General features: G+C 38.9%; 3 protein-coding genes and 1 pseudogene across 5 annotated transcripts; 1 reads left to right on the top strand and 3 right to left on the bottom strand.

Moving 5' to 3' along the window:
• Positions 1 to 445: 445 nt before the first annotated feature.
• wdr17 (WD repeat domain 17) lies at positions 446 to 25,013 on the bottom strand. 3 transcript variants are annotated; one of them, XM_018700971.2, is made up of 32 exons: positions 24,628 to 25,010; positions 21,273 to 21,401; positions 19,027 to 19,210; positions 18,684 to 18,914; positions 18,362 to 18,472; positions 18,059 to 18,199; positions 17,562 to 17,684; positions 16,236 to 16,423; positions 15,797 to 15,965; positions 15,361 to 15,452; positions 14,951 to 15,033; positions 14,764 to 14,850; positions 13,980 to 14,144; positions 13,208 to 13,323; positions 12,123 to 12,209; positions 11,433 to 11,582; positions 11,217 to 11,347; positions 9,595 to 9,720; positions 8,762 to 8,917; positions 7,962 to 8,026; positions 6,973 to 7,105; positions 6,635 to 6,723; positions 5,946 to 6,045; positions 5,685 to 5,824; positions 4,942 to 5,053; positions 4,129 to 4,270; positions 3,562 to 3,664; positions 3,300 to 3,401; positions 2,369 to 2,467; positions 1,724 to 1,791; positions 1,150 to 1,247; positions 446 to 1,057 (listed from the first exon to the last, which is right to left on the bottom strand). In XM_018700971.2, exons 2-32 carry the CDS (start codon positions 21,393 to 21,395, stop codon positions 938 to 940), a joined length of 3,834 nt encoding a protein of 1,277 aa, XP_018556487.1. In that variant the 5' UTR covers positions 21,396 to 21,401; positions 24,628 to 25,010; the 3' UTR covers positions 446 to 937. The 3 variants fall into 3 exon arrangements, 2 of the variants coding, with proteins under 2 accessions (XP_018556487.1, XP_018556488.1); XR_001963666.2 differs by lacking the exons at positions 446 to 1,057; positions 1,150 to 1,247; positions 1,724 to 1,791; ... (1 more) ...; positions 3,300 to 3,401; positions 3,562 to 3,664 and adding an exon at positions 4,372 to 4,443 and having other exon boundaries at positions 4,258 to 4,270; positions 24,628 to 25,013; XM_018700972.2 differs by lacking the exons at positions 446 to 1,057; positions 1,150 to 1,247; positions 1,724 to 1,791; ... (1 more) ...; positions 3,300 to 3,401; positions 3,562 to 3,664 and having other exon boundaries at positions 4,135 to 4,251; positions 24,628 to 25,013.
• A 1,959-nt stretch (positions 25,014 to 26,972) lies between these two features.
• On the bottom strand, positions 26,973 to 29,768 carry hmgb2a (high mobility group box 2a). The gene is made up of 5 exons (XM_018700969.2): positions 29,624 to 29,768; positions 28,656 to 28,815; positions 28,262 to 28,410; positions 27,919 to 28,093; positions 26,973 to 27,659 (listed from the first exon to the last, which is right to left on the bottom strand). Exons 2-5 carry the CDS (start codon positions 28,800 to 28,802, stop codon positions 27,486 to 27,488), a joined length of 645 nt encoding a protein of 214 aa, XP_018556485.1. The 5' UTR covers positions 28,803 to 28,815; positions 29,624 to 29,768; the 3' UTR covers positions 26,973 to 27,485.
• Positions 29,769 to 31,828: 2,060 nt separating this feature from the next.
• pmm2 (phosphomannomutase 2) lies at positions 31,829 to 37,628 on the top strand. Its single transcript, XM_018700958.2, has 8 exons — positions 31,829 to 32,161; positions 33,608 to 33,719; positions 33,818 to 33,894; positions 34,098 to 34,189; positions 34,304 to 34,403; positions 34,791 to 34,866; positions 35,156 to 35,271; positions 36,380 to 37,628. The coding sequence occupies exons 1-8, from the start codon at positions 32,087 to 32,089 to the stop codon at positions 36,482 to 36,484; spliced, it is 753 nt and encodes a 250-aa protein (XP_018556474.1). The 5' UTR covers positions 31,829 to 32,086; the 3' UTR covers positions 36,485 to 37,628.
• Positions 37,629 to 39,163: 1,535 nt separating this feature from the next.
• On the bottom strand, positions 39,164 to 54,502 carry LOC108900106 (myotubularin-related protein 7-like; annotated as a pseudogene).
• Positions 54,503 to 57,112: the final 2,610 nt, after the last annotated feature.

Raw genomic sequence — 57,112 nt, 5'->3', positions numbered from 1 at the left:
TCTTTACAAAAGATAAATCCTTTTCTTTTAGGTATGATCATGGCTTTTGAGCTGGACAGTAGCATCCAACTAACTGTATCCCTTTGTTTCTTGTCTTTAAACTATCCATCCATTAGCTATACCACTTATCTCTAACAGTCTGTCTAAGGGGGCTCAAATCAGTTCCAGCTGACAGTGGGCAAGAGGCTGTTTCTGCCCTGGGCAGGTTGCCAGTATATGACAGGGCTGGCCTAGGTAAGCAAATTTTCTGCTGGCTTTAGCATTCAGATATGACATTTCAATCTTCTCATCTAACTCATGTTAATAAAGTGAAAATTTTCCCAGGGGTTTGTTTTAATTTGGGTTTGTCACTCATAAGTGACAATGTAATGTTTATGTTTTTACAACCTTCAACTTAATTTTGTGTCAATATGAATGTAACACAACGCAACAAGGTCAAGTCTCATATAAATATGCAGTTGATGCTTTATTCCAGGATTTAGTTTTTACAACAGTAGCAGAAAGTAATTAAGATTTATATCCTGTATATAGATGCTCAAACTAAAGATCCAGGATATAACACACATATCTCTCTCATCATTTAATAGGTATCCCCCCTCTCAAATGACGCATGATGATGATGTTGTCTAAGTTCTCATCACGTAACAGCTAAGCTAACCAGTCCCAAAATCTACCAAAATCATGAAGTTGTAGAAAACTGAATTTTTCTCACAGTCACAAATGTATTGATTGTTGATGTCACCACATTTGTTGGCTCAGTAAATTATAAAATACAGTTGGCCACTTAGCTGAAGCACAAAAATGTTATATTCAACACAGTTTATTTTTTTTCCCATTACTACACTTCATTCTCATTTGTTTTTTCCTTCCTTTGAATCTGTAAACATTTCCCTTGGAATGTCCTCTTTGTGTGTGTGTGTGTGCGCGCATATGAGTATTAGAAGGGGTTGATGCGGAGTCCCGTTCCCAGTGGGGAGAAAGGGTTGACTTTTGCCCACATTAGTGCATCATTAAGGGAGATTGCTGATTTACCATCCTCCAACAAAAATACTGGACCCTGCATATTATATATTAAAAAAAGAAGAAAACCATGAGAAAGGTCACAAGCTGTCAAGACATATCACATCCATAAAATACAGAAACACACACCTGTATTCTCTGTCCAGTGAAACAGGACAGTTGAACATCTGAGTGGCTCGGCAGGTTGGAGCCTGTCACATAATCAGCTCCACAAAGGACTAACGCAGCTGAGAGGGGGAGGAATCATGTCTTACTGGTTAATAATTACACATAATATATATTAACTATCAATATGTTTCACTGAATATTTAGAAAACACACTTGGAAGGGGTTGATGCAGTCCATATCATTATTCATGGGGCTTAATGAGATAATACTTCCATTTTGTCTCTTCTGCTCCCTCAAAGCCACATGCCATCCAATCAGAGAGCCCCTTAAATGCACAGTAGCCAATCACAAATCAACATACTCTTATCCACCAAAATTGGCTGCACCTAACACTGGCTGCCCTCAGCTCCTAATGCTGATGTCAACATCAGACCACTATCAGCATCAACATCCCAGCTAAGCCTGCAGTCATGTTGCAGATCCCAAAGGAAATCTGCACCAAAATCTAATTTAATGACACAGCATTGGTTCTTTACAGCTATGTTTCATAACTAAGATCTCCTGATTTAACTAGAGTTTGAAATGTTGTTTTTACCAGAGTCTGTTGGCTGAATTCTCCTCTCGAGGCAGCTGAACTCTTCTCTTTGACTCTCTGATGGAGGACTGTTGCAAACAGACAGACAGAGATACATTTGTACAAACCCAGTGAAGTCCGATGGTAGTCTGTCAACACACCTCAGGGTCTCTAGCTTTATTGATTGTAACAGAGCTGGACAGCCCTGTGAACATCCGCTTGGTGCACTTAACATTAGGCTCCATTTAGTGTCTTCTCATCCATACATCCTTGATACCACAAAAAGATGTTTCCTAATTTGTCATTCCGGCAACAACGTGACCATTCTCATCATCACTAAGGACAACACATCCAGAGGTGATTCAGCTGCTATCTATGCATCTCTCCTCTCTTGTGTTGCCTTGGTAACTGGCCTCATTGTGGCCTTAGTTCTTAGCAGTACTGGGCAGCAGATACTAGGCATGATTTCAGTGGAGGGTTGAGGAGGTGATGACCTCGTCATCATATCCCCCTTCACATCTGCCTCTTTACCATCATTTCAATATTTCCGCTAGATACGCGACGAAGCATAATTATGCCATTATTTTCCTCTCTAAACCTCATATCACAGTTATGCAATTTATAATGATTGTAGTTTAGTTTTTTTTTTTTTTTTTTACAACCTACTTGCTGTTACTTTGTGTGCAGGCTCGCCAGGCATCCAGCTCCACCGACAGTTGCTCAATTTTCAGAGGAACACACACCTCCCTCCGCTTCAACAACTGACTGAGAAACAGAGAAAAATAGAATTACCACCTTGTGGTTGTATGCCTCCACCAACCAGTCAAGCTGTAGTTTGTAGTAGTCTGTCCAGCCTCATATAATACATGTAGTGAAGACTTTGAAGGAATTTCGTTAATGTGAGTTGTTCCTCATCCAAGTCAAGGGTCTAAGGATAGAGGATGTCATTTGCTGTTATGATGGAGTTATGAAGTCCCTTGAAGTAAATTTTTTGATCTGTGATAGAGGGATATAAAAATAAGACAGATTTTACTTGACTTAGTTAAGCTTTGTTGCTCTTACTCTACTCCGCATCTACTGTAAGTTCAATAAGGGAAAAAAAAACAGAGTCAAATTCCTTGTATGTGTTCATATGCTTGTCCAATAAAGCTGATTGTCATAGAACACAAATTTGTAGCCATGATAGCAAATGCTTCAAATATGGATATCACTGAAAAGAAGCTAGAACATGGATGCTTCACACACATTTTTTAACCAGAGATCTACATAGTCACCACAGTTTCACCCACGAATAGTGTTACCAATTCAGTATCCAACCAAATGTGAAATAGGGTCACAATCTCCCCTTCCTGAGTCATGGTGTTGATAATGGCAAGAAAAGTGTTTTTACAGTGTATTATGATATGACAGTGACCTTGGACCTTTTGGATATAAAAATGTCATCACTACATTATTTTGTCCTATTAGACATTTCTGTAAAATTTTGTCATAATATAAATTCTGGAGTTATGACCAAAAATGTGTTTTGTGAGGTCACTGTGACCTTGACCTTTGATGATCAGACTTTATTAACATATCCACATAATATTGTGTCTACCTGGTGTATTCGTAGAGTGCAGGTACAATGCTGGAGTACTGTCTTCTAATGGCAAGCAAACCTCCAATATAACCACACAGGATCAGCAGCTCACTGCGGACTCTACACATACACAGACACACACACACACACACGCACACACACACGCACACACAAAGACATGGATGATGATCAAGTTTGTCAATGAATGGGAAGGAAAAGCAAAAAGGGAAATTAATTAAATAGATATTAACACTAATGTTACAGTAATAAATTGCTTTACTCTGTCAACTTGGCCATGATAAGGTGGTCAGTTCTGATGTAACTCATCAGGTCAAGAATTGGCTGAACACTATCCACCTTCCAATAAGATCCAGTCAGCTGTTCTGGTGAGGAGGAAAGTTAAAGAAAGTTTCTGATTAATATGGGCTTCATTAAGACAGAAATGTTCATTATTTTCTTCAGTTTGACACTGATTAATTAGGATTAGCATTAAGAAGTATTGTTATTACAAGATATAGATTGATAAAACCATCAAATGGTCATGTATATATGAAAATCAAATATGACCTAAATTAAGGCTAAAACACAACAGTATTTCTTTTAATTACACCAACTAATGGCATGGCACAATCTTATTCTCACAAGCACTTCTCACAAGACTGGATTGTTACCAGTGAATGCCATCAGGTTCAGTCCCACTGGTCATTTCTAGTTTTGATTATTTTAGCTTTTCTCTCTAAGCTCCAAATTACCATATCACAGGCAAACATTTAAGTTCTGCTAAATGTTTCAATGTGCAGATATTAGGTAACTACACACAAACACACACTGACAGAGTTGTCAATACCTTTAATGTGTTCTATTCCTATCCGAAGTGCATTCTCAGGGTCAGAACTCAGCAGGTGGAATTTAACTGCTGAAAATAAATCTCCTTCATTCATGGCTGCCTCTGCCAAGGCCTTACACTCCTCTAATGAAGGGAGACCGCACTTGAATGACAAACAACACATAATCACTGTAATCATCACAACTGTCAATATCATTAAAGATATACTATGCAGGATTTGCCTGTTGCCATTTGTAAACACACCATTCAAAGTTGGCTCCTCCTCCCCAGCTCAATGAGCAAAAGAGAAAGTTAGAACAGTGGAGGTCAAGAGAGCTAGAGAGTGAATGAAGAGAGGGAGTGGCATTAGCAAAACAACGGCAGTGAATCAAAGAAATGAAACATTATTTTCTGATTGTTTCACTGTGGTTATGTTCTTAAGCACAAATAAATGCAGCTCTCTATACATCCATGACACAAATAGAGAGCAGAGGAGAGACGGAGACAGAGATGTAAGCTGGTCCCTAAATTTTTATAGCGTTCCGCCCTCACACCCTACGTACTGTTACTGGCTGGGGGCTACACAATCACTGTCCAACAGTAAAATAAGAAAAATAAGAAAATACAAGCAGAGGGCATGGTCTCAGCAGATAAATACACTGCCACACACTTCTAGTGGGTCATATATGATGACTGAGAGGGATTACGTTTGTATGTGTAAATACTTTTTTAAAGGAAAATCCTGCATAGTATACCTTCAACATCAGGAATGAAGTCTTCATTTCACTTCATTCAAACCATGTCTTAGAATTAACTTAAAGATTGTCTACTCACCCTCTCATGTAATTGGTTGATTTCAGCAGCACTTCCTGGGTAAAACGCACATAGCTTAGCCAATAAAATGTGGTTGTCTGGAATCATTTGCAGTAGGTCAGCTGAGAGCTCCCTAAATGTAAACATAGGAAAAAGAAACATTCTGCTTTGTACAGGCTGCACCTTTCAAGCAGGAAGTAATGGGAATCAAAGGAGGATGTGTGGAACTCTCTGACTTTAGATCCCTGCTGATCCAAAATGACTTTTGAATGAATTTTGACAGAACTATACAGTCCCAGCAACTATTAGGCTATGTGTGTAAAATTAAGAGCCGACCACACAGAGGTGGGAGGTCTGGTGGCAGTCACTGGGTTTTACCTGTGCTAAAAGAATTAGGCTTTCGGTGCATAACCTTTGAAATTAAGGGCATGTCTGATGTATGATATGAAATCAAAAATAGACTGTAAACCCATTGTTATTACAACTGGCATAACACCAATCAAAATAATGGCAATCTCAGTTAATTGCTCACACAAAAGTGGTTATGAGCTTGCTGGATATGAGTGCAGTCATGGTATGGTTTGCAACATGAAAAGAACAAGATCAACATATTTATAAGTCAGAAAAAGTAAATATAAGTACAAAATTAAAAAGGGGAACTTCACATTGTGAGGCCGAAACTGTACTACTGTAAGATTGGATTACTTTCAAGGGTTAAGAAGAACAGTAGAGTATACTAACTGGACATGCATGGATAGACATACCATGTAGGTGTGGTCATGTACTTCCTGGCCAAGAGTTCAAGGCAGTATTCAGTGCTCTGACTAGCTTCCTCTCCTAGAACGGTACCCACACATGCAGCCAACTCCAGCTCATTACCTCGGATCAGACTAGACATGGCTAACTAAAGATATAACACACACAAACACACAGATTTCAGCCACATTTTGAAATAATTTTTATGCACAGCCAAGTGTGTATACAAACAAATGCTACTGGGGACATGCTCAGACTCTGGTGTGTACCTTGATGTTGTCTACAGCTAGGTGACAACATGCTGCCAGCACAGAGCATCCGTCCTGGAAGTACCATTCAGCTAGTTCCTTACATACCTTATGGAGGAGACTGGACAGAAAAAGAGCAAATAAAGCCAGGGGTTGTGATGAAAGTGCATCAGTTCATAAATACTGTGTATTCTGGGATTAATTTTAGAGAGCTAATAAATGATGCTAAAATTTCATGGCTGATGGTCTTATTTTGTTTTCTACAGGACAGTGACTGAGTAAGAACCACATTTCTAAGTATAATGCCCTTTTTTAGATACTATAAGTGGTTGATCGATTTTTCCACATTACATTTTTATTCATTCAGATTGCACACAAGGGAATACACTCAATAATCACGCTAATATTAGGTTAGAAAGATGAATTACAGAGGGTTGGGATAGAAACTATGTATTTAGCTATATTTTGGCAAAAAAAAAAGTGGACAAATTTTGATTACTGTGAAAACTGAGTACTTTTGGAATCATGTGGAACAGACATTTCTGAGCTGACTACAGCCTGTGTTTTCACTGACACAGCTTCGGTCTAAAGGCATCTGTTACTCAGATCTGAGCTGTGTGTTTTGGTTAAAATTCAGTTAAACTTGTGCAACAAAGTTTAATATTTAAAACAGAATGTTGTGCGTATGTGAGTGTGTGTTTTTGCTTTACCTCTGGTAGTGTTGTATGCTATCCACATCGTTAGTCGTGTGGTTGACTGGGGAACTCTGAGGTGCACGAATGTTTCCTTCACATGCTCCCTGGAAACAGGAAATATTATTTTTTTTACCATTTCTGATCAATATTATCAAAACAATCAAACTAAAAAAGTTAAAGTATTCCCTCACCTGTCTTTGTCTCCTCATTACTTATTTATTCACCCCTTCACTTCATGCCCCCGTCTATATCGATTTATTCAAGATCAACCATTCATCCACCTCTAAAGAAAACTACTGTTTACCTGTCATCTCATCACTGCATCAGTGTCTTTATCCCTCCCCCCTCCGTACCTGTGCTATTAGTAAGGCCTCTAGCAGTTGGCCCCTGCCAGTGAAGAAAGTTACAAGCTTTTTTATGTCTCCTGTGGCGATGCAATATGGGATAGCGTCATCATTATCCTCAGCCATCAGCTGGTCAGCTCTCCTGCAACATAAGCATTTTACAATTCCCAAATAACAGATTATATGTAGATAAAAGATAAGAGTTAACAACATGCATCAAATAAAGGTTTATCAAATGTTTTTTTAAATGTATTTATATTAAAATGGGTAAAGAAAATGAAATAACCAATAAATTATCTGGTCTAAAATCACACTGTAAAATGCAACAAAACAATTACTGAAAGGGCTTTACAGATGACACTGCTTAACAAACAATAATGAAACAATCAGATAACCCTGATCTGCTGCATAATTGGTAGTTGTTTTGTTTGTTCTCTTTTTTCCATCTTTTTCTCTTGCTATAAAGCATATTCTGGATTGCTGTTAAAGGTTGTCAGGGTTAGCAATGTTCTGGAGGAGCAGATACAAAACATTTCAGAGAAATTCAACTCTGACTGAATTATGTTTTTTTATTTTTTATTTTTTGAAAATCTAAGCATTTTTTCAAGAATGAGTCGAAAACTAAAACAAGATTTACACAGACTTAACACCCAAACAAGTGTGAGGAGTGGTATTTCTTTTGGTCGAGTGTGTCGAGAAAGTTTTATTGTTATTGTATATCGTGATATTTTGTCCACCATTACGGCCTTAGAAATCCCCATTATGTCTAATCAACACCTCTCTGACGCATCTCTGTTTTGATAGTAGTGTAATATTTATGCCAGAGTATTACTTTAACCTGCACTGTACTGTACAAGAGTTACTCTTATTCTGTCCACCCACTGTTCATATGCATTCATAGTGTGACATTAAGCACTAACACAGACAAGAATTTGTTGTATTTCATTTTAATTGTTGTTCAGTTGAAAAGTTGCAAAAAAAACTTAAACTCGATTTACCTCTGCATGAGTTTCTTCCAATATTTCATGGAAACTCCTGGTGCCACAGACAATGCTTTCTCCCACTGAAAGAGAGATAATAAGGTTCTCCCTCCACTAATTTGTTACAGTGTCAATATAATTTTCTTTCTTCACATTTCTGTCTTTTTCTGATCACAGAAATAGAATGATTACTATGAGTGCGATCAAATATACTTCAAGCTAAGAACTGGTTTCCATCCACCTCACACCTTAAAGTGTCCTAGTCTGTTTCTTGCACAATCGTGTGCTGTGTGTATGTAAATTGTGTAAAATTAGTGTAAATTTTTGTATTTGTATTATACATTTTGTACTTATTGTATATAATTTCTTATATAGTGCCCTGTTTGTCTTCATGAAGCACCCACAATTTCGTTGTACTTAACTGTATAGTGACAATAAAGCCTATTCTATTCTATTCTGACTTGGTAGTGTGCTGATGTCACTCTCCATAACCTCTTCAGACCCAACACAACTGGCTTTTTTATCTGTAGCTGTTGCACGCAGCGGCTTGTCTGCATCCACTGTATCTCTCAACTCTGTCAGAACTCTTATATGTCCTTCCAATCTCTTTTCAGTTTCTTTCACTACCAGATTCCACCTTGTTCTTGGGTTTCCACTATGACAAGACAAGCAGTATGCTGGCTCCACTGGCTCCATGATGACAGAGAGATACAGATATCATAACACCAGTGTCTTGATGACTACTGGAAAATTTTACTTGTCTGAGTCACATACTTTCTTGAGAGAAAAATCACACACATACACACACACTCACATACCTGTCCCAGCTCCACCATTAATTCACAGTATCGTTGAATCTGTCCCAGTCTCAGATGAATATCTGCTGCTTCTTTCAGCCTCTCCTCTTTACTGGGAGCTCCGATACCTCCTCCAAATTTAGACATCTTGACTATCGTCAGCTCCTGGGCTTCAGACTGAAAGACAGAATAGAAAACAATAAAAAAAAGGATAAGTGAGTGTATTAGTACAGCGCATTCATTAAGTATTCAGACCCCTTCAATTAAAAAAAAAAAAATGTTTTTTTCCCACTCAATATCCCATAATCACAAAGCAAAAGAGAATTTAATCATTTTTTGCGAAATCATTAAAAAGGGAAAAACTATAATATCACATTGATTTAAGTATTCAGACCCTTTACTGTGACACTTGAAGTTCAGCTCAGTTTCCTCCAGTTCTCTGGATCATCTTTAAGATGTTTCTACACCTTGACTGGAGTCCCAATTCAATTGAGTGGACATGACTTGAAGAGGCACAGACCTGTCTATGTAAGGTCTCACAGCTGACAATGCATGTCAGAGCAAAAACCAAGCCATGAGGTCAAAGGAACTGCCTGCAGAGCTCAGACACATGATTGTGTTGAGGCACAGATCTGTGGAAGGCTATAAAAACGCTCTGCTGCATTGGAGATTCCCAAAAGTATAGTGGTCTCCATTTTTTTGTAGACTTCCCCAAATTTGTGCCTATATATCGTCAAGAATATCTTGAAGACTTATCTCTTCCAAGAGCACCTTGTATAATCTCTCTGGATTCCCTCACACATGATGACTTTTCTGTTGTTAACTCAGTGACTCAGTGAATAAGAGCAACTTACTGTTTTAAACTTGAGAAGGTGCTTCATGTGCATCACTCCTTTGCTGTAGCTGGCTGGCAGCAGTGAGTCATCCTGGCCATCAATGACTGACACCAAGTCCCACAGGTTACTGCTGCCGCCTGGAGGCTAACACAGAATGAAGTATGTACATAAACACACAGAAATACACAAGCAACCTGCATTAATTCATTCTAAATGATGCTGCAGCTTCTTAAAGGCCATTTAAATTACTCTATCATTGTGATATGTATATATATATATCAGTACTACAAATTTGTACTGTTTTTCTTCTCTTGTGCTGTTGGGGAGGCAGTGTTCCACAAGCAGGGAGCAATGAAAGAACTAGAAAATGTAGTTCCTCCAGAAATAGCTGATAGCTGAATGGATTGCTAAAGCAATGCTGAAAAATGGCAGAAAAAAGAGTTGAAATGCAGAAGAATATATATCCAGTACGTGGATTTAAAAACTTTTTTGTTCAGATGTAAGTACACTCCAAACATAACAGGAGTCATGGTGGAGTTAAAGAACTGAAAAGCATAGAAGATTTCCCCCACTCTAACTGGTCACGTGACACTGATAAATCCATCGAAAGAAGCTGTAACAACCCTCACTAAAACGCCATATTTCTCCTAAACTACACAGTTTTAGCAGATGAAAAGATACAACATTAAAAGATCAAAGTCTTGGGAACATTTTAAGCCAAACATGGAGTCTGTGGCTGCACATATGTCACACTGGTAAGCCTGCAGAAAGTCCTAAAGGAGCTGAACATTTTAATACCTGAATTGTTTCTGTAGCACAAAGTATGCAGGAATAGTTAGGAAAATAATAATTAAGATTTGAAGAACAATGCTGTAGCATTCACACTAATGAAGCCTTACAGTGCGAAAATTCACAAAATTAACTCAAAAAGTAGTGGGAAATAACATTGTGTTAAAGTATTCTAATGTTTAAATTAAAGTTGACAATTCATATCGTAATCTTAATATCTACTTCCGTTGGGTGTAATACCATAGAGCTCTCCTCTCACTGACTTTTGATCTCAACAGAAATAAAAGGTAGGGCACTATTTACATGTTCTTTCGATATAGAGAAGCTGTATTAAGGTCTTATCTAATCTCTGTGTTTGATTTGCATTTCCTTTACATAAACATGAAATGGGGTGTGGGGAAGAGAGCCTATTGTTGCCTTCACAAAGCTGTGAACATTAGATAGAAAAAACTTAGTGTGTAAATTAAACTCCTTCATTTCTTCCCTGTACTGCAGCATCTGACCCATAATCAAACCAATATATGGACTGCCAGCCAAAAAATGAAACTTAAAATGGTTAGCAAACAAGACATTCCTTTATATATTGGTTTTTTACTTGTATCTGTAAACTGTTTTCTAGATTTTCAATTCTAAATAGTGTGATATGCAATAGAAAACCCTAGCTAGGTCGTGAACATAAATTATGAGAACAAACTTTTAGTGGATTCCAGAAGTACTTAGATAAATTGCTGATAATGCAATCTGAATAAGCAGTCATCAACAACATGACATTATGGAAGAATCACACTGATCCAGTGCCAGTTTACGAAATGTCATCACCAATGATAAATAAGCACTCAGAATGTTGTTACCGAGAAGCATTCAGAGAACCACCGTAACTTCTTGGCTCTGATGTCAATGCTCAGTTTGTCCATTTCCTGTTTGATGTCTCGAGACACTTTACCACAGAGCAGTGGAGGTGAGCCAGGAACCATAGCTGTGTCTGCAGAGACACACAACCACTGAGGTTAAATGAGGATTTAGAACAGAACACCATAAAACAGAACAAATCAAGAGTCTGTTCTTACCTGTGTTTCCTATTATCTTTTCCCAAGGCTGGTCAGTGAGGATGTTCAGCAACAATGGAGAGATAAGGGGTGTGAGAGACCACAGCCTCACTGTACTGTCTCTGCTACAGCTGGCCATGGTGAAAGGACGACTCTGGTGACATGTCAAACCTACAGACAGTTTGGAACATGGATTTAATGACATGGAAAATAAGGAAGCATGGCTCAGGTTCAAAGTTCTATGTCTGTAAGCAAATAATGAGTCATTAAAAATTTCATTGGGGCTTGTGTGATGTGTTGTCATGGCATAACATGGCATGAGGATGTTGGGAGCAACACTCTGACTAAAATATACTCTGAGGCATGTCGAAGTGCATCCCCTAGAGAGTGAATGGTGGTCTTAAGAACAGGATGTCTCACTTTTTTGGATTCAAAATTTCCAGTGAATTTGCACTGTCAAAACTACTTAAATATGACGAATCTGATGCAATGCTTTTTAAAACAATAAAGTGGGGGTTACTGTATATTGTGTGTAATTTGAGTCTATAAAACTGCATATTAATATTTAATTCAATTTAATTTCATATAACTGACATTTTTTATTGCATTGTCAGTGAAGACCCTTGTTCATCACATACTGTACTTGAAACCTATTATGTATCTCCAGCATGAAAAGTCTAATAGGTTATTCGTTCTATAGTACTGTCTTACCGTAAACATCAGCTCCATGGTCATAGGCTGTATCTAGACATGTGCCATCTCTTGTGTCCCACACTCTGATTGTATAATCCCAAGAACCTTGAAAATAATACAGCATTTTAATATTTAAATATATATACAATCAATGGTATAGGGCCAGCACATTAAAATATTTAAAGTCTATGCATTACTCTGTACATATGTGCTGTGAATAACAGCTAAACCTGAAATTTGTTAGTGAGTCCAATATATGATTTACTCAAAAACAATGAGGATCACAGAGACATGTATTGCCTGATGTTGTAGTCTCCTACAGTTGACACTAAATACTACTAATGAGCCATATTTTAGGATAGGTGCTGTTATTTTTAAAACATTTAAATTAATTATTCACTTATTTCTCTGTCAAATTTACAGTAGAGGTGAACCATATGATGCAGATAGTGACAAAAATGACAAAAATCTAACTCAGTTTCTTGACAGAAGAGCTACTTGCTTGCCTGTGTACAGCTCTCTTATACACTTCTAAAGATAAAATCGTACTCCAAAAGTGAACTTCAAACCCACCATCAGAAAATCTGTTTCAACAAATGACACATTTCCCCGCTGGGCAACTTTATAAGTCATTGCAAAAATGGTAAAAGAGGTCCTATCACTGAAAAGCTACAATATACACTGATCAGCCACAACATTAAAACAGGTAAGTGGATTTAATGATGTGGCTGATAAACGTATATCTGTGGCCTGTTCTGAAAGAGTTCATAAGAATCATAAGTAATGTGGTTTAAAACTCAATTATTTTCCATGGCTTTATGGCTTGACTAAGTCCAACAATATACTAATCAGACATAACATTACAAGCAGTTACTTGTAATAATGCTTTGACTGATTGGTAAATAAATATACAATGACAATACAATGCTGACTTAATGAAGTCTTGCCTTTATGTGATTTATTTCTGTTGGCCTGTTGCACTGACATACAGTGGCAAGCATACAAGAACACAATAGCAAGGAGTATAGATATAACATGCTGATCACAAAACAGTATAAACGAAGATAAACTGCAAGATTAATCAGTACTTTTAGTGACATTACCTGAAATGAGCAAGTAAGGAACCTCTGTGTTCCACATCAAGCCTCTGACTGGAGCTGTATGACCACTCAGCACATTGATACATGCGTCCTGTGTATAGTCCCATATACGAACAGTGCTAGACATACAGACACACAGGGATGCCAATCCTTACTTTCTTCACCATATAAAACACAGGTAAATTCTCAAATATGATATGATAAATCATTATTTTGAATGTCTATCAGATGATCATAAAAAACAAAGGCCTTTTGTCTTGCTGTGCTAAAGATACTGGTGTGGATAACCTTTTAACAGCATCTGAAATAATCAAATAACTTAGACTTTATTGTTGTTTAATTATATCTTATATCAAAAGCCCATCAGTCAATTAAAAGATCTGTAAGAGATTCCTGTATTTTGAATTTTGGTAGTGGGACAACACTTCTGAATCAGAGACTGGTAATTAAATTACATCTGTCAGAAGTCTTATATGTCCTTCCAATCTCTACATTAAGACATCTTAAAAAATATTCTGCAATTGAAAAACTAATTTCTAATCATAAAAAAATACTAAAAAGGGACAAAAATACTGTATATATGGTGTTAAAGCATAATGTCACATCTTGTAATTCACACATTTACTCTCTATGCTTTATGTTCAATGCTCTTATTTGAACATCCTTGTTCTTGTTTTTGTACCTTATCATTTGTTGCTGCACTTCAACAGGTTCCTCATTAAATCATCCAATAGAAACATTCTGTAGTACACCATGTCTCTGTGAATGTACTCACCCATCATCTGATCCAGAACACAATATTCCCTCTCTGAGTGGAGACCAGCGAACATGGAATACTTTAGCCAAGTGCCCGGTGAAGACCTTCAGAGGCTGATCAGAGCTGGTGGCCAGGTAATACACACGAACATTTTTATCCTCACAGCCTGTTGCTATCATATCCCTAAAAAGACAGAGGAGAAGACAGGGTGACATGTGATAAAACTGTGGCTACTTGTTAGCAACTATCACACAACAGACACAATATCTTTATTTTTGACAGTATTAATGTGTTTGATCATCAATACAGACATGGTCAGATATTGCATTGATGGTAATTTTGCACTCATACCACTGTTCAATAGTGTTCACTCTTTTGATGGCAGTCTGCCTCTGTATTTCCTTTCTAATCTCCTCTCCCACTTAGATTTGTCTCCATCCTTTCTCACAAAGACAAATTTGTTACAGATAAACAAGATAGAGAGATGCTGAACACATTTCTACCTGTGTTAGTTTATCTTGCTTCATTTGTATTAGCCTGCCCTTTGTGTTTTTTATAATCCTGCAATTATATTACTAGATAAAGTATATCTAATTTACTACTAGATATAGCTAGTAATACCTTGTTATTGTTCTTTGACCTATTGTTGTGTTTAATGTGTTGTCTTTCAAACCTGACTATAAACAGTATATACTGTTCAAGTAAGTGAAGTAAGTAAAGCAATAATTAATAGGTGTGCCATATGTAGCCAGATGCAGCATAAGGTGACTGTCAACAGATGACAGATGGATTGATGTCCTACTTGTTGTTCTGGCTCCAGTCACAACCAAACACAGCAGCAGGATGTTTGTACTTATGGAGGATTTTACCATCAATGGTCCGAATGATACTGTTGTCAAAAAAAATAGTAAACACATTAGACTCTTGGTGAGGGACAAATATTATTCTTTCATAACAAACTCCTCACAGAATAGCAGATGAGTACTTACCAAAATCCATCTCCACTACAGGTGGCAATCCTCTTAGAATCTTTATGGCTCCATGATATACAGAATATACCATTCTTACCATGCTGGATGAAGACAGAGGAGGTTGTCACTGCAGACATCATGACACTATCCATTATTTTTAATAAGCTGGAGTCAGGTGTTTCACTGAGTGGTAGTTTCATAAGGATAGTATTTAATGTACAGTATAAAAGGAAATTGTCCCCAACTGGTATGGACACAACATTTGTTGTGTCAAGTTGTATATTTTTTCAAATTGCTACTGCAAAAAAGGGGGAGACAGCAGCCATATTTTAACTTATCATTTGAGTAAGCAAAGTAATACACTTGATTTTCATACATTAATGATACACTGATTCAGTTTTAAAATTATTTTGCACTGAATATCAAACCTCATTAAAGCGAGTGATGATCTTTCCTTTCCTGACATCCCAGATGAACGCTCCATTACGAGACGTTGCCCCTGCAATGCAATTCAGGTCTCCTTCAAAACACAACAAAACACACACAGATAGAAAGGTCAACGACTTAACAAGGACAATAAATGATACACTTTATATTGCTGCTAGGATTGTACTGTAAGTCTCTTGTATAATTTAACTGACCAGTTTGTGTATGTACTTGTCATTTTGTCTTTTGTTTAAGTTGTGTACATATACTTTTGTGTATGTTTGCATCACCCACATTATATTGCAAGTATATCCCAACTTATAGTTCCTAAGTTTATTGTCAACATTGTGGAAAACTGTTTTTGGTTTCACCACACAGTCTTAAAAACAATGTGTGTATGCACACGTTTGTGTTTGTGTGTGTGTGGAGTTAATGTACCTGGAGCCCAGGACAGGGAGTAGACCACTCCTTCATTGCCAGGGGAGGTGTTAACAGCTGTTAGTGTGTTTGTGTCCCAGATTTTAATAGTTCCATCAAAACTAGCTGTGGCCAGCAGGTTAGGATCATCTGGCTTAAATTTACAGTCAAAGATGGTCTCTACGTGACCCTAGAAACAACACAAAAACAAAGAGAAAGGGCAATGAAATCATATGCTAAGAATTTAGTAAAAAATATGTTCTTTTATTAGTTTGTTCATTAGTCATGTGTTATTAGGTATAGCCTGTTGGATTAACAAAGCAGTAGTCGGAAGCCCATCAAGCAGTCACGTTCCAGGGTACAATACAACTGCCAAGTTGGAAGTCAATTGGACGAATGGTTGTTGAGAAAATCCAAGACAGAGATTTCGCTATTTATTAGTTGGATGTTATAACATTACCAAGTCTCGTAGGAAGTCCCACTTTTTGGCACCCATGTCATAGAGTCCCACACCTCCATCCATGAAGCAGCACACAGCATGGCCAGGAGGCAAAGAGAAGGAGCGGGTCTGTGACAGGGTTGGGGGAGGTACTGCCTCACTGGTGGAACTGGTGTGCTGACTTTTACTGGGAGAACAGGAACTTGGAGCTGTAGAGAGAGTGGAATAACTCAAAGAAAGGAAAAGATACCTAGTGTATTATTCCAGAAATCTTACATAAGATAATCCTAATGTTTCTTAACAGTCAGTCTTATTTCACAGAGTGCTGTTGAGCTAATCACATGAAACCTTAGAAGAAGAGAAGTGCTGCTCAGTGTTTGAATGCCTGCTTTATACCCAGACAGTGTACTCAGAAAAAAAAACATTAGCGTCTCTTCTCTAATGAAATTTACCTGTGTGAAGTTACATCATTCAAATATAATAGTCTTGAACTTAAGGCAGAATTATCAGTGGTCATCATTACATTATATTGGCCACCAAGACATTCATCACAACAGGAATTCTCAGAGATGATCTCACTTGGTATCACTAAACTTGACAGATTAATCTTAACTGGAGACCTCAATATTCATGTAAAAGCAATGACTCCAGTACTATGGAGCTTGTGAATTTACTGGATAGCTTTGAACTCATCCAACATGTAAATGAAGGTGCTCATCAGCATTGTAACATTCTACACTTACAAACAGCAACAGGGTTAAACACGGATAATGTTTCAGTTTTGAATTACCTTTTTCTGATGTGTTTTAATGCCAGTCTAATCTTAACAAAGACTATGGGGGATTCCTGGATGGCAAGGCTGAAGCAACATTCTCTAATATTATGAGATCATTTGAGCCATATGGTTGAGCCAATTCTTCAAATGACATGTTTTAAATTTCCAACAAGTTTTGGTGTTATCTTAGATTAAGATCGAAGTTTCAAGTCCCACATTGACAAGGTAATGAGAATAATTTTTCCACTTTAGAACATACTTTAGTTATTATCGAGTGGGCTTTATATTCTATTTTATGATACATTATTTATTTATAATTTTACCCATGTTTTTTATGCTCATTCTATTTCTATTCTTATGTGAAACATGCTTCAAAATGTCTTTACTGTGCTATATTAAGTTCATTATTATCATTATTATTATTACTGAAGATGTGGATTTTGTTCATTTTGGCAAAAAACACAAATGCAGACACACAAGCAGGATATACATCCACAGCAGCTTTTAACAGTTGTCTGTTATGAACTTTTCAGGGTCACACTACGTCCAAAAGGTTTTGTTCTAAATTTTACCTTTCTTAGCAAGAGGGGAGTTGAGGACATGCAAAGCATGAAATCCAGTCTTTTTCAGCTTAAAGCTGTCCAAAGGAGTAGAGCGAGACACATTCCATACCCTCAACACTCCAACCTGAGAGTCTGACATCCAGATAAAGACAAAGCAGTTAAAACATTTCAAAAATCTCTTTCATAATGCAAATGAGTTAAATATTTTTCTTGACCTGTAAACTCACAGGTCCTCTCACAATGCATGTAGGTATTAGTATGAACTAAAACTACTTGCCCTTTAATACTAAGTATTGCTGTGGTTTTAAGAAATCAAATGTGTCATCAGCAACAATGTATCTATATGGAGATGGCACTGTGGCAACAGCATGTGTGGTACATACATAGATAGCAATTGGCTGGTATGCTGGAGGTTGAAAGCTAAGTCCAACCTAGCAATAAACACATTTAGGCAGAAGTGAAATCAGATCATACACAGATCACACATAAAAATATACTGTCTTTACCTCCGGTAATGAACATGCCTGGTGCAGAGGGGACCCAGGCCAGACACTGAACTGATGCAGCAGCCGAGGGGAAGCAGAAGGATGTGATACAATTCAAGGCCTCACTGTCCACCAGCCTGATACCATTATGGAGGTTTGACACTGCGAGAGAGAGAATACATTTGAAACACTGAAAAAAAAACTGTACTATAAAATAAAAGGCTACATTATTATTCTATGTGTCTTATTGTGAGTTTTCTCTTTTTAATTTCATATCACTTCAGCTAACAAAATTCTGGTATTATTGTTAATACTTTGTCTAACCTAGTAAATAGTCAGTTGACAAAGGGTCCCATTCCAGAGCACTAACTGGGTCCTCTTCATCTGTGCCCTCTAATGACTCTGGGCGTAACACATGCTTTTGGCTTTTACTTCCTGAGAAAGACAAAGGTAAAGAGGTTAAAGAAGATGTGTGATTACAGACTCTGTCTAAGGAACATGAAGAGAAGGGAAGGGTTAGACATGTAGTGTGTATGTTGTAATTAGGTTCACAGTATTTGCCTCCTCCAGACAATGAATGTACTGTATGTCAAAAGATGCAGTGTGTGTGTTTTAATTCAACTGTTACATGTGTGTCCATCCTTACCTGGCTGAAAAATAGACAAACTTCCATCTGTGTGTCCAAACACCAGTTTGCCCTTCTTGGTGGGGTGCCACCTGAAGAGACAAATATCAGACAGGAAGGAGTGGGCTTCTTTATGCACTGTGAGCCCAGGGTCAGGACCTCCGTAGACCCAGATATACAATGGACCACGCTGTGAGACAAACGCCACTCCGTCAGCTGAGTTCCAGCACCAACTGACTGATGTAGGGATACCTGAGAAAGAAGAAGCAATGCTGTGAAACTTTGTAGATGTGGGAACATTGCAACAGTCTAAACTTTAATACTCCACTGTGCCAATAAAGCCTAGTGTCAACCATCCATCTACCTTTTGTATTGTCCAGTCTTGCAACAGACTTTTGTTCTGCTACGTTCCATACGATGAGGAGGTTATCGGCAGAGGCTGATGCAAAGAGATCAGGGTTGTCAGAACACCAGCTGATAGCTGTTATAGTCTTCTTGTGTTCTGACATGATGGATCTCAATTTATATTCATTGTATTGCTGGTCCAACTACAACAAGGAGATTGAGAGAATGACAAATAATTAAAAAGGGGAATAAACAGATCTGATTTAGTAAACCTAAGATTGTAGACAGTTTAATGGAAGATTTTGGAGGTTGCAGTTCTGCCAAGAACTGTGGACTCTTGAAAAGAAAAAGGACTAAACCAAGAAAAAGCTCACAATAAATACAGAAAACAGAATAATTAAAGGAAAAGCCTGAAAAATTAATGAAGAAACAGGATTATGTGAATCATATGCTATGGCATTTGCAGTCACCAGATCTCAACACCTATGGGAGATTTTGGATCAATGTGTTAGACAGTGCTCTCCAGCAGACCAGCAGAGTTCCAGAGACTTACTAAGACACTTTATGTTGGCTTTCCTTTAATTTTTCATATGTCTGTAGGTTGCAATGATTTAATGCTTTAAGTCAGTGATTCACCATTTGGTTTGCACATAACACAGGGCAGTGATTCCCAACCTAGTGTAGTTACCCTTGGAGGTTCTGCAGCTTTCAGAGATACATGGAAAATTGTTAAGTAGCTCAGGTATTTCGGAAAAAAAAACACATGTTCAGTTTGACTGTAGTTACATTCAATCAAAATGTGTTCAAAAAGAAAATAATTGTAGGACAATAAGTTATCTCAGTATAGGCTAATTAGAGTGACATTAACTGCCAAGCCTACAGCCAACTGACATACAGTCAAGGTCGGTTTAGACTTAGACTTCAGCTGGCGTTATGGCGGCATCTTACACTGTGTCACTATATGTGGTCAGATTAAAAAAAACATATTCTATGACCAAGGAACTGATTCTCCAAGCATCTATAATTCTATCAAACAATAAATCTTTCAAATGACTGATCAAGGATCAAGGACAATCACAGTGACTGAAAATTGTGCAGTCAGGTGTGTACTGATTGAGCAGTAGTCATAACCTGCATGGCCTGCTTCGACATGAAAAAGGTGAATGCTAATATCCAGTGGACACGCTCCTTGAGAGGCTCTTTCTGTGCACTATTTTGAAGGAGCACATGTAGGCAACTCTGCCATGTGCTCATCAAAATGAATAAACTCGGTTTATCTCTACAAGACAAAGACACATACATACTGAACATGTCTGTGAGTGGGTAAATGAGTGGATTTATAAGGGAGGTGCAACTGTGGGAGAGGAGATGTGAAGACAGACATGTGAACTGTTTCTCTCCCCTTAATGCCCCTCTTACCGCCACCATTTACACAGAGAGAGCTTCTGCAGTGAAAATCGTGAAAACAGCTAGCTGATCTCCTACTTCAGTGACATTGAGTCCAAGTCTGCAAAACAGGACTGGTTGTGGAACCCCCTCTGTGTGACTGAGCCAGCAGCAACCTTCATACAAGACACTGACACAGATGTGGAGAAGGAATGCCCATGTTTGGGGCAACATATGATTATAGAACTTTTATGTAAAGTGAACTTCTCAGCTTTGACCATCATCAACACCTAGCAGAACAACAGATTTCATGTGGAGAACAGTCAAATTCTTGAAAGACAGGTAGGGTCAGGCATCTCATTAGAGAAAGAGGGTAGATATTTCTTGAGCTGATTTTTTCCCACCCAGAGTAGAGTGAACCATTTTTGTTTGGTTAATTATTGTATCTGTAATCATTTTTATATAAATGTGTTTAATAAAAACACAGTTTAGAACTGGTTGGGGCCAAGAAGATGTACTTGAGCCAATCTGATGTGGCTGTGGGGGTACACTGAACAAAAAAAAATTGGGAACCACTGCTTTAAATAATTCTGTTTGAAGATTTGGATACACTGCACTGTATGCAATTGTAAAATGATTGTATGAGGTTTGCAGCACCCAAAATGTGTGTACTTTGGTTTATTGAGTACTGATATCATGTGTGCTTCACACCGTGCCGGGTCAACCATTCATATTTTGCTAGAGACCACACATTTCTTAATTTCTCATTTCAAATTTACATGGTGAGTAGAGTATAAAGTAACAGAATCAGATCTTGATGTATCTTAGATTTAAACATTAAGCACCCTCATTAACACACATACACAAAGTTTAGTTTACCTGGTAGATGTATATAGCCAAAGTAGCACAGTAGGCAAAGCGGTCACCACTGGCAGCACACACATCTTTATTCCAGGGCTGACAGCCTGCTGCCAGCAAGCCCACCTGCTTCACCTTGGCCATTCTCACCTTGAGAGGTACAAACACATGTATGACACTAATTAGGTTACATTTGAATAATTTTACTAATTCAAAAGTGAATCCTTTCCACACCTTTCACTTACATGTTCTTACAGATGTACATGAATAAATTAATGGCAGTAGTAGGCAAATTTTGATTTGTGTGAATAACTGATCTTTCCCTGTACTATCTCGGGACACAATTATGGCAGAAATGTGTCTCAAACAGTGCATAAAGATTATCTGACAGCTGTAAGACTATCTGTTGTATTGGTAAGGTGTTGTGTTGCTCTGCAATCCAATAGAACACCAACCACACTACTTTAACAAGAGAATTATATTAACACATCTCTAACCAATATTTACAGTATTACAGAGCTGTTGTATTAGTGTATAGTTCTCCTACAATCAGAGTAACACTCAAATCATACTAACATAGAGCAGATAAGATGATTAAAGAGAAAGAGACATGTAAGAGGATTGAATTAATCTGTGCTGTGATTGGCTAAGACCATTGCTTATCTACTGGCAGAATACTGTTACTGTGAGGACCTAAAAGACCCCTGCAGGAAATGCAGTTTCTTTTGTATTGGTTAGTTATCTTTTTTAAACCAAAAAGTATCCTAACTAAACATACCTAAGAGTGCCATAAATCTGAAAGAACTGTGAGCTACATGTGATATATTATTCATTTGATTTAATCTTTTAGACTTATGATAAAAAGGGGTTTTAAGGCATCGTGATTATCTGTAAAGGGCCACTTCACCCAAATCACAGAGAAGATAAAGAACTGAAAGTGGAAATAGGGTTCCAGGGATTCCCTGTCTCTCCCTGTAATCTTCAGAAACCTGTAGACCAGTTACACTGTAACTTCTTCCTGTAAGGTGCAAATTGGCTGATTTACATTTGAATTTCATGCCATTTATTCTGTTTTTGATTACATAATGACTTGATCATACAAACAGTAATGACTGCACAACACTGGTGAAAGGTGTTATGATACAAGTGGACCTTCTTTTTTTTTTTTGGACATCATAAAATTATATTTCATGTGTCTGTCTGCATATTTAATTTGTAATATATTTTTCTGTTTCTCATGTCTTTTTCCTTTTTCTTATAGGATCTGAGTTTAGTTCTTCTTCTTCGCTGACAGAGAATTTCTGAGAATCTATGAGGAGTGTTAATTTGATAACAGAGTTTGATTTGATGATAACACCTACACTATTGTTAATACCATTTGTATTCGTATTAACAACGGTCACATCTTGACTTGAGGCTGAGGGGCAACATCTGTGTCAAGCAAACACCAGATTAATTAAAGGGTTCTAAATTTCATTCCTCATACTTATGATCATGTAAGGTTGTACATTAAGCTTTATCTTTATGAAATACTCAGTTATCTTAGATAAGATACTAAACTGAGGTCAATAAAATGGTCAGATTACATGGAGATGGCTTGCTGTGGTTGACTTGGTCTTGGCATATTGCAGTCATTGTATATACTGTCGGGGGCTGTGTAGTGAACCAAGAATGTTAATGTAATCTTTTAGTGGTTACTTTTAAAATGTAATCACAAGTTCAATCATTTTCCTGCTTTTATTTTCCTTCCTAAAAGACCACAGTATGTATTTATGTGAGCAGTGTTGGTGAGCTGGTTGGTTTATCATCCAAACTGAAACATATCAAAAACCATAAATTTTGGTAAAACAGTCCTGGTGCCCCAAGGATGAATCCTAGTTTGGTGATCCTTTCCTCTGGCACAACCTGCAGGTCAAAGTTTTCACTTACGCACAATATCTCAGCATCCACTCGAAGAAATGATACAAAATTTTAGCACTAACTAGCACATGTTACTAGGGTAAAATGCTGACCTAAACACAGTAAATATGGTAAATATAAACATCAGCATGTTAGTATTGTCAAGGCAGAATGCTGATGTTGTTGCCTAAGTACAGCATCACAGAGCCACTATTAAGCGTCTTGCCCATTTTTCTAAAATCTTAAAGCTTCCTGGCCTTTAACATCACAGAAAAACATCCACACTCCTCAAACTAAACTGAGACAAAATACAGTCCATTTAGTTTCAGGTGTTAGTACAGATTTATCAGTTAAAGTGTCTTATAATGAATTCAGAAATGCCATGTGCAAATAATCAGCCCTGTTAGATACTCTATGTAGGCTATGATAACAAACCCTGGGACTAGCTCACCTGAGCATGCCCTGTATTGACATGTCAAAATGTCTGCCATGCTATTTAAACATAATATCTTTCCAAGAGACCACTCAAGACTCATCAGCTTTTAAACGGAGTATTCTTTAGACAGTTCCTTGGCTCACCATGAATGAGGGAAACAGTATAAAGACATGCAAAAGGCACGTTACCTTTTTCACAATACTTCAGTTGGCTCTTATGTTCAGACAGGACAATGGTGTTTTTCAGCTCTAGTCTGCTTCAGGTCATTTATTTTCTGCTGAATACGATTTTGGATATTCTCAGGTGAAACTGGTGCTTAAGGTAACCGACTAAGCAAAAATTGACTGAAAGGTGAAAGTTGTGTGACACGTCTACGTTAGGGTTGTTTCGGTTGCATTTCTTTGATTTATTTAGGCTCATGAAGGACCAGTTGTTGTATCGAAGTCTGATTTCGTGAAACACGTCCTAAGGGGTGAAATACATTTCGACAGGAGAACGACGGGGATTTAACTCACGCCAGATGTATTTTTTGAATGATAAAACCACGCTCACTTGTTGGTACAGGCTAGACAACAGAACAGGCACCAAACTAATATTAACGCAAAAACGTTTCAGACATGACACTAACGACAATAATAATAATATAGCTTTAAATAAACGTTTGCCTGAACCACCTGTGGCCAACAGGCTAACCCCTTTGTAAGCTACTAACGTTAACTAGCTATTTTGATCCTAAACTGCTGCCACCACCAGCTAACCACGGTTTGGCTGTTGCATCTGTGTGTTTCCTGTTATATCTCAAAAATATGTAGATGGCATCAACAGGTTTCGGCAGCACCAACTAATCCGTGGGGAAACTGTCTGTTATTAAGACACTAGAGTGTCGCAGATGTTCTCAGTCTGAACACCACAGAGCACAAGGCTGGTGAAGACACTCCTGCATTGAGCAGGATTGTACTTCCCTGTTTTGTAAGTCATCGCTGCTGATTTATATTACAGTACTAATATGTACATGCTTTGTATCTCTGTTTTTCTTCTTACCGTCAGGTGTCGGCTGACTCGTACACAACGGACAGCTCCAAGGTGCTGAAATGTGCACGGCTCGTCCTTCTCCGCGTGAAGAGGGCCTTAACCACGGCAGTGATTGGTCCGTGGGAATAATAATTTTGATCGCCCATTGGCTTTCCAGAATGTCAGTAACACCGTTTCTTCCGTGTGAATGGTTGGCTTGAGATTCGGGGGGTGGTGAAGCCTGTTTTTCGTCGGTATGTGCTTCTCCTTACCCCAACCTGGACCTAACAATCCGTAACCCCACCCAGTTGTGTTTTGTGACTCCTAATCTGACCTCAACCGGTTATTTCTGCCAACAGTTTAGGCACAGTACCATATAGCACTGTACGTACACTATCTACTCCACGACTTGATATAGTAGTTACTCTCAGCCATTAGGAGTGGAGACATGAAATAATCACACGACAACAGTCCAGTTTATTAGGAACTGTGCAACATTCATTTACTGATGTTTGAACTGGAGCTCTGTCTCAAGTTGTTATACTATGATAATAGTATAAGCTTAAAAAAGAGTATGCATAAAGAGAGGTATTTTAGTAGTGGAGCGCATGGTCACTGTCATCCCATGTGTGTGTGTGTGTGTGTGTGTGTGTTACGGAGAAAAATAAAGAGAGAGAACGGCTGTTGGTTAGTGCTGGGGCGCCTCACTTACGTACGTACATAATAATAATCCCCAACGTGGGCGTGGGCAAAAAGATGTATTCATTTGACGTCATTGCTGTAAAACGTTGCATAGGACCATCTAATGTTTGGAGAAACGCCTAAGCTCTCCTGATGTAAATGGCCTGTAATCGCAGTGGACTGTTGTGCAGGGTCACTTGAAGTCAAACCATACCGTTGTGTAAGACGCAACAGCAAGGCAGCAACAACCGTTTTGTTCAATTTGTATCCTAGGCGAAAGAATTAACGCACATCTGCTGTTGTGGTAACGTTACATTGCACGATGAAAACATGAATCGTTGTTATTCGGCCGTTGTATATTTTCTGCTTCCTTTAACGGCCCTGTATGAGTGAGAAATGGCTTTAAGTGACGTTACAGACGCAAATCGCCTCAAATTACTTCCTTGCTGATGCAAAAATACAGTGGTTTTCTTATCTGTGTATTATTCTAATGATGAAATAAACCCATTCCATAGCCATTTGAAACAGTATATCAAGTTTTTCAGTAGAAATGCTAATCCTCCGGGTTATGGAAAAGGGTTGCTATGATAAACTGTGATTAAATTCATCTACACTCTCTTGCCTATTTATTAAGGACACCTAGATAAATGCAGGATTATACAACAGCCCTGCAATAAATCCTCTCTTCCTGAGGATTATAATGTTTAGTTTTATTCAATGTGTCAATTGATTTTAATGGTCATTTTGGTGTCTGTAATTTGTGGAGCTGTTGAATTGTGCTGATATATATTGAGAAGCATTCCTAATATTTTGTTAATCTTAGTTCATTTAAATGGGTTTGACAAAATATTAGGAACAGCTCTCTGTATAGACAGGTACAGTTCAACATCACCACAAATTACAACCCCCAAAATGACCATTAATTCAACATCTTCTCTGACACATTTGTAGGTCTGTTGTATTATACTTTATCACTTGTATCCAGGTATACCCAAAAATATGTATGGGTCACAGCGCTACCTGAATTGATTGTGATTTGCGATCAGTATTTTTGATCAGGCATCTTGACAAATAAGGGTAATTAATTGATCAAAACAAGGACATTTTCAATTGGCACTGTATTAGTTTGTTACAGTTGCTAACACCACTAGATCCAAGACAGACCATGAGTGAAAATGCAAGGCAGATCATAAAGGTACCACATAGCCTTGCAGTATTCACAATACAGCCTAAATCAGTTTCTTAAATAAGCATCATATTTACTTCCACAACTTATGGACATTATAAAATGAGCCCTGTGCACAGATCCATTAGACCAAGGATGACTTCTTGTGACATTTACAGTGTTTTCAAACCTTTTAGCACTTAATTCCTCAATGAAAATTATTTTAATAAATTGTAATGCTAAGTTTGTTCTGTAAACCACACCAACAGGCCATAGGACCTCTTTGCAAAACCCAGCATGTTTGCAGTTTATAATCACCTGGCCCACACAAGGCATGGTCACATTCTCTGCATCCTTTAAAGTATTGTTTGCTAGTGGATGAGCTGACATAGGACCTAGTAAGAATTGTACACTTGCTTAAGAGTTCACTTTTCTCAAGATTCACTTCCGATGTTAACCTGTATGATTTAATTAACACTAAGCAATTAATCCAGTAAGATTACAAACTGATCGATTAGGTCCACACAACTACAATCAATATACAAAATTTTATTAGAAAAGAAAAAAAAAAAATCAGTCTACATGAAAGTTTCCAAAGTTCCACATTAAAAATGGCTGCAAACATTTAATCAAACTACAGATAAATCCTGGTAATAAAATGACTGAAGAAAAAGCACCACTCAAAAGGAAAACATAAGCAGTGCTTCAAGAAACAGCCTTTAAAACTTTACTGATTTGCTGCTGGCCACCACCCGTACAGGAGTTTCAGTCCATTGTATTATCACAGAGGTTCATATCTGGCTGCCCATTTCAATAACAACATGGATCTAAAAATGTAACAAACCCAAGTTCAGCGCACAGGGGGTGGGGGGCTAAGTGACAATATAAAAACTAAATCCCTGAATTAGAAAGGAATACAGGTCTGGTATCCTACAGAGGCAGACCAACAGGGACAGCAGGCTATACTGTTGGAATCATACACACAAACACAGATTAAGCTGAACAACGCATTGCAAACTTGACATCCTTTAACATAAACCGCTTAGTCATCATCCTCGTCATCATCGTCTTCATCTTCATCCTCATCATCGTCGTCCTCTTCGTCGTCATCGTCATCAGCTGGTTCTGCTTTCTTGGCAGCAGGCCTGCCTGGGCCACTCTTCTTTCCAGCATCACTCTTCCCTGAACCACCTTTGGCACGGTAGGCAGCAACATCCTGTTTTTTTAAAAAAAAAAAAAAAAATGTGTCTTAGTACAAACATCTAAAAATGTGTTAGCACCTTGCCTATGGCAAAACTGTAGTGGCAATGTAGCAAATGTTACTAAACAGAACAGCAGATTTGTCAAAATACCATTTTCAGCCACATATTTGTGCCCATGTGAGCATTTACAGTATCAGGACTTGTAGCAAGTTCAGTTAGTCACTGGTTAGGACCCTTTTGTAGCATCTGCAATGCTGGGTAAAGAGTGGATACCTTTTCATATTTCTCCTTCAGTTTGGCAGCCTTGGCCTCATAGGGAGCCTTGTCTTTGGAACTCTGTGTAGCCCACAACTCTCCAAGCTTCTTGGCAATGTCACCAATGGAGATACCAGGGTTCTCCTCCTTGATCCTGGGACGGTGATCAGAACAGAACACAAAGAAAGCAGAGCTGGACAGGAAAAAAAGGAGTGGGTTAGTGCCAGAAATCACCATATTGCAGTCTTAAACATGAACATGAAAGTAACCATGAGCTAAATCTGAAGAAAGTGGGAAAAAAACAAAAACCAAAAACACATTCATTTTAAATCCCACATGGGGCAGAGAGGTGCATACTTACGGTGGCCTCTTTGGAGCATTGGGGTCTTTCTTCTTCTTGCCCTTTTTGGCACCCTTAGGAGGGACGTATGATTTCATCTCTCGGTCATATCGGACCTTATCGTTCTTGGCCATTTCCTCGAACTTCACCTTCTCCTTGGCTGACATGGTCTTTCAAGAAAAAAGGAGAAACCATTGAGTTCAGTCTTGAAATTCTAACTTTCAAAGTTTATGAACTCCATGGACATATTTATCTCAAGTTACATCACAGGGGTGTTATATGGACAGCAGCTTCACTAAATCCATTCAATAAACATGCTCCACTTACTTTATAACATTAAACAACATTACATAATTTCAAAACAATATGAGAAATCCCAAATGCAATATTCAAGTTATTTGAAATTCAAATTTACCTTCCATCTTTCAGAGCATTTCTTGGAAAACTCTGCAAAGCTCACACTTGTTCCTGGGTGTTTCTTTTTGTGCTCTTCACGGCAGGTCTGGACAAAGAAAGCATAGGAGGAGGTTTTTCCTCTCGGTCTGTTTGGGTCCTTTGTCATGGTTGCGTTTAACCTATAAATGGCACAAGAAAACATCACATAAAACAGAGATTTAAAATAACTGAGCAGGCAGTGTAATGTAAAGTTACAGACCTGCTCTGGCATGTATCTGCACAATAATCCACCATAACATACACATATAAGTGAACTCTGTTTAGTCTAAATAAATGTTAACACTTGTCGTCGAGTATTCCAAGTAAGGCTGTAGTAGCACAAATGGGGCAAGCAGACGCCCTGGGGTATTTTAAGGCTCTAATCGGATTTCTGCCTCTCTGGGACAAAACGACGCGACTCCATTTTGTATCTTCCCGCCTAAACTAAACTGCGCCAAAACTTATCCAACAGTATACTCGAATAGCAATCACTTTATTTTTCACAAGACTGCCATTCCGCCTTTAACTACCGAGCAAGTATCCACGAGAGTGAGCATAAGCCAAACGGCAACATAATTCAAACATAACTGTGGAGGCTAGTGTGTTGTAGCAAGCTAAGCTACCAAACCAAATGGCGTTTGAACTACATGCTGCGCAGTAAGCACACAGATATAGACTACACCGCTTGTTTCACACTATCAAGAGGGGGGCCCGAAACTTCACCCGTTGTAACTTGAATTAACAAAAAACCCATCGAGATTCTTCACAATAACATTTTATGTAACGCTGTGATTTATACCGACGTACAAACGACTTAAATGCATATAATTTATTCACTAATATACTTCACGTGGGAAATTCGGTCGCTGTAGAGTAGTCGCTGCACCAAATTACCAAAATAAAACACCAACGTTAACTAAATACAAGTTCAGAGAAGGAAGCACTTACCCGTTTGCTGTAAGCCAAGTTGTAAACGAGTGAATGAGGAAGAAAGCGCAACTGTTTTGTCACAGTCTGCGAGGCTGAACTAACTTGACCAGAACTACTTCCAAAACTCCTCCCAGTCCATCAGCGGATTGGTCCGATTTAAGCATTTAAATTTAACCGTAGAACACAAGACAGAGACGCTGCCGTGATTGGTTACAATGCGTGAGCTTAAGATATCATGTTTGAATGCATTGTCTGTACGTTGATTGGTTGAACTGGACTTTTAAACATTCGGCGCGAAAACTCTTTTGTTTGGTCCGGAGTCAGATGTGTGGTCGGGGGTCTGTGTGTGTTTTAACCGTTTGTCTCCTTGATGAGACTAACAGCAGCATAAACAATTAAACGGAAGTTGTTTATATATATATATAATTTCTTTCAACTAACCGCCATTATTATGTCGAGTCAAAAACAAAATTGCTCATTCGATTTTTAACCGCACAGGTGACTGCTAAACTGGCCAGAAATTGAATGAAAGTAAGACTTCCGGATTTAGCTTTCCCCCTCAAATTACAATTTATGGCATTCAAGTGACTGTATAGTAGCATCTAAAAAGTGAGAAGTCAAATTGAAAGATTGGTTGGTGTTGTGACTGAATGTACATGTACAAAAAGGAATACTAATGTAGTTATGAAGTGCCATATCAGACTGTTTAACGTATATGCTTATATTTCTCATGAAAATACACCTTCTATCAAATAACATTTTGCTCTGGATTTCCAAACAAAAATATGAAAGTGATGAGTACTTTGCCATAATAATGCACATGTGTTTGTGAGATAATGAGGGTGTTATTTCTTTAATAAACTGGTTTGTTTTGATATGGCAGTTAGTATTCTCTAAAATCATCACTGAATGAATAACCGTGGTGGTCCATCATACATGCAGAAATTAGAAATGGTATAAAAATGCCCTTTTTAGTAAAATTACTTTGAAAACACATTTGTACATTTTTTAAAAAATAAGTTTTAAATGGATAAATGCAGAACAACTTCAGCTTCATTTAAAATAGATAGATCAACCAGTGCAACGATCTGTCCAATACTCACCTGGTCCAAATGGACACTGTGCACCTTTAGACAGGAGTGTGTACAAATTGTGACAAATGCAAGTAAAATATTGTGTTGATAGACTTCTCTACAGCCTATAGAACAAGCTCCAAATCCGTATTCATATGAAGCATGTAACTGCACAGAGAGAGAAATAAAATTAAATGAGAAATAATAAAAACCCCAGTTTCCAGGATTAAGGTAAGCAGCTTGAATGAACATAAGGTGATCTATCTGAATCTATGGTCAGACCTCAGAATCATTGTCTTAAAGCCATCCATGCATAAAGTAGATGTGCTATCTTTTCTGAGGGGGCTGAGAGTGGGTGGCAAATACATTAAATTATTTTAAATTTTCAACAAAACATTTCTTTTTGTTGGAACAAATGGCTTGTTGCAAATATTGTCCCCATTAAGTTAAGCACTCTAATTCCTGACAACCATGACAAGATAACAGTTGGCTATCCAAAGCACCACAAACTATGGCCTAAAAATTAAGCTATGAGAGAATCTGACAGGAAGGGGAGAGTTAAAAGGAAACTGAAACATGTTTCATAAGACATAATTAAACAAGAATGAAGTTCATAAATAGTGTATCTTTCATCTATTATATTCAGCCTCATGCCACATACTCTGATATACTGCTGAGACTTACAAGGTCAATTGGTAGTAGTAAAATGCAAGAGGTTGTGTGAGCACAACATTGGTTCCATATTTTATTTGCTTGCAATGATATTTTCACTTATCTCTGCTTCTTACAGGCCACACATGTCCTTCCAGACAAGCATGAGACCTGTTCAAGACACTGAAGCTCTTATTTATTTTTGAAGTACGAAGAGCAACCTCTGCAGAAACAGACATTTAAAATTGCATTGAGTTTTTTTCGAATGTTAATGCACTGTTTTTTTTTTTTGTTTGTTTTTTTTTTAATTAACCAAACAGTTAACAGTTAGTAAAACAGTAATTCTGGCATTTATAGTCATACTGGGATTTCTGCTCAGCATGCGTGTAGTTTAATCTGAAAGTTTTTCCGGCAGATCTTGGTGTGATTTTCGCAGTTCCACTTATCTTTGACAGTGGAGACTGTCCACACACTCCGGTACACTGGGTGGCGGCATACACCTGACTTTTGCATAACCAGTAAAGAAGAAGAAACTCGTCTTATTAGTAGTAGTCACAAACTAATTGGTAGTAGCTGTATTCCTCAACAGTCTGACAGCTGGATTTATACCGTGGAGAGAACGACAGAAGTTAAAGAATATTGGCAGCAAAGCGAGTGAGACTGTGGATACCCGAGTGATCGATACACATCGGGAAAATACAGAGAGACTGTGTCCACAGTGAGACAGGAGCTTATTTAGACTAGGAGCAGAGACAAGATGAGTGAAACCGCTGTGGACTCGAACACGCTCTGCCTTTTCGATGTTGACGGGACGCTCACTGCTGCGAGACAGGTGGGGAGAGAGTGAGAATTTCTGTCTGTCTGTCTGTCTGTGTGTGTGTTTGTAAAGCTACTGTTGCACCTGACTCCATTCACACAGCTAGCAGTACATGATGTTGCAGTACATGATGACAGCTCAACATCCGGCTCCACGTTGTTACTGTAGCTCTTCCGGGCGATAATGTAGCTCCTCCACTGAATAACTTCATCTGATATGTGGGCGGAGTGTTAGCAGTTACCATTCGTAAAGAATAATGAACTGTTCTGAAAGCGTATGATTTCTTACCTGTAAATTTACATTTATTGATATGGAATATGCAAATATCCAAATTGTTTTTCTTCTTCAGCTTTGGCCCAAAAGGTGAGATCAGACTTGTAATCTTTATTTGAACTTCATCATTTAATAATAAAGAGCCATTGAGTTTCCACTGTACTTACTGAGCAGCACATGTATAAAAAGTAGATAGTTTTAACTTCATTTATACTGCCTAATGATCTGTAAGTGGAAGGAGCCACATATCTACATAAACAATATCTTTGTTGAAACTCTCAGAAATTAACCAGAAATATATCCCTGAGAAAAATCGATTCTTGATCAGCTTGAGCCTGTTTAATTGTAAATTTTCTATTATTAGGACAAGTCACTCTCCAAATATCTGCAAGACTAAATCTACCCATAATAGCTTTAGGATTAGTATTGGTTCTGTTTGGCTGCCCAGGAGGCCATTTATCCATACTGCCATCCAAAATATTGTTAAAGTCCCTTCTTAACATTATAGTCCCATTTGGGAATTTATGTAACCACACTTCCAAATAATAAATGATTGTCATCTTTCAAATTGGTGTTGTCAGTATGAAGACCAGATCACTGTATTTAACTGCTTGGCAGATAAAATGACAGGCTGGGTGACATCCTGTAGGTAGGACATCTCCATTGGAACTCTGCAGCAGCCACTCCAGCTGAGCGCTCTGTACTGTTAGAGAGCCATATGGAGATACCTCACTGAGATCTCCAATAACTGAGATCTGAGATAGAATGAGATTATTGTTAATAGAAAAAATCTGATCTGAACTGCTTAACAAAGAGAAATAAAGTTTCACACCTAACATTGTTGCGTAACCCCCTAGTGTTAAGTGATCTAGAAACCTAGCATTGAGATCGGTGCTGATCTCGATGCTACAATACCACAGAGGGCCAGAATAAAGTTGAAAGTGTAGAAAAAAAGCAGAAACTTAACAGTGGACATAATTCCTTTCAACTGTAATACATGCATGCAGTATATATACTATATATACATATATAGTATGCAAAACTAACTCATAATGTAAACTATCAGATGTGATGGATTTTTTTATCTTCAGCTTTGTGATCTACCTAGACTTTATTTGTCTTTAAGGCATTATCTTTGATTAAGTTATGTTTCTATTGTTGTCATTTTTTCTGTCATATGTTTGTCAGTGTGTTACTCCAGATATGAAAGAGTTCCTTGAGAAGTTGAGGACTCGAGTTCGAGTGGGAGTGGTAGGAGGGTCTGATCTCAGCAAGATCAAGGAGCAGCTTGGAGATGACGGTGAAACATACACATCTGTACATCTGTAGTAAACCAATAATATACTCACTCGCGTAGTTAGTTTGACTTTCTGTTGTTGTGTTTGTTTATATGTGTAGTGATCCAGAAAGTGGACTATGTGTTTGCTGAGAATGGTCTTGTGGCCTATAAAAATGGACAGTTGCTCTCTATCCAGGTGAGATTGACGTAATGTGTCCAAATCGCACCCTTTTATTTGAATGCTTGTAAGCCTAGATTGTAAGTCTTTGTTTGACAAATTAAGATGATTTGCCACCATAATCATGGTTTTGTGAAAAAAATTGTGAAGATAAAACAGAATATAATGACCTTACTTGTGACAGGCAAGGGATGTTTACTTTGACTGCTTGCTGTTGTCAGTCCATCCAGGCACATATGGGAGAAGAGCTACTGCAAGATTTCATCAATTTCTGTCTCAACTACATGGCCAAGATCAAACTACCTAAGAAGAGGTACAGGCATATCAGAGTCATCATCACATTATCAGTATATATAGTTTTTTGGTGGATAGTAATGATTTGGTTTGCCCTTATGAAGACTTAATTGGAAAGTGCAATGTTTTTCAGGGGGACATTTATTGAGTTCCGTAACGGCATGTTGAATGTATCCCCTGTTGGACGCAGCTGTACGCAGGAAGAAAGGAGAGAATTCTACGAGCTAGATCAGGTAGCGCACACACACACACACACACACTCACTAAGTGAGATTTCATTGGTTTGAGTTAGACAGTATGTCACTAAAAGCTTAATTAATGTAGCACCCATGGCCCCATCAGCTCCTTTATGAATTTGGAGAGGGTGTGCCTACAGTGCCTGTCCTTGATTCTGGTGGCTCCCCAGTGGCTGGCGAAGTTGTAGTATGCTAATATAACACATACAGTATATACTGTGTCTGGATCAGTAGTTGTGTGAAAGCTAAATATGAATTTCCTAAATTAACTGAAGTTACTTTAACCTATTATTTAAAATAATTTCCTCCATAACAAAATGTAAAATTATAGAAAAAGATGCACCACCTGCAGGGCTGTGATTCTTTGTTTTTTGCTCTTACCAGAAAGAGAAAATCAGAGAGAAGTTTGTGTCTGTATTAAAGGAAGAGTTCAAAGGAAAGGGGCTCTCATTTTCAATTGGTAAGTCAACTGCACTCATGACACTTCATTTCACTTTTTGTTTTTACAGTGAATCTAAAGCAACAACAGCCTGCATGCTTTAGGAGGTTGGCACAAATCATTCTAAATCTTTATGGAAACCATCAGTACACATGTGGAACACATACAGAATTTGTGTGTTTTGACCAAGTTTCCATAGAGCAAAGTCTAACGTGAACCTTGGGACAGTGCAAAATATCGGGTCACTTGTGGCTGTTTTCTTTCTCAGTGTGATGTAAATTCTCCACATTACCTCTTTGTTTCTCTGCAGGAGGGCAGATCAGCTTTGATGTGTTTCCTGATGGTTGGGATAAGAGGTACTGTCTGGGGATTGTTGAGAAGGACAACTACTCAACCATTCACTTCTTTGGAGACAAGACCAAACCTGTGAGTATGCTAATTACACCGAATGGCACAGCAAAGCTTTTGGCTTAAGAACTTGCATATAAATTATTTACAAGATAGAATGCCAATATAACTGCAAGGTAAAACCAGTAACATAGTAGCAAGATGACACACTTGAAATACTGACCCAACTATTTTTTTAATAACAACAAACAATATATCAGAGACACGTGAGTTTATCAGTGTAGTCAAAGTGTTTATTCAGTGTTGGAGGGGTGATTTCATATTCTATTTGTGCAGTGCAGACATGACTCTGTTAAATGAAAAAGGCTCACTGACGGAAAGATATTTGCAAAACAACCAAAACTTGACGAATGTGTATCCCTGTGGTGTCATCTTACAGCATGGATGGAGTACTGTCTTTACCTACCTGCTGCAGGTCCAGGGACCATTTTTTGGTCCTGATCCTCACTGGGGTCCATTCATGTTTCATATCCTCAAACTTTCTTCATTAAAATTAGCTCATTAATTTTGTTTGGCTGCAGAGTATAAAAACCTGCATCAAGGGTTTCACCATCTTTGTATTGTCTTAAAAGATTATTATCTTGCTATGATGGGGCTCTTGCTACTCAGTGGGAGGATGAACCATTTATGTGTCAAGCTGTTCAGATATTTTTGATATGAACAATACTCTTAGTTTCACTATTTACAGATGGCTTTGTCTGAGCCAGTGTGTAAAAAGTATAGTTCAAAGTTAAGTTGCGGCTGAGGTAGAGCGGGTCGCCCACTAATCGTAAGGTCAGCGGTTCGATCCCCGGCTTCTCCAGTCCATGCCAAAGTATCCTTGGGCAAGATACTGAACTCCACGTTGCCCCGATGTATCACTGGTGTGTGAATGGGTGTGGATGTGTTAGAGCGCTTTGTAGAATAGAGCAAGTGCTGTATGAATGTGTGTGTGAATGGGTGAATGTGACACGTTAAACGCTTTGAGTGGTCGATACGACTAGAAAAGCGCTATATAAGTACAAGTCCATTTTTTTTATCAGATTCAAAACCCACATGCATACATATACCAATAGAGCAGTTTATTTACCTTAAAACATGAATGCTGAGCTTACCTCTGTTACCTCTGTTGCGTCTGTTGTGACAGGGAGGAAACGACTACGAGATCTACTCCGACCCTCGAACCATTGGCCATGAAGTCACTTGTCCAGAGGAAACACACAAACTTTGTCAGCAGCTTTTCTTCCAATGAGAGAAAAGTAACTGTAACTGTATGTTCACATTTTGTTTGGACTTTTACAATTATATTATTGTAAGTCTTAACCATCTGCCAAGATGTTATCTTGGGCTTTGATTGCAAAAGTAATCGATTTCATACAGAAAAAGCCAATGTCATAATGTCTTTGATAATAGTCAAGGAATGAGAGGGAAGAAGTCACTGTCGAAAGACACGGGATATCTTTCTGTTTTTTTGGTTGGGTTCAGAGCCATCATGGCTTTAAACAGAAAAAGTACAGGTTTAAAAATTAGTGATCAAGAGATTGGGTGTGCCGTGAACATTACGTCATGGTGAATATTGAGTCAAAATGCTTACCGACATAATTTTTAAGACCAATGTAGCATGATTTTTCATCCACAATCATTTTTGTGATTGTGAAAATTATACTATACGTTTTGTTTTATGGCTTAAAATTGCAGGATTTTTCATTCTGTGCCCTGCGTGTCAATACCATCTGATTCTGACTCTGCTTTTAACCAAACCCCAGCTTCCATGTGACCCACTGTGCCTCTGACAAACTACCTCAGTAACATAAACACTGACTGAGAGCCCTTGGATTTTTTTTTCCAGATGTGGTTTTGTAGTGTGCTGCACTTAGTGGAAGCTTTGAAGAAAGCTCAGCTGGTCAAATTTTGTCAGTCAAATATTGTTGCTGAAGCAATGATGTCTTTTATCTTATATTTCTGTTTAAGTCTTCATGGGTTTCGCTCTTGTCTTTGTTCAGCTACGTTTACTGTCACTGCTCTGCTCTGTCTGAGCAAACTAGAACCATACACATTACCTCCTGTGTGCTGGCTGATTTTTAAATTGAAATGTTTCTTTAGTTCGTTACTTTTAATGTGAGGCAAAAATGACAAGAGTTGCAGTAGATGAAGCCCACAACAAGAATTAAAGCATCCAGCGTGAAATCATTTTATAAAACACATACAAAATAATATCTTATGATCCCTTGCCTACTGAAATTTCAAAAAATGTATCAGAAAAGAAATATATACTATATGTCACATTGTGTGACATCCCCAGTATGTGGCACAATAAATATTAAATAATAAATATGCTCTTGGAAATGATGTGAATGGTAATGATGAGAAATAAAAGAACAATACTTAATGACAAATCAATTTTGTAAATTAATGTATGAATCCAAGCTGCTAAGCATTCCCTAAATGTGTGTCAAATGGATTGCATTGAATTTTGAATTCAGACAGACATTCATGGACTCATGGATGCTGACAAAAAAATCTGGTCCATTCCACTGACTGTTCATCAAGAAGGGCTTCATCAATGTCAGTCACTATCAGTCAGTCCTATACTGTTTGGCAATGTGACCAACAGCAATTCCTGAACACTTCAGATCAGTATGTTGCAGTTCCTTCTCTTTAACAGTGCATTTATTGATAGATCTTTTACATCAGTGAATACAGAACACACACGTACATACACACCACAGGCTACAATGAGTTGTACAAGATAAAGAGAGAGAAAGGCGATCCAGATAGTTAAAGCAAGTGCTATCAGACACAGCAGCATGGTGACATTTCTCATCACGCACTGGTTGAATCTTTTTTCCATCATTATATCTGCCTGTCAGCACACCTGCCACAGCCAATGAAAATTCTTTTTTTTTCCAACTTAGAGCAGCTATATTAATCACACTGCTCCATACAGAAACTTTGTAAAATTGGAAAAAAGGTTGAACCTCCTGATTTGGCTGTGAGAATATCCAGTGTATACATGATTTCTATGACATTGTTCTTAAAAATCCATGGTTATAAATTGGACTACATAACATCTGTGCTAAAATAACTGGTTTCTTCAAGCCCAATCTCAATGCTCAGCAGTGAACATGTAAACTGTCATAAGCATTAAGATGGACTACTCAGCATCTGTTTGAAATATAATCAGTGCTGTCTTTACCACCAAATATCCACCAACATTAAAGGATTACATGGAGCCAGTCATGTTTACCTGCAGTCACAGTAATATTTCATTGTCAGCTTTAAATACAATAACATGACAACTAGCTCCAACAGGTCAGCTGTTACATACCACACAGCCAAACACTGTGTAGGCTTGTTAAAATATGGAATGCACTTCTAGAAATCCCTCTGGACAGTGACGAGACCATGAAAAAAACTGACATGTTTTAATTGCTTTGGGCATTTACCCAGAGTTCTGCATGTTGGTAATTAATCTGTGGGAAATTAAGAAGCTACAGATAATTTGAAAGGACAGGAGCTGCAAGTGCTTAAAGCACACATCAGTCAAACATAGTCTATATACTGACAAGCTTCCATGTAAAAATACAGCATTTGAGCCTTTGTTACAAACATCAGTATCTTTGTTAACTCTTTGCTCTGGTTGATTCCCATACCTGGATAATGACTGATCGAACTGATTCAAGAAATTATTTTACATTTATTTAACCTTAATTCAGACTGTAAATGTGTGACACATTGCCTTTTTCTTATACTTCTCCTTTATCTCCATCATAGCAGGGAAAACTTTTTTTTAAAAGTGCCTTTGGGAATCCACACTTATTAATTTTATACTGCTTATTCTGATTTGAACTAAGTTAACATGTTTATTCCACTTCTCAAAGCCTAGATATTGATCCTTAGTGGCAGATTTTTGTTTTACAGAGTGATATAAGAAGAAGTTCAAGGTAAGTTACAAGGGAATTAATCATTAAAGATCTGAGTGCAAAGGCAAAGCCTCATCTAAGTACAGGTCGGGTTTTGTCTACATGATAATAACTGGGACTAATGACCATACACATCTAAAAAGCCCTCCACACACATTCCAATATTTCTGTGACTTTAGTTTGGTTTCTAATTATATAACTACTGATAGTGCTGACCTAGTGGTCCCTCACACCTAACTTGGTCCAGACAGTGGAACAGGCACACTATGTTGAGAATTCATGCTATTGAGAGGAGGTCAGTTTTGTAGTAAGCGTCTGCTGCTTGTGGCGTACCCTAAGTAAAAATGTTTGCTGGCCCTACAAAGGAAATCCTTGGAGGAAAAACTATTATTGCCTGAATTATAACACATATTGTTATACATACAGAAATGGGAAGGAAATCATTCAGTAAATCTTCCATCATGTTGCAAATTCATTTCAGTCTTGGTTGAAGAGAAAGAGTGAATGACATGGTAAATATGGACACAAGTTAAGCTTCACCTATTATGTTTGTTCTACTCTGAAAAAGAAAAAAAAAACAAAACAATGATTCTCCTTTCCTGAAGCCTGTGTGCTATTCCAGGCTGGTTTCATGTAACATCTATCCATCTCACAGTAGTGACAGTGCATCCCTCTAATAAAATACGAATATCATCACCTAAAAACAACATCCATGTATAAAAAACAGCCTATCTGACCTTGTGCAAAAAACAAAACAATGATAATTAATTAAAACACAGGAATGTTGTCTCTCCATGCCTTTGTCAAAAAGACAAACTGATAAACAGACAGTGAGGTTTCTGCCTAATTCACTGCAACTCCTTCCAGGCCAAGACAGAATGAGACAAACCACAGTTGTTTGCTTGAGAACAAAGGGTAAAAACCTACTGCCTTTCAGTCAGTTAGTAACCATCTTTAATTCATCAGTCTTCCTCCATTTCCCCCCCCAGGTTTGTGAATAAATATTTTTAGGAATCAACTGTAAGGGCACAGATTTCCTCTTTCACCTTGCAGGCGGCAGAGTTCCCTTTTTTCACAGGCAGGCAGTAGTATCAGGCATCCTCATTCCAAGTCTGGGTCCTTGCCATAGTCTCCGCCACTGGATGAGCGGCTGCTGAGGTCAGCCACGCCTGACTCCAGGTCGCTGCAGGCTGGAGAGGTCATCTGGGTTGTGACTCTTGAGCTGTGTGTGTGGCTCTATCAGCAGGGTGAGAGCGTGGTCCTTGGTCTGTGCCGTCTGACCGGCTGGTTCAGAGGAGACTGCATGACTGCCGTCTTGTGCAGGGCTGGTGATTGGGTCTGTGTAAGTGGTGGGCGGGTCTGGCCCACAATGTCTCTGCCGCAGGTGGCTAGTCCTTCTCCTCGGAACCTCAATCTTCTCCCATGTGATTGGCTTCCCTGTCAGGGCTGCTATCCTCTGCAGAGATGACACAACAAGAAGACATACACATCGCTTCCTTAGCTGAGTAGTCTTCTATTCATTTATCACCAAAACTCTTTTATGACTATGTCTGTGAAGATTCTGTCAATCAGGTCGTAGTATTTCATAGCTGAATGCCACTGGACACCAGTGATTAAAGATCAGTCTTGTTAGGATTATCTGTCATTGATTTGTTGAGTTAAATCTAATTTGCCTTTAAATAAGAAATTTGGTGAAATCAATGAACGTGATCTCACAAACAGGCACAACTGTAAATAGTTTTACATTTTACATTGGTTGCAGACAACATATACCGTATATCATCCTCAGACCTCTGCACTGCTGCTACACTTGAGGTAGTACTGTTCTCATCTAACAGCGCTCCCTGCTATGCTAAACAGAATTATGTGTCCTATGGGTCAATAAAGGAGGGAATGTACCACAGTCCTGCTTTTGTCATACACTGAATGTGTTTTTCAGTTACCAATTTTTGTCTGGATGTGGACTCAAATGGGCCAGGGACAATAGAGTTTTATTTGGGCAAAGAGGGAAGAATATGATTTCAGTTGGACACTGTTAACACAGCTCTATGAAAATCTGTCATCCAAGAGATATTCTCAGATTAATTTTGAAGCAGTGGATGTTGAATTGGGGTTATAGTGGTGTCATAACGGGGAGTGTCTTTGTGTGTTGTATGCCTTGTCTGGAGCCCAGATGGTGGTGGTGGACGGTTCCTCCTGGCGGTACCTCCTGGTGAGTAGTCAGCTCCTCCTCCAGCTGCTGGGACTCCTCCCTAACGGAAGACAGGAAGTCGGCAGGTGACTGGCGAGGAGGCACTGATTTCTCCACGTAGTTATAGAGACCTTTCCACATTCTAGAGACAAGAAGAGATAAGTTTTTCTTTTAATATTTTTTTGTTCACTATGTCTCACTTGACAGGCACACAGGGACAGTTTCTGTTTTCATAGGGCAGAAAGAACAAGGATCTCTACAGTATCAGAAAAAAAAAGATCTGTAGGACATTTAACATTTTCTGGAGTAATATTTTCAACAGTCAATCACACATTTATTCTGAACTGTAAGTACTGTCAGCTCTCTGTGGCAGGGTAAAATACAGTACATCAGTGGGTGTGTTTGCTGCAGTGACTCACTTAAAGCAGTAGGGGGTGGTGTTGGGTCTCAGGATGCCCTGACTCTGGCTCAGCTCAGCCTTGTATAGGGGGTTGGTGTACTTGGCTCTGTCCTCCCACAAGTGAGGCCACAAAGAGTGACTCCGCTCACGAAGCCTGCGTTCAAATAACACACACAAACACATCAACTAAGAATACAGTCAACACATTTATATTGCCGCACTGAGAAAAAAAAGAGTCAAAGATATCTACTCAGCATATCCAGTGTGTCCATCCATGTTACAAAAACATGAGGGATGGCTAAGAGTTAGTACAAGTCATGACACCTTCTCAAATTCAGCAATGAACCCTTGGTTTGTAAGATGACTAACAGACATGGAGTCTAGGTTTGAATCTGACTCTGGATCTACAAAGTCCACTAGGCAAAAGTTTTATGTGCATACATACTCTGTTAATCAGTCTAAATGACAGTGAGGGTCTGCAACCCAGTCAAGATGAAAAGGACTTCATTACCCCCAAAGCGGCTGGCAGACTTGCAAACCCGTTTGCCAGATTCACTGAGGACAGGGCAAATGTGACACCGATAAAATGAATAGTTATTAACAGAGTTTAGATTATAGATGTTTTGTTACTGCATCCCTACTTAACTGGAAAATTATGGATGTGAGGGCTGTAAACATGATGTCTGTTGACTTTTTATGGTAATAATCTGTGACAAATTTACTGAACAAATTAAAGCAGTAGTTGATAATTAACAGTGAAAGATTTAACAGTGTTAAATAAAAGTGATTTAACAGAAGTTTAGAGTGAGAATTAAACTGAAAAAATTCCAACAATATTTGACACATATAAACATACATATACATATATCTATACATCCATACATATACACCACTTCTACATGTCGCTCTCTGGATCTGTCACATAATAACATATCAAATCAAGAAAACCACACCATACCATGCTTATTTCTGAGTAACTACATAAGCACACTAGGTGTGTAATGATACATCGATCTACATCGATACATTGATACAATTATCAACGACCCAATAGTATCGATCCAAAATGAAAACATCAATCACTCATCATACATATTGTAACGTCCCTCACCAAGGAAGCTGACAAAAATAACAAAAAACCCCGAACTACCTACACCGACTCACTTAACCGTCTCCATACCCGGCTCCCAGCCAATTACAGACAGCTGACATGACAGACAGGCTTCACTGCATCTAAGCTGGCAACATATTCATTAAACCTGGAATAACAGTACTTCAACTTAACAGTCTGAACAGCGTTTCTTTGCTAACCCAACACTAACATAACGTACATTATCACAGTCCGTCACAATATAATCATTTGTAAGACATGCCCTTATTTTGAAATTTCCCAGCACATCTTCCTCCACCTGAGCGTGCACACCTCCCAACAAAATGCAGGCAGCACCTGGCAAACAGCTAGAAAAAAGTCAGTGAAGATATTGTCTCTGGAGAATAAATCAGCGGTCTGGAAACATTTTGGATCAAAATCGTATCATAGCAGACTTTGTGATATTGGCAAACATCGAATCATTGTCCATTGAATGGATATAATATCGTATCATGATAAAACTTGTGATTTACACCATTAAGTAACAACTTTGATGTAAACCTGCAATAACTGGATTTTTATGGCCACTTGTGGGTGGCGGAAATAAGCTGTGTCACACAACATTGACATATCACCACATTTTAAGTCAATGGATCCTATCTTACACCTGATGCAAAGCAGGTTACTCCTGAAGGAGGTATCTTGGTCTTTAGCTGTTGAATGCTCCTTGTGTTCATGAGCTAGTCGCTAGCCATATCTGCCTGCTGTTTGGTGTTGAGCAGGTAATGTGCAATAGGTTTGCTGAAGACAATGTGATGAGAGTGGTGAGAAGGACCCAAAGCAGGAAATTTAAGTTTGGACAGACAAACAATGGGCTGAAACACTCTATAAAGGTCTGTAAAGCCAAGTAGAGTTGCAAATGAGCAAGTGATAATTCTTTGTAGCTTCATCACTACACGCGACTTCTTTCACACTATCACATTATTTTCAAATTATCATTTGATACATTGTTATTGTAAAACATTGGTTATAGTCTTTTTAGTGTCCACATCAGTCCTACCTCATATCCCTGCGTTCCCTCTGGCAATTGCCCAGGAAGGTCCCATACTGACAGGAGTAGACGTGTGTGTGTATGGTGATAAGGAAGCGCTCGTTGAACTCAAAGGCACATGGAAACTGTTCTGACAGCTGCCACACACACTCCAGAAACTGATCAATGACAGGGGACACCTCTTTAGGATCTCCATCCAGGTGGGCGTACCTGCAGGGACAGAGCTCCCTCTTTACTGTCCATTCCAATACACACTATTCAAAAAATCCAGAATGTTGATGTTAAAAAAAACTGACTGTTTTCTCTGAAAAAATGAGCGAATGGTTCAGATTTGAAATTATTTGTATAATAATATGATATACATTAATATATGTATAATAAAAGTAAAGTGACTGCATTAATATAGCTCTTTTCTACCTTAACAAAGTGTTTTACACTTCATGCAAGAGGTCTGAATACTTCTGTAAAAAAGATTTCAGTTTTTAATTTAAATAAATTAGCAAACATTTAAAACATGTTTTCACTTTGTCATTATGGTTTATTGAGTGTAGACTGATGGGGGGGGAAATGGCCATTTTATCAATTTAAAACTAAATCTGACAGAATGTGTTAAAAGTAAAGGGATCTGGATACTTTCTGAAACCACTGCAACTTTCCTGCAATCTCTTACGGACCAACAGACATCAAAACACACACACAATAATACATGGTGACTTAAGAGTTGGTATCTCAGTGTGATTTGATACTGCTGAACTATTGGATAAGAATGTAATTTTTAATGTGCAGATGAAAGACTTTTGAGGCTTTTGTTTTGTTAAGCATAAGTAAAGCATAAGGACAAGTCCATTAAAACAACAATCAAATGATAAAGTTCATTTATCACTGTAAATTTTCAAATAGTGGGCTTTATTTACCTCAGTGACAGAGAGAGCCAGACCTTTATTTGGGACAGCTTTATCTTAGAGACATGGCCAATCCCAATTTTTCCAGTTAAATATAAATTCAACAGTTCCCCCATGTTTATGTGTTGTCTTGATAAAGTTATTGTAATGACTTTGCTCTTCAGACGTTATTGAAGGCAGACCGTTACTGACCTGTGGGAGAATTTGTGTCCAAAGGAAACCCAGTCTTTCTCTATCAGCACCTTGAAGAGAAGAGTAAAAGGAGTAAATATGAATAATAAGGGAAGTACAGAGAATGAAGGGAATTTAAATAGTAGAGAGGAAAAGGAGGATCAAATCAGATAGGGTCAGGATCACCATGGTGTGTTTTAGAAAAGAGATCGTCAGCATTATTCGTGTGTGTGTGTGTGTGTGCTTCTTTCTTTGTGAGGGCCAGTTTGAGTTATACCCTATGGAGAGAGGACATTTTGGGAAAGTGAGGATATACTGGCCACTCTTCACAACTTTAAATGGCTGTTTGAGGGTTAAGACATGGTTAGGGATTCAGGTCAGAATTAAGTTTAGCTTAGGGCTTAGGGTCAAGGTCACGGTTGGGGTAAGTGGCTATGGAATGCACTATGTCAGTGAGTGTCCTCACAATGATAAAAGTACCTGTATCTGTGTACGTGCATGTGGGAGTGTGTGTGTGTGTGTTACCATGAGTCCTTTGATGGTTCTGTAGTAGGGGTCCAGCAGTATACTGGCTACAGAGCAGGCCTGGGCTGTCCTGTCCCAGCCATCTGAACAGTGGACCAACACACTGACACCTTCATCAGCCACCGCCTGGAGAGAGGGAGAGGGAGAGGGAGAGAGAGAGAGAGAGAGAGAGGGAGAGAGAGAGAGAGAGAGAGAGAGAGTTACAGTTACAGTTAAATGACAGCACTTTCCAACCACACTTTCCAACCAGGTATTCAAAACAAAAACAGCCCTGTGATTACAAATAAAATGCAAGCTTAGTGGGGGCCATATTACTTCAGGTACTAGTAACATGGTAAAACTCAACCCAGGAAGTTCAACTTTAGTAACAGATCCATGAGTCCAGAAAGTTAGTTAGACTCAAAAACTGCACAGCAATTTATTATTATATGAGCATTTTATTGCTCTAGAAAGAGCAGAAGCAAACATTTTTTGTCAATTTCAGTAAAAATACAGCATTCACGTTAATATTGTAATGATGACATTAGGCACATAGTTACAAAATGTTTACCTCCAAAGGCGGAAAAGATCCTCATTGCTTCTTTGCTGCACTTACCCCTTCCTTACACCTGGGATTTATGAGTTTTTAAGTTGATTATATCGTAACCCAGCCAGATTCAGTATTTAAAATTTTTGTAGTTGCTTTGGGAGTGTGTGTGTCAGTCTGTGCATGTCTCTGTGTGTGCTCATGTTCAACTGTGTACACACCCTGGCTATGAAGACTCCTGCGTCTAGTATGGCTTTAATGTGTTTGAGCCAGCCAGAGTTCTCCAGACCCCACAGGAAGTCAGTCATAGATGGAGATCGCATTTCACCCACTGCATGGAAGAAAGGGAGAGAGGAGGTTTACAAACACACACACACACACACACACACACACACACACACACAGGACAATAGGATTATGGTAAGCCTTTTTAGCATCTAATCGCAAGACTGGATATGTATTGCAGATACTGGTTCTGTTATTCAGTTCTTCTTAGTCAAAATGAACATTTCAGGTATCCACAATGACATTCTTCCTGTCCATGATATCCATGTCATTCTTCCAAGGACAAATGATATCACTTCTGCCATTCATGTGTAATGAGTTTTCAGTTTCAGTTATCCTTCATTCATCTGCCTTTTTAACATAAAAATGGTTCACTGACTACCCACAATAACATTTAGATATCCATTTATCCAGAAATCTCTATTAGTCAGAATGGCAATTACAGACATCAGTGTTTCCACTATCATTGCCTTGGGGGGCAACAAATACACACAATGGCCAACCATGGATCAAAGCATATTCATGGAAAGTTGACTAGAAGGGAAAAGTGTGGTAGGAAAAGGTGCACAAGCAACAGGGGTGACTGCAGCCTTGAAAAGCTTGTCAAGCAAGGCCGATTCAAGAACTTGGCGAGCTGCACAAGGAGTGGACTGAAGCTGGGGTCAGTGCATCAAGAGCCACCACACACAGATGTGTCCAGGAAATGGGCTACAAGTGTCGCATTCCTTGTGTCAAGCCACTCCTGAACCAGAGAGAACGCCAGAAAAGTCTTACCTGGGCTAAAGAGAAAATGGACTGGACCGTTGCTCAGTGGTCCAAAGTCCTCTTTTCAGATGAAAGTAAATTTTGCATTTCATTTGGAAATCAAGGTCCCAGAGTCTGGAGGATGAGTGGAGAGGCACAGAATCCAAGCTGTGAAGTCCAGTGTGAAGTCTCCACAGTCAGTAATGATTTGGGGTGCCGTGTCATCTGCTGGTGTCGGTCCACTGTGTTTTATCAGGTCCAAAGTCAATGCAGCTGTCTACCAGGAGATCTTAGAGCACTTCATGCTTCTGTCTGCTGAGGAGCTTTATGGAGATGCTGATTTCCTTTCAGCAGGACTTGGCACCTGCCCACAGTGCCAATACTACCAGTAACTGGTTTGTTGACCATGGTATTACTGTGCTTGATTGGCCAGCCAACTGACCTGACCTGAACCCCACAGAGAACCTTTGGGGCATTGTCAAGAGGAGGATGAGAGACACCAGACCCAACATTACAGACGAGTTGAAGGCCGCTATCAAAGCAACCTAGGCTTCCATAACACCTCAGCAGTGCCACAGGCTGATCGCCTCCATACCATGCCGCACTGATGCAGCAATTTGTGAAAAAGGAGCCCCAACCAAGTATTGAGTGCATAAATGAACAAACTTTTCAGAAGTTTGACATTTCTGTATTATAAATCCTTTTTATGATTGATCTTATGAAATATTGTAATATTTTGAGATACTGTATTTTTGATTCTCATGAGCTAACACACAAGGCACGTGACCCCTGAGCAATGAGGAGACCGTCAAGTGATACCACGCACCATCAGGAAATTTATCAGGAAGTCACGGCATGACAACTGCAACCTCATTCAGTATGATGATACTGACTTCTTTCAGGAGGAGAGAGAGAGGAGAGGAGGGGATTCTGCTGGAACCCAGGTATGATTAACCTTATGTATGACCCCCCAAATTCCAAGCCAGGCTCTATCCCACCACAGCCTCCAGATGAGAACAAGAGTACAAGAGGCCATTCACACCCACACTTGCAGCAGTTCAAGTCAGCCATTGAGTATGTGGCCCAGAACAACAGCACCTATGAGTTCAAAACTGTCCTAACAGCTCACACAAAGTGCAGAGACCGTCACTGTGGGACAATGAACCTGTCATTGCTTGAGGAGCAACAACAACTGAGCACGTTGGAAAGTTGGCCATCACTCTTCAGCTCAAAGAAGGAGGACTTTAGATTATCAACAACCAATATGTACTTCTGCTACCTTGTGTTTCCCAGGTGTATCATACTGAGGCGGCAGGAACTACAACAACAGCCCTGTTATTATCTTCATCGCAAGACCCCACTCATCGTTTAAATCGACTATGTATGTGATATGAGGGCAAGAACCACATCGGCTCAACTGGATCCGCTACAACCAGAAGTCAATCAAGGCTGAAAGGCACAAGGTTACTTGGTGGTATGCCAAGGAGTTCCAAAATGCCATGGTCAGTGTGAAGGGAAAACCCAACTTCTTCTTGATGAGACCATCATAGGTGGTGTCAACTTACCTCTCAACAATGTATGGGTTGTGCCTTATAATCCATATACTCTACTCCAATATGAAGCTCTTATCACCTTTGATGGTTAGACTGTATAGGCCAGATAAGAAGATGCAAGAAGCATTGCAAAATGATAAGGTGATACAATATGAACCAGGGTGACACATCACTGCATCTGAGCGATACTGGTGCATTTATGACTCCCACATTCAATGCAAGCAATCATCAGTGGAGATGCTGACAATTCATATGGAGCACGAGCATGTGATTACGTTCAATGACCAAGGCTCTGCCCAGACCCTTGTGGACTCAGGAAATGACAATTGGATATTTAGATATCTTAAATTTAGTTTTGAGTAGTACAATCAAGATGATGTAAATGTCTTGAAATACAATTAAGAGTGTTACTGTGGGTACACTCTATAAAATTATATATAGGAGTGTAGTAAGATAAAATGTTGAAATGGCTTACCATAAAACATTTCAGCATAAGAAGTATGTGTATTTACTGATAGCAGCAAATGTGATTTTTTGAACATTTCCTCCTTTTCACTAAGCTGTTTTTCCAAACATACAAACACACACACAAAGACACACACATGTTGTCATGGCTCACTTCTGGGGTCATGACATAGACTTACATATACTTCCTGAAGACTTATCTGAACCCTAACCAAAACTGCTCCTTGCTTAACCCTAGTCCTTACCCTACCCTAAACGCTAACCTTCTCCACTGAGACAAAAATCAGTTTTTTCCAATGTAGGGGACACAGCATTTGTCCTCAATAGAAACACACTTATACTTCCTCTTACCGTCAATGATTTTTTGCTGGCTGCTCCTCATCACGTGAATGTTTTCAATGCCAATGAACTGTAGCTTAATGTTGGTGTAGTGGTCTTCATTCTCATAGCCTTTTCCTGCTGCTCGATTTGCCATTGCGTTCAGCTGGACACCCACACAGACACAGAGTACTGTATATGTTAATATCATTGCTTATTGTATATATGTACTATTCACTATGCTGTGTCTGTGTGAGAGTAAATAAGTGTGTGGGTGTGTGTTACCTTGGGCCTGGTATCTACCACATAGATGTAATCACTACCAGGGTTGGACTTCATCACAGCCTGAAGCATCATCTCATCCTCCTGACAGCGCCCACTAAAGCCTGACAGTGGCTGACTACACCGGCACACTGCTGCCTATAGGGCAATAAAACATCATCACTGTCATTGTCATCATTGTAATCATAATCACCTGTGTGTGAGTGTATGTATGTGTGTCACACTGACCAGTGTGTCCTGGTGAAAGTAAGACAGAGCAGGAAATCGTCCTCGACTCCTGAACCTTGAGCTGCCCACAATAATGGCGGGTGTGGCCGACTTTGGGACAAACAGCTCTGTGGGGTACGTATCACACACCTGGGGACACACATATTTTAACATCAAGGACACCCAAGTTAGATACATGATATTTTACAGACTTTTTAGTCTTGAACTATGTTCCTGTCCACTGTGTATGTGAGGAAATCATGGTGATGAACAGTGAAGGATAAGGCGATCTTGGTCCCCAGGGTCAGGCTGTCAATGACAAGATATTCAGCACAAACAACCTGAATTGTGGTGTAATGACAACTGGGTGCCACTCCAGTCACCATCATGACACCACATTGAAAACATGCAAAGGTTTGTGGTTACACCAAACAATAATCACTCTCTACCTGCCCTGCTTGCTGAAATTCCTTCCTCTTCCCCAAAATGACATTTAAGCTGAAGGGTCAGGGTTTTGACACAGTGGAGGAAATCCAGCAAGAACCACCGATGGTGCTTGACGCTCCTACAGAAAGGGACTTCCAGGGAGCGTTCAAGGCGTGGCAGTATTACTGTAGACGGTGACTTCTTTGAAGAGCATGGCAGCCAAATTCATGTATGGTTTTCGCTGGTTATAGGCGCTGTCTCTGAACTTTCTGATTGTACCTCGTATGAATGAAGAAATGAAGCTGCATCTCAGACAGCTTCTACAGGCTTGATAGGTTTTCCTCAACTCAAACATGTTAACAAACAGATTAACAAACGCAGAGTTTTCTCTAAACCTGCTTTCTGGAATACACCACAGGCCTCTGCAACCGCCAGTAAGTCAAAAGCATTCACAAACTTGTGTCTGATGTAACATGAACTTTTTTGGAAAGATTAAAAAACAAAATGTTTAGAAATATTTTTTCAAAAATGGGCCATCCTAACCAACATTAACTAGTGTTAATGTAAACTTTAACCAGTCACTGGCAGTGTCCTCTTGAATGATATAATAATATATACATCCAACACAAGTTCATGTATTTTGTTGACTTACTGGGAGTTTCAGAGTCCTGGAGGAGTCCATGTTTCAGGGTTGGATTGATGAGCTGACTCATTGACACAGAGCTGACAGTGTTGACTGACTGGGGTTGACTAGCCAACTGTGTTGTCCGTAGTGATTGTTCAGACACTGATTGGTCAGAGGCTGGAGCTCCTGCCCTCTCTCCCAAAACAAAACATTACCACGCAGTAAAACTGTCAAAAATCTGTGAGTGTATTTTCACTGCAAAGTTTGAAAGTGAGCTTGCCTTGCAAGCAACTTTCAAAACAGTTTGCAGGCAGCAAACAAAATGTACAAGTCTACAAAACTAAGCTGACAGATAAAAACATAAATGTACAACTACAGTAATAGATACAAAAACAAAAGTTACATTTCAGTACTTTAAAATACTAGTCATTTAAAACTTAAGTCTTTAAAACTGGACAGACTGCTGTTTGCTGCCGATGTTAGAGGAGGTACTCCTGCTAAGCAGCCAGTAAGGCTGAAGGTAGACTTGAGCTATCTTATCTATTACTTTGTAAAATGTCCTAGGCACAAGGCAGGCAGACAACAGACCAGAGTATATTAGAGTAATGGCTTTAGAAGAGGTAGAACTTCACTTCAGCTCTATTCTGTGTAGTGCAAGACTGCAGATTTCATTATCTTTAATATTATTTTCTGCATAAACTTTTGCTTTATTGCTTAAAAATAATTAAATCTCCTCAACTGAATAGTTGTCTTATTCCTCTAAAAAACTTTTATAATCATACACAAATTACAGTTCACACAAGTCATAATTAGACTGACCCTGTATTCACTGTTTGGCTGCTGTAGTGACCCACAGGTTATTAGGAACTCCCATCCTCTTATAGTCGGCCACAAGATCTATGAAGTTCCAGGACTCTTCTCTCTCCTCTTTGTTCACATTGGGATTGAATGACAGGCAGTACAGCTCACTGTACTTCTCTGAAAGAGGAGAGGAGACACACTGCCAGAAAACTGTTTGTGTGCATGAAATCACTCGTTTACACAACACACAAATACACATACACACCTGGTCGTGATAACCTGACTAATGAGGCATGGACATCCAAACAGTCTCTCTCCTGTGGAATGAGGATCTGGAAGACCCGGAAGTCCTTACACCGCAGGATCAGTTGACTTCCTGAAGGGGTGGTGGGTGGCCTCTCCACACTGTTCACCATGCTGTGCAACACCTGAAACACAAACACACACACACAAAGTTTTTAACTACAAGTATGCAAGTCAGAAATATTATTCAACACTATAGCAAATAAACAAACCTAGCATTACAGCCAACATATATCACATTTTTGTGTAATCTCATGTAATTTAAAATATTCAGGAACAAATTTCAACATCAGTTTATGGGGAAGCTCCTTGACTTTTCTCATAGAAATAAATGTCACGTGTTGAAGTAGAAGAAGTAGACGGTTGCTTTAGCTGCTTTCAGCTGTTTTTTTTACACAAGCTAACTGAAATCTGTCCTCAAAGCCAGAAGACACAGTTGGTGCCTGTTGGGTGAAATCTGACACCCCTGGATCCTTTTATTATCTAGTCAAGTCCAGAGGGATGGGGCAGACTCCTCATCCACCTTCCTGCAGGAGATTTGAAAGGGGGAAGGGTGACTTCCTATGTCTTCAGACTCAGTGCTTACACAATCCAAGAGTGATGAAATAATGCCAGCTCTTCTAAAAAGGTCTGTTTAGATTTTCACTAAAAACATCAACATACCAAATAAAGATTTCACTCTGTCTGACTCACACCATACTGAAGCTCAGAAATAGCCAAATTCCTTGCCCCTGTCATCTAAACAATTCTACATATAATAACACAAAAGAGGAGGAGCTACTAGCCCCTTTTATACAGCCTTTTCAAGGCAGGAATATTGTGCAGGGGACCTTATCGCCCCACTTTCAAGCCAGTAGGTAGACACAGAGACAAATTATCCTCTCAAATCTCTATGTTTCTCTCAGCTGTTGTTCATGATATTGAAACAGTTTTTTTTTGACAGAAGCTACTTTGATACTTTACTCTGTAACTAATACATATGATGAAATGAGTGTTACTATCCAGGAAATGTAACTGTTTGTCTGCAGAAAATCAGGCTTCACTCTCCAGTATTACAGGTAGTAACATGATGATAGATAAAGAGAATTGCAGTGTTCATATTTTCATGGACATGAACCAACTGGTAAAGGTACTTCTCATGGCTCACCACGTGTCCTGCTTACCCACGTCTCCTTGCGTGTCTCGGGGTTGTTCTCTACAAAGATAGGTGTGCGTGGCAGAAAGGTAGATAGTCCCAATGCTGGTCTTTCTCTGGCCTGATGACCGGTCAAGGAGACACACATTTTCCACCTAATGGAGACAAACACACTAGCATGAAATATGAGAGATGGAAATAGAGTACATAGATTTTAAAAGATATGGAATGACTGTACACTCACCAAGACACGCAAATCCAAAACACATTAATACATAAAGTAATAAGAGTGTAATAAGTATCCCCTGACATAATTCAACAAAGGACTAAATTAATGTGTTAGTGTAATGTGTGCATTAGTATAGATTTCTACATACTGTGCAAGACATGTTATTTTTACACACACAGCTAGACCACGATGATGTGCTAAGGGGGAGGATGGGTCCATGAGGCCTATGACAGGCTGGCAGACTAAAGGAAAATGCTGCTCACCAGCACAATGGTACATCATGATTGGATAGATGTATTATCTCGACTATCTGTCATATTGATATTACATAAGTTATATAAAATAATCGAACGTCTGTGGCAGTAAGAGCAAATTAATTTACAGCCACATGTGCCAACTAGGTGTGTTTATGGCTACGTCAGGGAAGCAAGGGAACATTATTGGACACATAATGTTGGTTCCAGAGATGTTTTAGGTCTCCTGTGAATACGGTAGATAAGTACAGTATATGTTAAACACGTAAACAGTGACACGGGGTGTTTGAGGCACACAATGTCTTGCTAGTATGAAGTCATTTCAGAGTCTCCTGCAGGTTGTCCCATTAAAGACAGACGTCAGTTTTGGATGCCTCGCAGATACTGGTCAACACTGCTGTGAGAGAGGAGCTGAAGAGACTGATAGAAAGAACTGCCTAGCGTGTCATCGAAGAAAATGGTAAACGAATGAGCACAACAGCCGCGAAGGGAAAAACGGCAGAAAGAGCTTAGCTTAGCTGTTGGTACTGAAATAACGAGTGTTGGTACCTTGGGCGTCCGGATGTGCTCCATCACTGACAACCAAAATGGTGGAGATGGAAAAGAGTAGTCCAGTGTGTATTGATGTATATGCCGTCAGCGGATTATATTCCCTGTTTCACGTCAGCAGACGAGCTGTATTCTCCGTCGCTGCTGTTCGTGCACTGCACTGGAATGTTTTCCATCATTTCCTCCTGTATCCTTGGTTTCCTCGCTTAAACTGAATGATAAGGAATAGTCTACATGTCGCTAACGGTACACGAACTCCCTTAGTCCCCTGCATCCGATAGATACCGACGCCGACGAAACAGCTGCGTTGCTGCGCACAACACATTGTCATGTAGCCTCCGGTTATACCTTTCAAAATAAAACCAAATAAAACATAAAATTATTTTCATTTTATGAGGAAAAATATGTTCCGAAGCCACAACCTTATCTTTGACAGTGGTGACATATCCATCCATCCCACAACATAGCAGCACATATTATTGGATAAGTAACTAGATGTTGCATATTGCTGCCACACCAAAAAAAAGACAAACGATCACGTTATAACGTGAAAGTTTTATTGCTATAACACATATTTTTCACATTTTAGCAAGATATTTCACACGTTATTGCGAGATACAAACTTAACACGTTATAACAATATAATTTTTGTTATAACGTGAAAAGTTTCACGTTACAACGTGCGTCACTTCTCATTGATCAGCTGGCACCATGGATAAAAGCTACACCATCTCAGATGCATCCAAGCGGGATATGGTATAGCTTGAATCCATACATACCCCTGGTGTACGCATATTTATTACAATGACTTCATTCTGAGCATGAATCTCACAAGTATAGATTTATATACAGAATCTTCACTTTTGACCAGTAGATGGCAGTCTTGGAAAATAAAAACGTATTAGTTGGCCAGGTGAGGTGAGTTTATCTGTCCTGTATCTCCACGGTACATCTGCAGTCAAATTTACAATGCCGTGGAAGTATAGCATCTTCTGTAGAAATGAGAAATAAATGTTTGGGGAGGGTGACAACTAGTAGAAAATGAGCATCAGCCATGGTAATGAATGACTTGTTACTTACTGTATATAAAAGTATCACCAATGAACGAACCTTGTATAGTTACATGAGCCGATTGTAAGGCTGGTTAATAAAATGTTATTCATCCGCCTACCAATACAGTACTTGAGCATGAAAGTAATCCGGAGGTGTGATGATTAATTTGTTTTCTTTATCTGTTTTACATCGGTTGCGTGTGTGTGTGTGTGTGTGTGTGCGTGTGCGTGCGTGCTTGCGTGCGCACGCTCCTTCGTGACTCAGTCGATCAAACTCGAGGACTGCAGCAATCAGTGATAATCTCAAAAGGAATTTTAAGTGGGCCGTTGCACATCCGACTCAAAGTGTGCCTTTGATGGAATTTGGAGAATCTGCGTCCGACGTAAAGCCTTCATGCTGTGTTCGGGGGTGTAGCCAGGTGCAAGCAGCGAACAGCAGGTTGCTCAGGATAAATCTACACTGGGCCACTGACGGCGGTAAATGAGCATCTAGCCCCTTTTATCACTTTCAATTTTGTGCATGGGTGACTTTACATTGTTTGATATCCCATATACTGGTATATCTGCAACGAATGGTTAACCAGCCTGAAATCTGCAGTTCTGTCCAAAGATTGGTTTAGCCAAACTCCATTCAAAATGTCACAGGGTTTTGTTAGCTCGGTAATTGGGGAGTTGAGTAAATCTTAATAACAGTAAACTCTTTGTAGAGGTCGATAGACTCTTATCGGAAATTCGGCATACGTATGATCCGAAAGCACCACAATTTTTAAAAGGAAATTTAAACTTTAATTTGTATTCCTTGCCCCCCATGGCACAGCAGCTGTAATGTGGTAAGGAGGAAAAACAAACAAACAAACAAAAACAATACAGTAACAATAAGTACAGCTTTACTGTATCGATTACAAGACAAATCAAAGATTGACCAATAATAATTCGTAGAAGTCTTAAATCGTTAAAAGCATTAAACTGAACGGATTTGCCATCACATCCTGCCCATTGCAGAAAATAACCATATTTCGAGGAGCGATGTATTCTTTTTTTATAACCTGGAACCAAGTTTTCCTTTCTCTTTTTGGCAGTTAAAGTTAATGCTGTCTTCTTATACGAGGACATTTTGAGCTTGGAGTCTATTAAATGTTAGATTTTAATCTAAAATTGCACCCCTCTATATTTTCAATAAGATCTTCCTTTTGAGTGTGTCACTATGTCAGCATCTAGGCTATTTGAACACGACATTCTCCTTAACAGGGTGTGTACCGGTGTATGTTGACTCTTACATATGCATTGTCTGTGTGGAAATAAACATTTAAAGCTATAGTCTGTTGTTTTCAATTAGATTACTATATAGGAAAATGTAATCTGATCACAATTACCTGTCATACAAGATGTATTTGTCGTTGCAGTTTAGTTGTAAAAACATAATTTCTAGGAGACAGGTTCCATGTGTGTTTGTGTGTGGCTATTTAGGCCTGGCACAAATGTACATGGCATTTGCATTTATGAATGGCTTTGTGCAGTCATTTCCAGGCTACTGCTTGTGGCATTGTGTGTGTCCAGTGTGTAACGGGCATTTCTGCTGCAGCAGCATTTTGAGCGTTACATAACAGTTTGTCCTCTGCATCATCCTGCAGGGCTCCCCAGGATTAAATAAAGACTCGGTCCTTCTCCTTGGCATGGTAGAGCTCTTTCTGTGTGTGCAGTGACAGTACACTGCAATGTCATGGTACTGAATACCATCAATTCAATTCCATTATATTCTGTTCTTTTCTATTCTATTCTGTTTCAGTTATATAGTACAAAATCATAACGTGCATCATCTCAAGACACTTAACAGAGTATGGCCAAGACCTTATTATAGAGAGATCCATCAATT

The sequence above is a fragment of the Lates calcarifer genome, linkage group LG5, assembly GCF_001640805.2.
Source record: "Lates calcarifer isolate ASB-BC8 linkage group LG5, TLL_Latcal_v3, whole genome shotgun sequence".
Taxonomy (NCBI): domain Eukaryota; kingdom Metazoa; phylum Chordata; class Actinopteri; family Centropomidae; genus Lates; species Lates calcarifer.
The sequence above is the reverse complement of the archived record's forward strand: the minus strand, read 5'-3'. Positions and strand labels throughout refer to the sequence as shown.

What these genes read in the sequence shown, in the direction of transcription:
- wdr17 (XM_018700971.2), bottom strand. Translation starts at nt 21,395, where the DNA reads ATGGCCAAGGTGAAGCAGGTGGGCTTGCTGGCAGCAGGCTGTCAGCCC. An exon ending in GTCAACTGACTATTTACTAG is followed by an intron (nt 18,200 to 18,361) that starts GTTAGACAAAGT and finishes TCTCTCTCGCAG; the next exon opens with TGTCAAACCTCCATAATGGT. An exon ending in GGGACTTCCTACGAGACTTG is followed by an intron (nt 15,966 to 16,235) that starts GTAATGTTATAA and finishes TGTTGTTTCTAG; the next exon opens with GGTCACGTAGAGACCATCTT.
- hmgb2a (XM_018700969.2), bottom strand. Translation starts at nt 28,802, where the DNA reads ATGACAAAGGACCCAAACAGACCGAGAGGAAAAACCTCCTCCTATGCT. An exon ending in AATGCTCTGAAAGATGGAAG is followed by an intron (nt 28,411 to 28,655) that starts GTAAATTTGAAT and finishes TTTTCTTGAAAG; the next exon opens with ACCATGTCAGCCAAGGAGAA. An exon ending in AATGCTCCAAAGAGGCCACC is followed by an intron (nt 28,094 to 28,261) that starts GTAAGTATGCAC and finishes TTTCCTGTCCAG; the next exon opens with CTCTGCTTTCTTTGTGTTCT.
- pmm2 (XM_018700958.2), top strand. Translation starts at nt 32,087, where the DNA reads ATGAGTGAAACCGCTGTGGACTCGAACACGCTCTGCCTTTTCGATGTT. An exon ending in CGCTCACTGCTGCGAGACAG is followed by an intron (nt 32,162 to 33,607) that starts GTGGGGAGAGAG and finishes TATGTTTGTCAG; the next exon opens with TGTGTTACTCCAGATATGAA. An exon ending in GACAGTTGCTCTCTATCCAG is followed by an intron (nt 33,895 to 34,097) that starts GTGAGATTGACG and finishes TGCTGTTGTCAG; the next exon opens with TCCATCCAGGCACATATGGG.